The sequence below is a fragment of the Pinus tabuliformis genome, chromosome 7 (assembly GCF_031772625.1).
Source record: "Pinus tabuliformis cultivar Carrire ecotype Pingquan chromosome 7, CPIR1, whole genome shotgun sequence".
Classification (NCBI taxonomy): Eukaryota; Viridiplantae; Streptophyta; class Pinopsida; order Pinales; family Pinaceae; genus Pinus; species Pinus tabuliformis.
The window spans coordinates 1,795,905,098-1,795,977,186 of NC_142293.1; positions in this window are offsets into that span (position 1 = coordinate 1,795,905,098).

Genomic DNA, 72,089 nt, shown 5'->3' on the forward strand with positions numbered 1-72,089 from the left:
GTATTAGCTCCCAAACGTGTCTAGTGTCTCTTTCCTCACTAATCACTCCTTCATTTGCCAGAAGATTAGCTAACATATTATCTTTTCTTCTCACATGGACAAAGTTTACATATTTTAAAGTTTGCAGGTGGGTGTAAATATGGAGAAAGACCTGCGATAGCCTCCAATATTTTGACACTTTATCCGATGTTGTACCATTGCATATTTTCTTGGCCATTCTAATAATCAATTCAGAATCTGCTTCAATGATGACATTGTGTGAATTCAAGTCCGCCAAGATTTCCAGGCATTTCTCTAAGGCCATGAGTTCCGCAATGTTATTAGTGGCCTTCTCCAAGTGGCCATGAAAGATCTCCTTTATTCATCCCTGTTCATCTCTTATAACACCCCCAAAACCAGCTAACCTAGAGGTTGCCCTTAGACGCTCCGTCTATACTGACTTTTAAGAAACCATGTGTAGGAGGCTTCCAAATATTTATATCTGTATTTATTTGGCTCACACCCTTAATTATGCCCTATGGGCTTATAGACTGAAGACCCAAATGCAGTAGTATACATGCATCTTGGGGTAGAGGAGGGTCCTTGGGAAGTTTCCACAACAAGCTTCTGACTGTGTCTTTGAGCTGCCTTAAAATTTGATCAATTATGTGCTGGGGCTTGCTTTCTTTGTTCTTGAAGATCCTACTATTACGTTTTTTCCAAACATCCTAGATAACAAAGCCTGGAACTAGAGTCCAGGGTTTATTGATGATTTCATTCCCTGAAAAGTTTTTCCTCCAATTCTTCAATGTGTTGGAGATGTTGAGCCTATCCCTATCAGTGCGCCTAAAGATTGAAGCCACCCTCTGATTCATGTACATTATTAGGAGCAGAAAATTTCCTCTTGCATGCACCGATCTTCTCATTCTTCCAGTAGAGAGTTAGCTAGATTTTTATGCTCCTCAGTAAAGCCATTTGTGATGTTGATCTGATTGATCTCCTGGAGTTTCTACTCAGCTTCTCTTTTGGCTTTCAAGATATTGCCAAATTCCTTTTTGTTCCGATCTTTAAGCTTGGATTTGATATGTTTAAGTTTATGTTGGACCAAGAATATTCTAGTGCCTTGAATGTTCAGATCCTCTCTCCACCATTTGTCAATATTGCTGGTGAATTCAGGGTGAGAGATCCAGGCATTTTCAAATCTGAAGGGTCTATTCCTTGGTGTGCCCATAAAAGTGGCTTCCATTTGTATAGGCCAATGGTCTAAACCTCCAAAGGGAAGAATAGAAGTTGACATGGTAGGGCCTTAAAGAAAGAGGTCCTCTAAAATAATAAATCTATCGAGTTTAGAGGCGACTTGTGAAGCCCCTCCCCTCTTGTTTTTCCAGGTGAAGGTCCCATTGATTGTTTCAGTGCCCACTAACCCCATGTTCCTTATGAAGTTCTAGAAGTCCATGGAGTCTCTGCCTAGTTGTCTGATACAACATTTTTTCTCTGTAAGAGATATTATCATATTGAAATCTCCTGCAACGATCCAGGGCATATTAGGGTGTCTTGCTCTTAGATCCTCAAGGGAGGTGAGAAGCTTAAGTTTATCTTCTTTCTTTTGAGGTCCATAGACATTTGTGATCATGTATATCTTCTTATCACCTAAAGGTTGACATACCAAAGAAAGATAGTTCCTGGACACTTCAGCATCCAAGATTCCAAATTTCTAGGGATCCTAGAGCGTAAGAATCCCCCTCACTGAGTTATTTTCTTTAACCTCTAGATACTCATACTTTGTTAGCCATTTATTATGAATTTCTCTAATCTTATCCATCGAACATTTTGTCTCTTGAATAAAACCATATCTAGTTTTTCTTCTTTTATTCTATTACTGAGATTTCTTTAATATTCCAGATTGTGAGCTTCATTAATAAAGGTTTGTAAAGGAATACCTGGTGAGATCTTTCATCTTACTTGAGTTTATCAAGAGTTTCTCACATTTTTTCAGCAACTCATTATGTCTTTTTCTTCCTCTTTTCCTACCTGGGTTCTTTGGAGATTGTGCCTGTATCTCCTCAATAATTTTGACCCCTCTATGCTCTTTGATTTCATGATTTATTTTGACTCCAGAGCCCTTCAGTTGTGTTCTCCATAGGAAGAGTTTTTGAACTCTATCATATTCCTCTTTTGGCAGGGAGTCCACGCCTTTGGTCATCCCTTGTTCTAGAAATTTCTCTAGATCTAGATTTTCCCTTTCTAGAATCTCCTGCAGTTCATGGTCCTTCGTTCCCGCCTCACTTGGAGTCATCTCATGGTCCCTACTTATCTCCATAACGCTTGGCAGATCCTCCTTTTGCTGGCTATTTTCTATGATATCTTCCCTGCTAGCATCCCTTTCCTTCTCAGTGATAATGTTCTCTGTTTCCTGGTTTGTTTCTTTATTTCCATCTTCTTCTAGGATCTTAAAACTATTGTGGCTCAGTTGCCTTTCCCCATTGATATTTTTTTTGTGGCCACTTCTCGCCTTTCCCTTTGCCCCCAACCTTTGTGAAACGCTTGGGATTTTTATCCTCGGTGGTTTTCACATTTCTCTCCATATTGTTTCTTGGGAAGTCTCTGTATAGATGCCCATGTCCATGGCATTTGCGGCCCCTAAACGTGATGTGCTCATATTCCACCGCCTGCACCCATTCTTCATCATATACTTCTAAAATCATCATGTCCGGAAGTGCTCCAGGTAATTCCATTTCCACACATATCCAGGGGAAGGAGGTGTATTTTCCTTTCAGAGTTGCATCTGAGATCTTTAGAAAATGCCCCGGTTTGTTGCCTATTGTTTTCAGAGATTCTGGTAGCCAATAATCCAGAGGAAGGGAGTATAGTCTAATCCATACCGATACCAATGTGAATGTTTCACATTTTGGGACAAAGTTCATCATCCATGGCCGCATGTAGAGGCCTGCATCCGCGTAGAAATATGGTCCTCCTTCGAACACTCTATCTTTATCCTCTAGACTTGTGAGTTCACTACTGTGAAGAAACCCTTAGAACCCAGATGAAGGTTTATTTCCCCCTTTGCTTTCTAGTGGCTCCTTACCCATACATGCAGCACCCTCTCTGTTGGCCATATCCCCATGAATTTGCATATAACGAAATATTCTGCGATATGATCCCTATGTTCTTGTAGTGTTGGGTCGCTTAAGATGACCTCGGGAATGATGTTCGACTTGGGTTTGCATACCCCAGTTGTCCTTATAGAAGTAGTTTTTTGACTACTACCCCCTTTCTCCTTCTCCTTACTTGCTTCTTGCTGATCCCCTTCTTGTTCATGAGGTCTTTTTCTTCCCAATATTTCCATGTTACTTGCCTCTATTGTCTTCTCCAGAGGTTTCTTGAAACACTACTTTCCAGCGTCCTTGCTTCTATCCATGACTACTTGACTGTAAGAGGGAGCAGCACTCCCCCCTGCACCTCCCACCATGGTACCCAACATCAAACCCTAATGCTAACCCTAGATCAAGTTGCAGAGCCTCCATCATCTGATATCTCCCCGTCCCCTCAGGTACAAAGTTTTTTTTTATAGAGCCACCGCTTTGCTATACTGCTCATAATTCAAACAAGTGCAACTTATGGAAAGATTCAGTTCATTTGTCATGATTGTTTCTAGTTTCCATTTAGGATCTAGGGAGATTGCTCTTGTCTGCAAGAGGGATTGTCTAGTGTAACATTATATAACAATACTTAGTATAGTGCACCCATATTTAACATATAGTTTGAACAAACACCCGACGGTAATAATCCCGAACCTCTGAATGACATATGGTTATAACCATAGTCTAACTATGGAACAATGGTGGCATCACCATGGCATGTGACAATGTAACTTTACGTGTGTTATATTACCATTAGAGCTGGCATCTACATACTCCCCATGGCGGTGTGACATTGGAAGTGGTTATAACAAATATAACATATGGTTTTAATCTATGCACTAGCAGATATATACCATATATAACCCAAATTTTGAACCCAAAATCTCGGTAGTGATTTGATATGAATCTTCCCCATGCCATATATATATCATGCCATTGATAACCAATTATCTAACAAGAGTATGTAGTGTTGATACTTGTGCTATTGCGGGAGGCGCCGATAACCATGGTGCCATATGGTTTGACCGTTGGCAATGCAATTTGACTATTGTGCTAAGCTTAGAGTGCTTGTTAAAGAAATTTGGGTTTGGCAGGGCTACTGGATATGGCAGGCTCCGCTAACCCTAACCCCATATATCTAAACAACAAACTTTAAATATAACATTCGCGTCAATGTTAATGAAACAAAGCTGTGGTGCATTGCTAAGATTTTGTAATTATTTGTTGGAGGTCGTGGGCTCGAACCACGCCTTGGAGGTTTGAACTGTGTTGCTTTGAATTTGACTACCATGTGTCTTGCTAAGAGGTTGCCACTTGGCCTTCTAAGGCCCCTTGTTATTTCCTATTATTGAATAAATTCATAACGTGTTTTCTCCCTCATAGGAAGGCCATTTTTCAAACTGAATATACCATCAGAATCAACACTACGAGCTCTTTAACTTGGTGCTAGTTTCATTAGAATATGTGACTGTAAAATTTGGAGAATTTTTAGGATCTGCTACTATCCATGACCATCCTGGTCTCTCGAACATTACATAGACAATATGACTAGACTCAATCAAGATCCATCTGGATCAATCTGAATGCCTTTTGAATCATTGATTAGAGACATTAGTTTATGATATGTGGATATTGTAGTTCTCTTGCTTGTTTTGGTCATTTTTGCAAGTTCCATTTATAGTGCTTGGAGATAGAGCCGGAGCTTACAAATAAGGAGAAGAGGAGCACTTACTATAGATTCTAGGTAGGTCTTTCTTCTATATTTTAATTTCTATAAGGAAAATAGACATCTTTTGTGCATGTAATTTCTAGATCAGGCCACTAGATCAGGTAGTTCCCTTTTATCTATAGAAGATAATTTTCCATATATAAACTACTGTGTCTATCCTAAGGATGCGAACAAATATAAGTTCTATACCTTCCCGTTGTTGTATTATCTTTCAAAAGAGGTTTTCCAAAAAGAAGCCATAAACAGACCTAGATTTCAACAAATTATTCAACCTGGAGGCACCTATTATGCTCTCACTAGTTGAACCCAATGAGAAACACCAACACTTGTTGATTTGACATAACACAAGAATTAGACCTCACCTTATTCTACTTCTGATCCACAAGACCATTGTTGTTGAAAAATAAGGAATGCTCTTGTTTTATTTCAACCCTTGTCACTACTTCTACCCCTACTATAGTTATGCCATCTACAAGTACTTATAGTCACGTTGCCATCCCTCCACAAGTTATAACCTTTTGAACTCGTACTCAACCAATGGCTTATTTAGAAACACCATATGAGGTGCTACTTACAAATATTTCTCCTACTTTATTTTCTCTAGTAAAGGTTCTTGGGTTGTATTTCTCTAAACTTATACAACTAGATGATAATGAGCCTCTCGAGCCTATTGTACCAACTCTAATAGTGGAAGTGACACAACCTCTTACTCCTCCTCCTATGATTCAATCCAACTTTCCACCTTTCCCTACCCCTGTTGCAAGTCCACCACACACAATTTTTTTATGTTACCATATTTGCAGGAAACTGATATTTTTGGTCCTGAATTCGATGCACCTTCAACTCATTCTCCTCTTGAGTAGGACCTTGAGCTTCTATTGAGGAAATGGTGTCCCCTTTGATGCCACATTGTCTGAGTATATTTAATATCTAGACAAGCGTATGGAAGTTTTGGAAATGTGCACCAAATCCCTTGACATGATGGTGCCACTACTTCCATCCCAAGTATATGATCATGTCCACCAAATTGTTGGACAAGAGCCACTAGAGGGCCAAAAAATCTTAGCACATGGTTAGTTAGATAAGTCTGTTGGTAGTGGAAAACCTTTGTAGTCCATATTTCCATTTAGTGACATTATTTCAATTGTAGGCCTTCAATAGTGGTCATATAGCCAGCTATTTCAATTTATAAAAGCTTCTTCAGATAAGCTCCAAGAGTAAATGGCTTCTGCAAAGAAATCACAACTAGACCTCACAAAGGCTTATCATCAATTGTAGCAACAACTTACTTAGGTTACAACCAAATGGGATCAGTACTCTCTGCAAAAGTATAAGGTTGAGAAAGAGATAGTTGATGTCGATGCAAATATTATTCAGATGTGACATGATCTAATAGAGACAAGCACTATGCTACTTAAGGATATTTGAACCTATGAGCTAATCTAGGGCTTAACATTGCTTGAGGGTCCCTAGGAAATTTTAGCCTCTGAAAGTAAATCCTTCAAGCTACTACCTCAATATTGCGGTAGAGAGTCCTAGATAATGTTGGGTTGTGTTATATTCTTTCCACGACTAGCTCACGTAGTTAACTGGGGGGTTTGAGGGGTGCAGGTAACCCCACTTTGAAAATTTTGGTTTTGGAACCTATTTTAGGTTGGGCGCACCTACCTATGGTTTTGTGCATGATTTTTGCACATGTTTTTTGGACGTGATGGTTTTCGGTCCATGGTATTGGATGCTTCGGCATCTATAAATATGTATTATAACATTGAAAGGAATATAATGAAAAATCAAGCTGGTAGTCCCAGTTTTGGGATCCAGGGGAAAATCTCTGTGTATATGTGTTTTACATGTTATGCTCTCACATTGTCTATTCTCTGTGTTTTAGAATTCGTATGCAGGTAATTTCTGTATGGGGTTAAAACCTACAGATAAGACATAGGAGTTAGTGCAACAAATGAATCTTGTTGTTGAGTGAGGCACTACCATTCGATCTACACTTGAGAAAAAAACATAGGATTATAGAGATATTATATTCCAAGTCTAGGATTGGTCTAATATTCTTGCCAAGTGCAACCAACCATTATATGAGTTGTGGAAATAGGTTAAGAGACCAATGGAAGATGTTTCTTCTCACATTGATTTTTCCTAGCAGAAAACCATTCAGGTTCTTAAACCCACTGTGTAAGAAAAATATTTTTCAGCTCAATCCACTAAACTCTGTTGTAAATACTAAATGGAACAATTTACTTGTGTCTCTTCCAAAATTTCTGGATGAAGCTAATACCCAAACATTTTTTCATCAAGCCAATGTTTTAGTGTAGAAGTGGCAAGACTGTTTGGATATGTATACTTCCTTCCATCAATCTTCTCTTCAGACCATTCATGATTTGGGTCCTTCATTGGAACAAACATCATTAATATAGGTGGATGTTGGTGGCCACCCACCTATCCCACTTGGGCCCCCACAACTGTCTCTTTCAGTTTTTTAGTTTCCCTAATTATAGCACAATTTACTATTTTTAGCAGTTTTTCGGGTCCTAAACTTCTGGAGCCGTTTTGAGGCCCTAAACGACTTGTTTTTGGTAACCTACCACTAGTGACTTTTTTGAAGTCATCTTTCTTGTCGTAGTCCTCAGAGAGATCTTTCCAAAGGGGTATTATGTGCGTCGAACGAAGATAATATGACCAAGTCACGACCTCGAGAAGTTGGCTGCCCAACTAACCCCAACGAGGCCCATAAACTCTTGGTGTTACATCTCCTCGGGTTACGGTTTTACTTTTTTAGGGTTTTCTCTTATTATTCAATAATAAAAAGGCCCTTGAGCCTCATTGTAATGCAGTTCAGAGGCATGTAACCGCCACATCTCTTCTCAAAGATAAGCTACCATCGCTCGAGCTAGTTTATTTCCATTTCTATTTGTAAGCATGTTTCAGTATTTGATATTAATGAAATGAAGTATTATTTCTGGTGCATCTCTATATTTATGATTATCTCAGCAATTTTTTGCGTTCTTGTTTAAATCTGGATCAGTGGTATCAAAGTGGGTCTGCTCTTTCTCTGTTTTTCTTTGCATGTCCCCAAGAAGGTTGGGATATAAGGAGTTAGGTCTTGAACTAGTCAAAACTTTGCAAGGCCAGCCTCGCAAATCCCATCGGGCTCCCATGGTAGATGAAAAGAAGGATGAGGGGGTAGGAGATCCTATAAAAATCTTGCTCAAAGAATCCCTTGAGTGACAGAGGAACAGATGATGGATAACTTTGCCCAGATCCTTTAGCGACTACCCAGAGGTGACACATCTACTTCCAACAGCTACTATGGAAATGACACGCCCTTTAAGGTACAAGTTAACTTTGAAATTCCCATATTCAGGGGCCAAATAGATGTAGACACCATAGATAAATGGTTGACTATGTTAGAAGGATATTTTTGTGTTCATGATTTTTCCAGCAGCAAAAATATTATGTTTGCTCTTCTCAAAGCTACCCCCCATGTCAAGGATTTGTGGGAAACATATTGTGAGTAGAAGGATGAAAGTATGAACTCACTATTTTTAGATGCTCCCACTTGGAATTCATTCCAGGACACCATCAAGGAGCAGTACTACCCTCTCAAGATTTATGAGGAAAAATACATAAAGTGGACCATGCTTTGGCAGGGAAGGGACCATGATGTGTCAAATTTTACCAATGTTTTTCATACCCCAGCTAACCCCAAATGGGCTCCTAAACTCTCGGTGTTACATCTCCTCGAGTTAGGGTTTTGGTTGTTTAGGGTTTTCTCTTATTGTTAAATAATAAAAAGGCCCCTGAGGCTCATTCTAACACAGTTTAGAGGCATGTAGCTGCCACATCTCTTCTTAGAGATAAGCTACCATCACCTAAACTAGTTTATTTCCATTTATGTTTGTAAGCATGTTTCACTATTTGATATTAATTAAATGAAGTATTATTTCTGTGCATCTCTATATTTATGGTTATCTCTATAATGTTTTGCATTCCTGTTTAAATTCGGATCAATCACTTTCATATGTAAAGGAAGGATCATCTATAAATGTGAAAGATTGAGACAAGGATGAGTCAATAGACTATGGTAGGGGCTTGTTGGGTCCGTTAAGTTTTGTACAATTTTGAATAGAAAGAGATCGTGGAAAAAATGAAGTGAGAGCTAGAAAAAGAGTGGTTAAAGTGATCAGAAACTAGAAATAGAAGGAAGAAAGTGGAAAAGTGGTAAATGGACCAAGCATTTAGCTTGGAAATCATTAATCTAGCATAAAAGAAGAATCAACAACATCTGAGGAGTGCAAAATAGAATTGATCGAGTCAAAGAACAATTAAAGTTGATTGTGTCAAGTTGTGACAATTAAGTTGGACCACATCAAGGCAACATATTGCTTAATAACGTCAAAAGAATAAATTTATATAAGGAGCTACAAGGCATGTCATGAAGAGAGAGAATTAGAGAAAAGGGCCAACACATTGTCAAGTTTTTTACTCATGCCCTAATATTGTATTTTGTATCTGTCACTGAGATTTTGGTAGATGATCTATGAAATATCTAACTATGATGCCGCAGATATATAATTGTAGTTTTGATTTTTCCAAATACTAATAAAATGGAGACTATTTAGAGGAATATTTATAGTGCAAAATGTGTGTATTTGTGTGGTTATGCACATGTTTAAATTTTTTTAAATATCTATTTAGAGGATTACGTGTAATGTCCCTTTGCTTCATTCGCATATGTATTGATTCACTCTATAATCATCGAATGGTTGTTTTTCTTATATAAAAATGGTTAAATATGTCCACTCACCTTCTAAAACCCCATAACATATTTAAGTCCTAGCTACACTTCGTGTGAGACTTTATTCCCTTGCAAAAGATAAAAAATTCTAGCACAAATCTAGACTATAGTGGAACCCTTTTAATGGAACCTATTTGGTCAATTTAATGTTCTTAAATTGCAAGAATAAATTATCGACCGGAGTTGGTAAAGTTATGAAGTGCAGGTGCACTATATATGCTAGAAGCTTATTCTTTCATTTAGTAAGATTATGGTTATATTTGTATGAGATTTTCATTGTTATCTAGATTTTTATTAGAGTTAGATTTCTACAAATTAATACATGGAAGTTAAGCTACTGTTAGAATAAATGGAAGTTAAGCTACTTTTAGAATACATGGAAGTTAAGCTATTGTTAGATTAATCTACCAGATCATATCTAATTGAGTATCATTCTAAAATGTCTTAAGTTATTCATCCTAGGATTATGAATATATATAAAGACCTTGCTGCTTATGAAACAGAGTATTGGAAATCAAAAAAAAGCTTGTCTACGAAATGTTATACAAATTATGATCTTAAAGAACATGAAAGAAATATCTAATTACAAAGTACAAAGTGATATAATTTCTGATTTTATAAAGCATGCAAAGACTATCTGTAATGAAGCAAAAAATGTTGAAGAAATAAAGTATTAAATGACTGCAAGCATAACAAAATATGAAATGGTAAATGAGATGATTCTGAGTTATATGAAATAATGAAAATGACGAAGTAATTAAACAAGAATACAATGATAACATAAAGCAATTGAATGAAAACAATCATAAAATAATGAAATGAAAATAAACTAAAAACCTTGACTCTCTACAGGGGCCCTCTGTATCCAGTAGGTATGATTCACAATCACATATGCATCGAATCAGAAAGGTAACTTCAAATTAATACAATAACGATGCTCTGGTTCACAATTTCTTCAACAATTAACTAATACTTCCTACCCTCATATCGTTTACAGAGCATACATATTTATATAAAATGTGTGTTCAATTAGTTGAGACTTCTATGACTAGAGGTTTGTTTTTCAATCCTAATTCAAATATCAAACTAGACAGGAAAAGCGTTATTTCGTCGATTCACACTTTGGAAAGAAAATCGAGAAAACATGTTGCACTCAGACTTTCGCTGCTACGTGTTGACCTGTGCCTTTGACTGCACCATTATGTGATTCCTTCGGTGAATTGGCTTGAGTTAATAGAAGGATATCCATGAGGGGATCGATCCTCAACTACCCATATGCTTAGTTGCTTCATTAGTGCACTAGAACCCCACAAACCATGGAAGTAGCTACATATTTATAAAATGGATGCAAAATAATGTTAATTATGTAGCTAATGCAATCTTTAATATAACAATAATGAACATTAACGTATATGAAAAAGAAGACATGTAAGAGTTATTACCTTATCAAAATCTATGATTTACTGCCTTTATTGAGTTGACAATGATGACGAAAAAGAGGAAAATGGTGGGAAAAGTGTGTCAAAACAAAATAGTTATGGAACTCTACATTCCCCCACATTGAAGATTTTGTATGTCCTCATGCAAAATACAAAATTGATATCTTGAAATACTGCATTTTCTTGGATAATTCTGCTAGTACATCCAACTTCATCTTTTTCACTTTCTTTTGAGTAATTGCCATCCTTGGTTTCCTCACGGGGATCTTGTATTTCAAGTTTATAACCTATTTCTGTAATGCCTTATTTTCTTCTTCAGTTTCTTGTTCTTATTAAACCATAGACTCTAGATGTAAGAGGAGGTTGTCACTCTTAGCTATTTGAATTTTGTTTTGTGCTTTCAAGGCTTGATTTTCATTTTTAATATACCTATTTAATGTCTCTAGTTCAAATATTTCATGTTTTAATATATTGACTACTGGGGGTTTCTGTGGCTAATTAAACTGACTTTCTTCTTCCTCTTGAATTGGAATTGATGTTCTTGTTGCGTCCATTTTCTCTAAGGACTCAATATAATCATAGATCTCTTGCTGCACCAAATCAATCTTTGGCATTCTTCATCTTGGACTCTAAGGAGGCGATGTGACAGTTGGTGATGGAACCCTCGGTGACAAAACCCTTGGAGATGAAACCCTTGGAGGAGTTCCTAAAACTTCTTCTTCGACTTCTAAGTTTTCTTCTATTTCTATACTGACATGTTCTGTGTTCTTTGAGGGTAGTCATGTTACTGAGTTGATTCTGGTACTCCTTCTTAAACCTATGACATGGGTCTTTTGAGTTTTCTTCCTTTCTATTTTAGGCTTCTCTACTTGTGATGAATATTTGTTTCTTTTATGGCTTTATTTCTTCTAACATTTCTTTTGCTTATTTTCTCTAAAACTTCTTCAAGAAGAATGTCATCTTTTGATAGTTTATGTGGCTACTGTGGTTCTTGTTCCTATGTCTTACCAATTTTTCTTTTCCTTCCCCTCTTAGGTCTACTGCTATTTGGCTTCCCGTGAGTTTCTTCCTGAAAGTGATTTCTTACTAAAAAGATCTCCCAATTATCACCTATGTTTTGGATATGAAATTCAACAAGTATTTTGACTAGACCATGGTGATACATTGTATTATCTATAAACTGAATTCTGCTCTGAACATTTCCTGATATCTTTGTAAGACTATTCAGCAATAAATATGGAAGGTTTCTCATTTTCTTCAAGAAAAATCATTATCATACAAATATGATAGAAAAACATACATCCAAACCTTCCTTCCTCGGTAACAAATTTTTGGATTATTAGAAGTAGGTTCCTCCACTTACTTTTCAATGTTGTGCTTGGGAAGCACTTCTTGAAAATGGTGGTGTCCATGCTTGGTTTCTTTAGGAAAACCTTCCAATCCTCCGTTTCAATACCTCTATTCTTGAACCATTTATCTCCAATCCACTGAAATCCAGCAGATTTGGCTATAAAGGACCCTGTCATTATGAATTTGATTTTCCCTATCTCCACTTCGACCCCATCAATGGCCCCGGCGAAGGATTTGGTCACTTCTCTATGGAAGCCATCAAATTTCTCTACAAATTCAAGCCACTGTGCTTTCTATAGTAATTATTTTGTTTGTGGATACCCCTCCAAATATTTCTTGCCTATCAGATTTGTTCTGACTATCACACCCATGGCTGAGAAGCTTTGTTTCACAACTATTTTATTTGACAGGATAGGATGTCTTGGTAGGGTTTTTAGAGCATAGAGGTCGAGAGTGTGAGTGATAGAACAATGAGAACATAGGTAGTGAGAGTATAAGGGAATGAGGTAGAATCTTATTCATATATATGTTTTGGGTGGTTGATTCAATTGATCAGGATATGAGTTATGATGACTTGAAGTGAATGGCATATTTATGCAAGATTTGATATGACATGACCAACTCTTTGCGATAATGATTTTGATTTTTCAGTAGTATTATGTCTTACAATTCATATATGTAATGTTTTGATCCCTATTATTAAATTAAAGAAATGTGTACCTTTATTTTATTTGCTTTCTAATGTTTGGTTGCCTTTTATGTTGTTTTTAGGTACTTTGCAGTGGAGGGAGTCAATCATTCCTTCAATTTGATGATCAGAGGTGTCTGTCGCATTGGCTGTAGAGAGTCATCAGAGCTACAGAAAATCAATAATTTTGTAGCTATTTATTATTTTTGAAAAGAAAGGGATAAAATAAGGTGGGTTTCTAGAAAATGGGATACAAAGAAGATTTAAGATGCCAAGAATTCTTGCTTTTCATCTTGAATTTTATACATAATCATGCCAACAATTGTTGGTTTTCATGGTTATACATGTTACACAGTAATTTTTCACTATCCTCATCTCAGTCCCTCTGCTGTGTCATGTATCAAATACACATATCCATATCTTCTCACTTATGTAAAAAGATTAAATAGTGCTCTCTGATGCTGAAGACTGACCCTTTTTCCCTAAGTTTTTGCATCGTCGCTAGTAAGCCATTAAAATATGCGATGATACCTTGTCGTGAATAATTTCGTCGCGACACCGTTGCAGGTGTACACGTGTTTCCCACGACGGTCGGATTTTAGGGCTCAACACAAGGCTCACAGCTATTTATTGCGATGATTGGTCTGAATGCATTTCTTCCTTGTGATGTCGTCGCTGAGCCTTAGTTCATGACCTGCGACGGTCCAGATTTGGTGAATTTGTTCAAATAGTCGGCCTTCTGGGTGTTTCTAGAGCTGGTTGTTGGGTCAGTTTGGGTCGCTTTTCCTCCTCTGGGATGGTGGTTCCACCTCTTGTGCAACCTCCCTTGAGGATAAGCTCCCTCTCCCTCATTTCATGGAGACTCCTTCTCCTATAAAATCACTCACCATTGCTATGATCTACTAGTTTTTTAGTTCGGGAATTAGTGCTTGCTGGTTCTTTTGAGTTTGGTTTGAAGCTAAGTAGATAGCTTTGGTGTGAGTGTGACAAGTTTGGGATTGATTATAGTTTGATAAGAGGTTGTGGAGTGTCTTAGCTTTGCATGAGGGCTTGATAGTGAGAGAGAGTTATTGTTCTATTTGGGAGACCCATTCTTAAGAGTGAATGCTTGAAGGAACATACCAACTGGACCCTCTGAGAAGACTTACGACATCAAGGCATGCTTGTAAGTTTGCTCTTATTTCATTTTTAATACAAGCAGTGACGATTTCCTATATCTTGTGTATAATCTACTTGATAACTTGTGACTCCTTGACTTTACAAGTAAATAGATCATTATTGTTCTCGTCATGTGCTTTGTTTTTTTCTTGTGGTGTTTTAGGTTGATCGGTCATTGAGGAGAAAGAAACAGATGCTAGAGTAGCGCAACGAGAAATTCATAAACCACCGGTTTGAGGTAGGCCTCCAATGATGACTATTTAAGGGAATCGATTGTTGTTTTGTTTTTGCTATGACTAGACCCACTCTAGGGCTAGAGGGGTTAACTCTGTCTGAAGAGGGAACACTTTCCTACTTCACAAGTTGGCGACTCTGCTGGGGACTGTCCTTTGTATGATTTCTTCCTGTTTACTTTTGATTTGTCTTTTGTTTTAGTGTCTCTTGGATCTTGGGGTTTTGCACCTTCAATTTTTGATTGCTTGGGTTTATCTCGGAAGTCTCCTTACTGTCTGGAAGAGTAGCCTGGTGTCTGTTTGGGAGTTTTCACCTTTTTTTCCCTATTTTTAAACTTTTCGCTGAAGATAGCTTAACAGCTATGATGACGTCACCTTGTCCTCTTTAGTAAATCTGTGCGTCATTGATTACCTGTCATACAGTCACGTCTATTCTTAAAATCTGACCGTCGCAGAAGATAGGTGTACCCCTACGATGACGTCACTTAGTTGTTGTCTCTATGCTTTCGACGATTGGCTTATCATCACAAGTTGCTTGTTGTAAGCTCGCGATGATTCCTGTGAAAATTGTTTTTCTACAGCTTTGCCTCCTGAAACCATCAGTCTTTCTTACCTCCTGCTGTTTTTTGTTTCTCATTAGCTTGTTTTAGTTGCTTTGGCTGAGGCTTATTGCTTGTTGGCTTCATTCGAGTGAATCTTGTCTCTTTAGCCCTGTGACCTAGCTCTTTTTAGTTTTTCGAACCATTTGTCTGGGTTGCTTGTCTATCCAAGGTTCATCCGCAACCATCTTATTGATTTGCTTGAAGTTTTTTGCCACTTGTTTTGCTGGTCAATTTTTGGTGTTGATTCTTGAAACAATTTCTTATGATTGATTCGGTTTCTTCACTACCAAGCATAGATTACAATTGTTTGGATTGATCAGTTTACACTTGCTTGTTTGTCTCTTTAAATTCAAACACAAAAAAAAAATCTAAAGATTGCATTCATTTAGTATACGAAAGTGAAAGTACATGCGCATTTCAAATTTTCATGTTTGAGAAATTGGAAACCGAGCTTTAATCTTTCATTAGTAGTATCGATGCATCATGAGATTAGTGTATTGATGCATTATGTTTCTTAGTGCTTGCATTTTCTTGTCTTGGTTTTCATCCACTTGGAAATGAACTCCTTACCATCCTTTAGGTAGTTTTTCATCGAAATGATTGATGCTTTACTCATTATAGTTGCATCCTAGGAATTGATGATATACATACGGTATGGCCTAAAAACCGAAACCTAATTCAAGATCAACTTTAAAATCAACTGAATGAACTTAACAATGCATTAGAACTTAACACACATTATTTAGAGGTCTAGGATAGACATGCTCTGGCGTCGTTAAACCTAGTCACTATTGTTTTCACTTAAGGTTGGGTGATTCCTCCTTCTATGACTCAATAGCTGCTAGTACAGACTCGTGCTCCCTGTACCGTCGAGTATATATCAGGAGACCCCACTAGGTTATCATCCTACATCCATAGGAACCCGTGTCTGCCGCCTTATGAACTGTAACAAACCAAACATATCATTCGGGAAGATTGACTACCGTATGGAAAGTCCTTGGTCATTTTTCTTTCATTTGATCACCAAGGTGTATATGCAGTTTTGCGGTTTGTCTGGTAAAACCTCTTGTCTAGTTCTCCAGAGTAGTCACTTTCATTCCTTTTCAACTCCCTAAAAGAAAAGGATCATCTGAGCACTTGTCCTTTTAGGCTCATTAAACCTCGAAAGAGATAGAGTCACTTTTTCGTCCTTTTCTCAACTCTTGAAATGTGAAAAGGTCAAGTTTTGTTCTTGTGTCATAAAATTTACTACCCACGAAATATTCTTGGTAACGGTTCGAGTTCTTAGTTACAGTACGAGTGTTTTTTTAGGCTCGTTCCCAATGGCAACATTCCCCGAGTCTACCGGCCTAGGTCTTCCCCCAGATGGGAACCCTGTTCCGTTTCCTTCTTTTGGAAATGCCGGTGCTCCATACATGGAAACATTGTCTTTGCCTGGGTTAACCATTGGTCTGCCCGTTTGGTTGTTTTCAACCTTGGTGGTCCCGAGTGTCATGACTCTTGTTCCACCATCTCCTTCATCTACATCACGACACGATGATTCCAAGGTTGAGCCTGCGCCTTCTTCCCCTATTTCTTCACCTTCATCTCCTCCTTCGCCTGGTGAAAGTTCCACATCTAGTAACCAGGAGACTAAGAAGAAGAAGAAGAAGGAGTCCGATAAACACGAGGCCACCTGTGCAACTATTTTTCTGAGTACATCTCAGGTCGGATCACCTTCTACTCCTCCACGGAAGGTTAAGTTTCCTTGTAAATTGTGCAAGGGTGACCATCTTCTTCGTGATTGTCTTGGCATTCCTAGGGTCTTGGAAGTATGGTCTCACGATCTGGCTCGTCCCTCATCATCCTTTTAAGCTCATCATAATGCTACCCTATCAACTGGTAGCGGTAAGAAGAAAGGGAAGATTTGATTCCCCTGTAGGCTATGTGAAGGAAACCATCCCCTTCACCTTTGTCCACTCATGGATAAAGCTTCCATTGTTTTGGAAAGTCGTATAGCTTCTTCACCCTGACTTCCTGTTGGTTATCAGAGGCTCTCTTCAGACCCTCTCCCCGTTGACAGAGAGATTGACTTAAATTCTTCTCTTGTCCATCCTCCTCTTTCCAAGCCTGGCTGTGCTAAGCCTGTTCCAGACCAACCACTGGTCGAAGAGAGTGTCGACTTGGGTTCACCACCCGTTGATCACTCTGTTTCGGAAGAGCATCATGCTCATGTTCTTCTCGTCTCATCAGATTCTCCTGAGTCCAAGAACGACCCTCCTATCCCATCTGATCAAGAGAGTCCTTCTTCGGTTCCTGTAGAGCAAGGGGGAAATCATATGATACCCCCACCAAGTAGTTCAGTCGTTTCCTTCGATTGGAGTCATTTGACTGCTTTCTACCTTCCATCCTATGTGCCTTTCCAAATTACAGTACATGCCTATAATAAGGCAGTACCTGGCACTGTCTTAGATGAAGGTGCATCGGTTAGCCCCATGCCTTTCACTACTTGGCAAGCTTTGGGCTCCCCACAGCTTGTGCCGGTCACTCAAATTTTTTTGGCATTTGATGGAGGAACTAGTCAACCTTTACGGATCCTTCTGAAGTTCCCTGTTACTTTGGGAGGAAAAATTGTCTATATAGACGTGATGGTTGTCCAAGGGGCTTGATATTTCAATATTCTCCTTGGCCGTGATTATATTTATGCCATGGGGGCTCTTGTTTCTTCACTTTTCCATGTGGTTTGTTTTTCACACGATGGAAGAATGGTGACTGTAGATCAATTGTCGTTCTTTAATCCCCCTATGCCTCCTGTACCACCATCATCCCCCATTGGTTCTTGTTTGCAAGCAGTAGCTTCCTTGCCACAGGTCAATTATGTGGCTACCTGTTCTGTCTCCACCTCTGCTAATGATCATGCAGATGGTCTCGTACATCATGTATTGGGGGCATTGGAACCTGATCTGTCATTGGTGTCTAATGACATGTGTTCCTCCTGGAGCATGCTTCTTCCATCCGGTGAAGATCTCTTAGGAGCCATGTTTTCGTACGGCCTATGAACAGGAGTTTTGAGCACAGTTCCTGATCTTGTGTCAAGATCGTTAAACAATGAATCAAGGTATTTTGAGGATAGTTCCTTCATTGTGTCAACCTCGCTTTAAAAAATGAAATATTTTTCCCTCTTGTTAATCGAGTCTTTCTTGGGTCTCGTCTTTTAAACCTTCATTACATCCACTTCGTTGAATGCAATGAAGCTTGGGGGGCATGTACCTCGATTGGGATATTATGTCGAGGGCATGTTTTCAAGCATGGTTCTCTATGGTTCAAGCTTGTGTAAAAATGAACCCATGTGCCATTATACCTCTTATGGTTTGGTGCATTAGATTTTTTCTTGTTTATTGTGTTTTTTGTCTTTGACGCAAGTGTTATAAATATTCGCTGATACATTAGTTAATTATGTAATAAGTGGACATTTACACAAATATAAATCATGGACAAACATTCATACATAACAAACAAGATCCATATACCATATATCGATATATATCATGTGGTGCACTGAGGAGCTCAAAAATAATGTGTATGTCAAAAAATAGAGTATGTGTTCATGATACATCCGAGACACGTCCCTCAAAAATAGCAGAAAACGAAACGTAGGTGTCTATTGTGGTGGGTTCTGCTCCCTATAGCAGACCACCGCCTGTACTACTCAACGCAGGAGTCTATGCATCCTAGGTGTCACACCAACAGTATGTCTCTGGTATGCCCACGGGATGTCCTCGACTCCCCTGTAATCCGAGATCCCATTAGTCAAGCCCTCGAGGTTCTGGGCGATCTCCTCCTCCACATCACCACCTGGGCGAGCCAGAGCTAGCTCTCTGTTATCCTCCCTTTGTGCTATAGGAGTGAGCCCCATAGGTCTCTCAGGTCCCACATCCACAAATAACATGAACATAATGATTAAGACATATGCATGTGAAAATCAAAAAAACATTATAAAAAACAAAACACATAAACAGTGTGGTGTTTGACCAACTCTGTTACCTCCCTCATCCCACTACTCGCCAGGTGGGAGCAGCATGTTAGGATCTCCTCAGAAGTTTGTGCTTGCGTAGGGACAATCCTCGATGATAACCTTCTGTCGATCCATCCCCTCCTAGAATAGTACTCCCCATGACATTGGCCAACCACCACATCCTTGTGGCATCAGGTGCGCCCATCTGGTAATGCGAGTCTCTCACGGTCCTGGCACATACAAGTCCACATCCTACAGCTGAAGTAATGGTACCTACTCCAGCATGAGTGGTATCAGGATGGATCCATATCCAAACTATTTGGTGTTGCACTAAAAATTGTCACCTTGACATTCTGCAATTTGTGTGAGTCTATCACCACTCATACTTTCCTCCTTTGCAAGTCTTAAGCCTCAATTCTTCATATCAAGCCTTGAAAGTAAGAGAAATCCCTCAAAAGTCTCTAAAACTCTCGTTCCGTACTTTCTCTTAGCATTGCCTGTGGTCCCGCACCTAAAGGTCACGTCCCCTGCGAACCTGACCGCTCTTTCTCTATGTAATGGGTGCAGACCCCTGTAAAAGTAAAAAAGGTGCAAGTATATTCTTAAAAACTCACTCTGAGTCATTTCTAGAAGCTTCTGGAAGGAATCTTGAGGTGGCAAGTTCGCTCCTTTAAGGTTCATGCATCCCATACCTTAAGGAGCTAACCCCTTGATGTGAGGAGCTTATCCCTTTGAAGGAGGACTCTATCACTTCATAGGTGGACCTGTAACCTCCTTCCTTTGCACTATAAAATGAAGCATTGGGTTGGTTACTAAGGAGGTTGAAAGCTGAATATTTTTGAGGTGAGATGCTGCTAGAACTTAGTCTTCCTAATGGAGCTTTTATGAGGAGAGATTAAATACCTCTTTGATCTCATTTGGAAGAGTGTGAGGCTTGTCAAAGTAGAGGAGATTCTTGTTTCAGACCCTAGGAAGAGCTTGTACAACATCAAGGCACCAAAGGTTGTAAAGTTCTTCTATTTTCAAAGTTAATACAATCAAGTTTATTTTTCTCAATATGCTGTGTTTTATGGTTTATTTTATGGATTCCTTGATCACCATGATGAACATGATTTATTATATTAGCTATGTAGGTGTTATTTGATGTGTGCTTGTTTGTGATTGCAGGTTCTCAAAAGGAAACTCTTTCGGACGATTGAAGGATGGCTACTACAAACTAGCATTGGACTTAAGGTAGGGTCTAAACACATCTATAGTTTTATTAATGAATCACAATATGTTTAGAGAAAAGTAGATTTTCTTGTCCTGCTTGTTGCTAGATATCTTTTGATACTAGGGAGATTGGCCTTGTCTGCAAGATCAATTTATTCGGCCTTTAGTTTCTGGTCCAATCCAACAAACTTTCCAACCTATGGTTCAAACCTCTGCACCTGGTTTAGTTCAGCAGCCTGGGCCTAGTTCACCTCAGACTCCACCTCGAACTGCTGCTGCAACTGCTACATTTTCTATTCAATATACCACACCTGTTTCTGGAGTATCTATAGCTTCGGTTTCTACTATCCCTACATCAGTGTCAACTCCTCAAGTCTCTATGCCCCAGTTAGGACCTACAGTTCAGACTTCGGTTCAAGTGCCTGCAGGACAAGTTGGTCCAAGTACAATTGCCACGAGTCAACCGTATCAGGGATAGTATCAATCCGGTCCTACTGTACAAAATCTAGTTTATTAGTATCAACCGTACCCTGGCTATACTTCTCAACAGCCTCAACAACCCCAGTTTGGTTAGGTTAATCCTGGTTTTCTAGGAGGTTATAACATTCCTAATGAAAATCTGATTCCAGGTTATCCTGGATATCCTGCTCCTGGAGCTGGTCTCATTACACAAGGTTTTTGCGAACCTAACCGTCAGTTACCATTTATTGCAACTTTAGATTTATTTGATTTGTCGCGCCTTACGAACGATCCAATTTACTATCTTCCGTATTGGCCGCCAATGCCTAATAAGTTGCCCAGTGATATCCCGAAATTCGAGGGTAAGTCAGGTGAGGATCCCTCAAATCATGTGATGACTTATCACCTTTGGTGTGCATCTAATTCCATTTTTGATGATTCAATTCGATTGCGTCTTTTTCAAAGAAATCTTATTAGTCTTGCCGCCAAATGGTACATTGAGTTACCACGAGGCTCTTTTTATAATTTCAGTTAGTTAGCTACTTCTTTTTTTAACTCATTTTCAGTTGCCTCTCAGATACGACAATGGCATGGAATTGTTAACTTCACTAAAACAATCCACGTCCACATATATTTCTGATCATATTCATGAATGGCGATGTAGAAGGCGTTTAGTGAAAGTTTTCATTCCGGATCAAATTTTAGTAGAATGGTTCGTTAAATCATTGTTACCTAAAATTACGGAACATGTAGCTAAGGCAGGAGTTGTCACTGAAGAGCAAGTCATTGCTTAGACTCAGTACCTTAACCTCGTCTATACGCAGTCAGGTACTTTACACGAAAAAATCCCTAATCTTCTGAAAACAACAGCTCCTTCAGGGTCTCATGCTGCTGATGGTATGATTGGTTCAGTTAGTATTAAAAGCAAGAAGAAATCTTCAAAGAATTCTTCTCCTACAATAACTTTACCTGATTCCCCGAAAGTAGATTCTTCCGCTGAAGTTTCTGCCGACGTCCATGTCATAAATACATCTACGACCAAATCCAGTAGTAAAGAGAAGGGGAAGAATAAAAAAAATCAAAATTCAAAAGATAAAACAAATAAAAATGAATCTATTGATGAAAAACGAAAACCTCGCTATCCTTGTTTCATCTGTGACGAGGATCATTTTACTAAAGAATGCCCATATCGAGCAGAGTTTTCGAAATTTGTTAAAGGTTCTCAAACGCCTGCTGTCTTGAAGGATCTTTCTCCTACTTGAGATAGTAAAGTGGTTGCTTCTTCCGCGAATACTTTGGAAGAACCCATTATGATGATGTCTCATGTCAGGATTGCGACACAATCGCAAGATTATAGTAGTAACAATTCTATTGATGGTAAAGAAGCAGAATCTTCTAATTCAAACCCATCAACAACACCTCCTCCTGGGTCTGCTCCACTACAGATTGAGAAACCCAACCCAGAGTTCATAACAAAACTTCCTGCTAAAGTTATATTTCAGAAATCAGCTTTCAATCCATATGCGAGAGCTGCTCAGAATTATAACATTGTTGAAGACTTAGCCATTGCCCCTTCAGCAATGTCAGATTTGGAAGTGCTACAATCATGCCCAGCACAGTGTAAATTATTATTGTCTGCTATAGGAGCTGTTTATCTTCAGGATTCGAACCTTATAATCTTCGATTTAGAAAATAGTACACCCCACCTTCCTCATCAAATGGCTTTCCAGACTCCTGTGTTAGTCAAAAACAGATCTTGCTTTAGGACTGTGATTGATGAGAGAGCTTCTACGTGTATTATGTTGATCCAATGTTGGAAGTCATTTGGTTCTCCTACACTCAATCAGTCTCTGACAATTCTAAAGTCTTTTGATGGCCGCAGGTTCCATCCTATATTTTGGAAGATTTACCTATAGGGGTCGAAGGCAAAACTATAAATCTAGATGTGGAAGTGGTTGATGCCCCTCTAGATTACAACCTTCTTTTGGGTTGCGGTTGGTTTTATGCTATGACTGTTATTGTTTCATCAGTCTTTCAGCTTGTTAAGTTTCCTCATAATGGAAAGATTGTTATGATAGAACAACTAAGCTATTTCTCATCCGACCCGGCCTCTACTGATAGCGTTCAGTACATCGGTAATATGACTATCCCTTACAAGGATGTTGGGGTAGGATTGATTAAAGATTCTGGTTTACTAGGAACTTTTTCCTTCCCTCCTCCTAACGTATCGCCTTCTATTACAACTATTCATATGATTTCATCGAATACTGTTACTTTTGATGATCCTTGGATCGTACCTTCTGATTTTGAGGTGGATTCATTTGATGGTGCGATGCCTCTGAATCCCTTTGAAATTGCATATTAGGTGGTACAGTTGTTTTATGATACCTGACCTATCACAAGGATAGTTTGTTCCCATGTCAACCTCATTAAAAAATGAAACCAGATGTCTCGAGCATAGTTCCTTGTCTTGTGTCAAGCTCATTAAAAAAATGAAACAAGGAGTCATCCAGGACAGTTTTTTCCTATGTCAACCTCGTTAAAAAATGAAACTGGATGTCTCGAGCATAGTTCCTGGTCTTGTGTCAAGCTCATTTAAAAAATGAAACAAGGATCTTGAGCATAGTTCCTTATCTCATTAAAAAATGAATCAAGGGTCTAAAGCATAGTTCCTTGTCTTGTGTCAAGCTCGTTAAAAAATGAAACAAGGAGTCATGAGCATAGTTCCTTGTCTTGTGTCAAGCTCGTTAAAAAATGAAACAAGGGTTTTGAGGATAGTTCTTTTCCTGTTTCAACCTCATTAAAATATGAAACAACTCCCTTTCCGAGTCAAGTCTTTCCAAGATCTTGAAAGTGAACCTTCATTCCATCCACCTGGTTGAATGCAATGAAGCTTGGGGGGCATGTACCTCATTTTGCGTCATTATGCTGGGGGCATGCGAACTTATAATACGCATAGTTTTTCGTTTCATGCTTGCGTAAACACGAAACCGAATCCAAGCAGAGTTCTCTATGGTTTAATCTTGTATAAAAGTGAACCTATACCTTTACATCTCATGATTGCCGTCTTTATCCACTAAATTCTATTAGATGAGCCTTGGTTGTTTTCATTCCATCACCACCATCTCTTTGGCTTATCATATGCTTTCACTTGGTTGTTTACCCTTCCTGAGGGACTGCATTTATGAGTGGTTTTATTAGCCAGCCTCTTAACCATTACATGTTTTGAGCAGTTCCTCCATTGCCAGAACCAGTTGCTACCCTTTATACCACTCGTTCCTCTAGGACGAGTCCTCTTTAAGCTCTTTTCTGACTCGTAAAATATGAAAAGATTGCTGAGTTTTTTCCTTTTTAACTCATTAAACAAAATTAAAAAGGTGGTCCACTTACATCTCTTTTCTGACCATATAAACATGAAAAGATTGCCAGATTTTTGTTGTTTCATGTTCTATATTGGTTATAAAACGACGTGTCTTCGATCACTTTTTTACTTTTTCATATCAGAGCCACTAATTATGAAAAGTACTCCTTGATCGTAATGGTCAAGCGGTTCTCTCAAGTATTATTTTATACCTTTTGAGGCTTGAGGGACACAAATTTACAAAAAAGGACACCCATGGAGTTTCCTTAAGTTTTTCTTCTGACTCCCTAAAATTGAAAAACACCGACTTTTTCCTATACTGGACTCGTTAAAATTTAACAGTAAAGGACCTGTTCAATTTTAAACAGGAATGAAACACTCCTTCTTAGGGTTCGAATTTTAAGCTAAGTTGGACTCATGTGAAGGATGAGCTTATAAACAAGCAAATGTTTTCCTCCTGAAGCTTGTCAAAAATAAAGAGGTACTTGCCAGAAATGGTGGGGGAAAAGAGAGAAAAATGAAACTGTTTGTTACACTTTTTGCTTTAGAAAATCAGTTAACCACTCTTGAACACGACACTTTTTGTTCACCTGGGTTGGGAAATCCTTTGCCTAATAGTTAATCAAACCATATTGAAAGTCTTCAGCCAGTTTATGGGTATTAGCTTTGGGTCAATTGTCACCAAACTATCCGCAGTGTCGTTATGTGTTCAAGAGGTCGGTTCAAATAAGCCATTCATCTGCAAAATATCTGTCATCCATTTTGACCATCCCTGAGTTAGTCCTTGCCAAATATATTTCTTCAAAACTTGATCTATGATTTTGTGTTGTAGGCTTGCCTACGACAGATCACTTTCTATCGACTTTAGTCATTATCTAGAAAGATGATCTAGAAATCGTTAGTACCTTGGAATCTGCATGCCCTAATGGCAGGTTTCTTGCCTTTGACGATAGGTTGCATCATTGACCTTCGATCAAAGGATTCTATGACATGTTTGACATCAACTCATCTATTCACATTTCATGGATTGTACTGAGTACTTTGAGAGCCATTGACATTACTGGTGGCTTCTCTTACACTTGTTAAAAATTCACATCATTGACTGGTAATCAAGTGGTTTCTACCATGTTCAACTTCGACACATTCATTCACATGGATAGGATCGTACTAGTTCGGGAAGTAGAAATCAAGACCTTGGATCTACTTTCCACCATCCAGGCTGCGAGGAATTTTGTTATTCATTATACAGTGGACTATTCATAAACAGATGGCTGCACCCATACTGTGTCTACATATTTCTATAATCGTGAGGTATTAGAAAATCATTCATGTATCAGAGCAGTTTAGTTAGTTTTCTAGTCAGTTTTGATCTGAGCATGGGAATGCCTACCTCAGCGATGATCTATTCACATGTATATATTTTGCATTGAATTTTTTTACAGGTTCCGACTGGGGTGTCCACAGGATGACCCTTGAAATGATAAAGTAATTCACTTTTCATACATGAAAGACTTCATCTTCATCTATTACAAACTTTGCACTTTAGCAGGAAATCTATTGCACTAAAAATTGTCACCTTGACATTTTGCAATCTGTGTGAGTCTATCACCACTCATACTTTCCTCCTTTGCAAGTCTTAAGCCTCAGTTCTTCATATCAAGCCTTGAAAAGAAGAGAAAGCCCTCAAAAGTCTCTAAAACTCTGGTTTCACACTTTCCCTTAGCATTGCCTGCGGTCCCACACCTAAAGGTCATGTCCCCTGCGCACCTGACCGCTTTGTCTCTATGTAATGGGTGCGGAGCCCTGTAAAAGTAAAAAAAGCGTAAGTATATTCTTAAAAACTCACTTTGAGTCATTTCTAGAAGCTTCTGGAAGGAATCTTGAGGTGGAAAGTTCGCTCCGTTAAGGTTCATGCATCCCATACCTTAAGGGGCTAACCCTTGATGTGAGGAGCTTATCCCTTTGAAGGAGGACCCTATCCCTTCATAGGTGGATCTGTAACCTCCTTCCTTTGCACTATAAAATGAAGCATTTGGTTGGTTACTGAGGAGGTTGAAAGCTGAATATTTTTGAGGTGAAATGCTGCTGGAACTTAGTCTTCCTAATTGAGCTTTTCTGAGGAAAGATTACATACCTCTTTGATCTCATTTGGAAGAGTGTGAGGCTTGTCAAAGTAGAGGAGATTCCTGTTTCGGACCATGGGAAGAGCTTGTACAACATCAAGGCACCAAAGGTTCTAAAGTTCTTCTATTTTCAAAGTTAATACAATCAAGTTTATTTTTATCAATACATTATGTTTTATCGTTTATTTTATGGATTCCTTGATCACCATGATGAACATGATTTATTATATTAGCTATGTAGGTGTTATTTGATGTGTGCTTGTTTGTGATTTCAGGTTCTCAAAAGGAAACTCTTTCAGACAATTGAAGGATGGCTGCTACAAACTAGCGTTGGAATTGAGGTAGGGTCTAAACACCTCTATAGTTTTTATTAATGAATCGCAATATGTTTAGAGAAAAGTAGATTTGCTTGTCCTACTTGTTGCTAGATATATTTTGATACTAGGGAGATCAGCCATGTCTGCAAGATCGATTTATCTAGCCTTTGGTTTCTGGTCCAATCCAGCAACCTGTCCAACCTACGGTTCAAATGTCTGCACCTGGTTTAGTTCAGCAGCCTGGGCCTAGTTCACCTCAGACTCCACCTCGAACTACTGTTGCAACTGCTGCATTTTCTATTCAATCTACCACACCTATTTCTGGAGTATCTGTAGCTCTGATTTCTACTATCCCCACATCAGTGTCAACTCCTCAAGTCTCTATGCCCCAGTCAGGACTTACGGTTCAGACTTCGGTTCAGATGCCTGTAGGACAAGCTAGTCCAAGTACAATTGCCACGAGTCAACCGTATAAGGGACAATATCAATCCGGTCCTATTGTACAAAATCAATTTTATCAGTATCAACCGTACCCTGGCTATACTTATCAATAGCCTCAACAACCCCAGTTTGGTCCGGTTAATCCTAGTTTTCCAAGAGGTTATAACATTCCTAATGCAAATCCGATTCCAGGTTATCCTGGATATCCTCCTCCTGGAGCTGGTCTCATTACACAAGGTCTTCGCGAACCTAACCATCAGTTACCATTTATTGCAACTTTGGATTTACCTAATTTGTTGCGCCTTATGAACAATCTGATTTACTATCTTCCGTATTGGCCACCAATGCCTAATAAGTTGCCCAGTGATATCCCAAAATTCGAGGGTAAGTCAGGTGAGGATCCCTCAAATCATTGTTGTTGGGAAAAGTATCCAATTCAGAATGCCCCTATCCCACTCTAAGGTGTGATAGTGCCTTAGCAACAAACAAGGTAAACTAATTGAGTATTCTTCTTTATGGAATGTAAATGAGGAAGAAGGATGTAACTAACCTGTGTCTTCCGCTAGTTTGTCGATCCAATCACTCCTCTCTCCAGTGGCTCTCAGCTCCTTGCTCCTTCACCAGCCCAGCTTCACCGAATTCCTGCAAGATCACAAGAGAGAGAAACTACACGAAGATACAGATATACATTCATAAAAAGCTCAAGATCAGATTAAGCTAAACATGTAAGCATAACAAAACATCATTGGTACACAGCATGTAGGAGAAACTCAAATAGTTTATTGATAGAATAAGAAAGTCCAAGAGGAGATACAACCAAGTGAGTTCCGATCCAGCATCTACCTCCCAGCAAAGGAATCCCTTCCTCTCCTCCAACAAAGCATAAATCACCCAATGTACTAATCTCAATCCCAAACCAACAGCAATTCTCTGCAAAGTACAAAATTCCAGCCTCCTGAACCTCTGGGTGAGAGATCCATATATAGATGTAAGCAGAGAGGATGAGTCAGCTTATGTTTTGACTTGTGGCTTCTCTCTGTCAGTTCTTTCTTCCACTTGGAGGTTGAGAACCTCTTACTCATCACTAGTCGAATTCATTGAGGCAAGTGTCATTGGAGAAGATTCTAGAAGCTTCCATGGTCTTTCCACCTCGTTGAATGAGCTTGGCATTTGTCATTTCCCGCTCAGCGCACCCTAGTAGTGCTTCCACCTGCGTTGCAGTGCACCTAGCCAGTGTAGTCTCTGCATTTCAACGCAGGCAGCTAGAAGAGCTTCTGAATTGATCCTAAATTGACTGTTTTTGAGTTGTTTTTGGTGGAGAACTTCTGGGAGAAGCTGTCCTTGGTTGACCTTGTTCCTTTAGGAGCTGTGACAACATCTTTAGGGACTTTGGATCCCTTGAATTATGGACATTTCATGCTTATAGCTGTAAGGCACAAAAATGTCTATAACAGTTGCCCCCTAAAGTATGAGGCCATTTATCGGGTGAAATGCTTTATTAGGAGGATCCGAAGTTCATTCAATGCTGGGAGGAGACCTGTAATAAGATACAATACAATACATTATTTTTCATACTGTTTTCATGATCTAGCTGAGGGGGGCATTCCCATGCTCAGCTTTATAAATTCATTTTTATGTACATAGGACAGACAATTGTCTGATGATAGACTGATGATCCTGCTGAAATCATCATCCTTTGGTAGGATGATTGTCTGTGCTGCAATGCTGTACATGTCAATGTCTTTATTTTTTCTGAATATATATCGCAGCTCGGATGGATGAAACTATATCCGGGGTCTTCAAACTCGTTCGATCTTCACTCTAAGTACAAGTCGATCCATGTGAGAAATGTTCTGAAGTCGAACATGGAAAGACATCGCTTGATTACCAGTCAATGAGGTAAACCGTTAACAAGCGCGAGAGGAATCACCGATAATGATAATGACCCTCAAGGTACTGCAGTACAATTCACGTGGTTTGAATAAAGGACTTGGCGTCGAACACCATGCAAAATCTTTCGGTCGAAGGTCATTGATGTATACCTGTCGCCGGAAGTGAGAAACTTGCCATTGAGGCATGCAAGCTTCAAAGTACTGAAGGGGTTGTTCCTAGATCAACTTCTTGGATAATGAGCTGATGTCGACAAGAAGCAATCCGTCAAAGGAGGGCCTTGATGTATCCCACACCAGTGACACGGAATGGAGCAAATGATTTTGATGGAGGTGAAAACGATCTGATGATATACGGTTCAGGGTGGCGGTCATGAAAGAATGAAGGATAATGTATGGTAGTGGATGGGACATGGTTGACTTCTCTGGATGACTTCTCTTGAACATATCGGCGACACTTGTGTGATGGATTGGTAGCATTTACCCCAAAGGTGGATGGTATGGTGAGACCATGGCGATGTGACCGGTGAATGAAACAACCCAACCTGACTCAGGCATAGAGTGGAAGTGTCATGTTCAAGAGTGACTTGCTACCAATAAAGTTCTTTGAGTTTCTTCCCAATTTTTCCCCAGTCATTGCTGACCAGTACCTCTTTATTTTTGTCAAGCTTGAGGAGGATAACATATGCTTGTTCTATAATTTTCCCTTCGGGCAAACCCATCGCTATGTTTTAACGAGCCTAGCGATAGTGAAACTCGTTCTCGTCTAAAGACAAGTTTGTCGCTATTTAATGTTTTTAACGAGTCTAACGACAAAGATAACTCGGTCCTTTTCATTTTTAGAGAGTCTGAAAAGGTACGTAAAGTCAACTCCGAAAGTCCTTTTTCGTCATCTAATCCCTTAAGTCCGAAAAAGTATAAAACAATACAGAAGGGATGAATTTTCGATAGTTTTAACAAGCCGAACAAAACAAGCGCTCGATCTTTTTGTGCAATAATCCCTCAGGTCCAAAAAGATTAAAATCTAGACGAGGGATAGCACTTTCGGTCGCTTTAACGAGCTGGAAGGCCAAAACTCGGCAATCTTTTCATATTTTATGAGTCAGATGAAAAGAGCTTAAAGAAGACTCGTCTTTTGAGGAACGAGTGATAAAACGGGTTAGCAGCTGATTCCAGGTAAGGGTTGGAATTTTCCAATCACGGCAGTGTCACAAGGATGGCTAGTGAAATCACTCTTCGCAGCTGTTCCTCAAAATGGGTAAACAATCAATATGGAGGTGAATGATCGGCCAATGGAAAAGTGGAGGTGATGGTGCAAACATGACCAAGGCTTTAATGGCTGATAATGTTACATTCACAGTGGTTATTTACCGGAGGGTAGTTCATTTTTTAACGAGCTTAAACGCGGAAAAACACTGCTCGGTCTTATGTTTATTTTTTAACGAGCATGAACTATGTGCTAAAACTGCTCAATGCAGGTTTATTTTTTAACGAGCTTGAACCCTGCAGTAACACTGCTCGTGATAAGTTTGCATGCCCCCAGCATAATAATGCAAATCGAGGTGCATGCCCCCCAAGCTTCATTGCATTCAACTTGGTGGTTGGAATGAAGGTTTACCTTTGAGATTTGGAAAGGGGATTGTTTCATTTTTTAATGAGGTTGACACAGTAAAAGAACTGTCCTCATGACTCCTTGTTTCATTTTTTAACGAGGTTGACACGAGATAAGAACCGTCCTCGGAGTCCGAATCCATTAGATATAGAAGGTTTCATATTCCACTGTGGCCACTTCCACCAGATTACTCGGAGGCGGTAGGGCAAAAGTACCCATTAAGGCAGGGTCTTTTAGGAGACCGACTCCGATATTTTGGAGCGAATGATTACTTCCATGGATCATTGGAATGCTTCTAGTAACTTGAGAACCATTGGGGAGGAAGTTTTGCTGATCAACGATTATAATCCCTCCTTGAAAGGGAAATGCAATCTTTCTGAAATAGGTCGACACAACAGCTGCCATGGCATATATCCATGGTCTTCCTAGTAGGATGTTGTAATCAAGATTCTCATCTATGACTTCAACATCTATTTCTATTGTTTTCCCTCCTAGTTCAACTTTCAAGTTATTTAGGATACCATATGGGGTATATGTCCTTCCGTCGAATGCTTTTAACGTCGTCGCAGACCACGACAAGGTTGGAGATCCTAAAGTTTTCCAGTAACTCATCGACATAATACATGTAGATGCCCCCTCATCAATAATTGTTCGATGAACAGTTTTGTTGAGGGCTTTCACTTGAATAAGGAAAGCTAGTTGAGCTGGTAACTGAGGGTCATATCCTTTATGATCAAAGGCCACAAGATTGGAATCCATTGGGTCGATCTCACCTATTGCTGATAATAAAGCTTGCTCTTGGGAGAGGCAATTTTGCAGTACCTCACGTGTCGACATAGCGGACGGCGATTGGGCCAGGTCCTTTATTATATTATAATTCTGTGCTATTTTTGCACGAGGATTAAATGTCGATTTGTGCACTACTCCCTTTGGCGACTTTATCATTCGTTCAGGAATGATGGGTGGCACAACTTTGGTCAAAGTTGTTGTCGAACTACTAGGTTGTTCATTAGCCTTGTTATTCGACACATGTGGATTCCCGTAATCTTTATTCCTTGCCAAAGCATCGTTTTGCTGCTTTGAGATAGACAACATAAGCACTTGGGATCGGGAAGCATTTTGATTAGCAACCAGTTGGGTTCTCGGGCTTGGAAACGGATCAGTCAATACTGCTGAGGTTTTTGAACTCTTAAAGAGTTTCTTTACTGCAGCTATATGTGGACAATCTCTCGTCCAATGATCCTCATCACATATATGACACCCCGCAAGGGGTTTCCTTTTTCTCCCTTTCTTTTTCTTCTTGCCCCCTGGTTGCTTCAGTTGTTTACCCTTGTCGGTCAACACGGCATTTACTTCCGAGGCAAGAAGTTCCTCATTTGCATTTTGACTGGAAATCTTACGGGCCTTTTTAGATGTAGCCTTTGTTGATTTCGTGTCTGTCGCGCCAACCACGCCATCGATGGCATGAGAGTCATTGTTTGATTTAGGAGGAGGAGGAACTGAGAATTCGGGTCTAGGGGCGTCAGGTATTTTGTCGTAGAGCGTGCCAGACTGAGTATAGACCAAGTCTAGATATTGCGCACGAGCGATAACTTGCTCTTCCGTTACGACTCCCCCCTTTGCCACATCTTCCGTTATGGCAGGAAGTAATGACTTGATAAACCATTTAGATAATAGCTGATCGGGAACGTACGTTTTTACCATCCTACGACGTCGTCGCCACTCATGTATATGGTCAGATATGTGAGTGGCTGTTGTCTGTTTGAAGTTGGTTAGGAGTTCTGTTCCCGTTTCATACCTTATTGGTAATTGAAAATGGGTTAAGAAAGTCGTGGCTAAGGTACTGAAGTTGTCGAACGAAGCTCTAGGCAATTCAATATACCATTTTGCCACTGGACCCGTTAACGTCCTCTGAAAAAGGCGAAGCCTTATTGAATCATCGTTTAGGGTGTTTGATGAACACCATAGATGAAATGTCATCACGTGATTTGATGGATCTTCACCTGGATTCCCATTAAATTTAGGAATATCTGATGGAAGTTTATGAGGAATCGCTAGCCACCAAGCGGCATAAGAAATTGGATCATTCGTCAGCCGGTTTAGATCTGGTAATTCTAGAGTTGCTACAAAGGGCAACTGTTGATTCAGGTTAGGCGAAGCATACCCAGGATAAGATGGAATTGCCTGAGCAGTGGGTCTTTGCATACCAGCATAATGTATTTGATGCTGGCAACTTTGACAAGGTTGATGGGCATAACCATTATAATATGGTTGTTGATAACCGCTTTGGAAATGCAGTTGCCCATCACTTACAAAGACTTGTTGCTCAGGTCCTTGATATGATTGTTGGAATGGCGGTTGTTGAGATTGAACCAGCCCTGGTTGTTGGACCATTTGCTGTTGTCCAATACTGGATGATTGACCAAGATGAGGAGTCATAGTACTTGTTTGAGCCTGATTCGCTCCAGATAAGGAGGCACTAACCTGAGGTTGTGATTGAGTTGTCGAGACAAGAGGTTGTTGCATTGCAACCTGAGAAACTTGGGGTTGACATACAACAGGTAGCGCTTGTACTTGCGACGCAATCACCATACCAGGTATAGTGGGAATATTCGACACAAGGTGGACTGGTTGCATTGAATATGCAACCCTTGGTTGCTGATGTAGTATTGGTACCCAACCGCTGGATCTAATTCCAGTTTGACCTGAACTTTGTTGTAAACTCCCATATGGTTGTTCTCCGTGAGGGAACAATGAAAAAGCATAGTGCCCTCCATATGGTGGTAATCCAGGACTTAAAGGGTACATTGGCCTTTGAAGACACATTGGATCAATTTGTTGAGTTTCAACATAAGAAATACCAGATGATAATCCGGATGAAGAAATAGGAACTAACCATGTCATCGAGACAGTCTCTGATTGGACTCCAGCTTGTTGTTGACAATTTTCCGGGACAGATGGTATACCAGCGAACATCGTTGGAGTAGCAGCAGGAGGCTCTACCGCTGCTGCGTCGGATGACACAGTCCTGGATGTCGACGGTTGTTCAGACATATTTAGTCTATCCAAAAGATTTCCTAGCGATTCTACAAGAACTTGTGATGAAGGGAGACTAACTTCGAAGATCAACGAGGGAAAGGTGATGATTATTCCGCTTAAAATAAATTTTAGACGCTTTGACACAACTTGCTTTTTCAATTTTAAAGAGTCGAGAAAAAGCAAAAGATGACTCTAGTCGCCTTCGATGTTTTAACGAGCCCGAAGTGACAAATGCTCGGATGGACTTTTTCCATTATAGAGTCTAAAAAAGGCCAAAAGCAACTGCTCTGGAGATCTAGGTAGAGGGTGTGCCAAACTTTTCGCAAAACTGCAGAATACTTTTTAAGGTACGGGCGGTCAATCTTCCCGAATGCTGTGTTCAGTGCATTGCGATCAGTAGGGCGGCCGACACGGCTTCCTATGGATAAAGGTTTTATTCCTATAGGGGTCTCCCAATATATACTCGATGGTACGTGGGAGCACAATCCGTACTGGCGCTATCGTCTCTCAGGAGGAATCACCCAACCATCAGCGAGATCGACAGTCACCAGGTTTTACGACGCCGGAACACGTCTCTAGCCTAGACCTCTATGTTGTGCGTTAAGTTACAAAGCGTTGTTAAGTTCATTCAATTTATTTTAGGTTGATCTTTCTTAGAAGTTTGCCTTTTTGGATCACCACAAGATGTATGATACAATTCCTAAATGCAGTCTAAAGATGATAAGCAAGCTTTTATATCTTTTCAACAATGAAAATCCTAGCTACAAGGGGAAAAGAAAGACACAATCTTTTCTCAAAGAGCATAGAGCACACTGTAAATGCACTTTTCCTAAATCAAAGCATGCAAACTATCAAAATGCAAATGCACATATGCATGTATTTGTTTTCGCTTTCTTAATATTGATGCCTAAAAAGAAAGCTGTTGTACAAATTTGAATTCGATTTCAAGTGAAAACATAAACAAGTTTCTTTTTGAAAACAAAAAGACGATTACGACACTTTATGATTTTGAAGTAAACACTTGTTTCGACACTAGAAATGCATAAATTCAAACCAAAAGACAAAAGTGAAAGCGTAATCAACTGTGAACAGCAAACAAACTCACTCCTAAGATCAAAACGACACTTACGACAGGTCTAGATCTGAGGGCGACAGTATGACTAGTTTACTTTTGTAATGGGAAACTGCAAATGATGTAACAAATACACAAAGAACAAATACAGTTTCTTTATACAACTGAGGCAGAATTGAGGCAAAGAAAAGGGGTTTCAGATAGGTACACTGACTGATAACAGGCTGCAAAAAACAGAGATAAAACTGAGCAAAAGGAAGCAGGGAACCACAGCTGCACAAGGCAAGGGCTGATCAGCACACCCTCAGCACAGAGAAACTGAACTTCAGCGCAGGTATCCTTCACGGGACCTGCGTTGAAATGCAGAACCTCTTCACAGAGTCTGCGCTGAAGCAGAAACGAGAATTGTCTCTGGGTTCTAGGTCACGGTTTGCAGTTTAATATACAGTTTTTGGCCAGATAAAAGCTATCAATTAGGTACAATTAGGAGGATGATTTAAAGGAGGACTAAGATCTATCACAAAGGGCTGTTAGAGCACTTGTGGATCAGTTTGTTCAGATCATAAAAACAGGCCCAGTGAATGGACTAGAGTAACAGATCTCTACTTTGCATTTGAAAATGGCAAATGCATTTCGATTCGGCACTCCTGAGTTTATGAGAAGAACAACAATAGAAACACAAATAAACTAACAAGATACGATCCCCAGTGGAGTCGCCAATTTGTTGTTGGGAAAAGTATCCAATTCGGAATGCCCCTATCCCACTCTAAGGTGTGATAGTGCCTTAGCAACAAACAAGGTAAACTAATTGAGTATTCTTCTTTATGGAATGTAAATGAGGAAGAAGGATGTAACTAACCTGTGTCTTCTGCTAGTTTGTCGATCCAATCACTCCTCTCTCCAGTGGCTCTCAGCTCCTTGCTCCTTCACCGGCCCAGCTTCACCAAATTCCTGCAAGATCACAAGAGAGAGAAACTACACGAAGATACAGATATACATTCATAAAAAGCTCAAGATCAGATTAAGCTAAACATGTAAGCATAACAAAACATCATTGGTACACAGCATGTAGGAGAAACTCAAATAGTTTATTGATAGAATAAGAAAGTCCAAGAGGAGATACAACCAAGTGAGTTCCGATCCAGTATTTACCTCCCAGCAAAGGAATCCCTTCCTCTCCTCCAACAAAGCATAAATCACCCAATGTACTAATCTCAATCTCAAACCAACAACAATTCTCTGCAAAGTACAAAATTCCAGCCTCCTGAACCTCTGGGTGAGAGATCCATATATAGATGTAAGAAGAGAGGATGAATCAGCTTATGTTTTGAATTGTGGCTTCTCTCTGTCAGTTCTTGCTTCCACTTGGAGGTTGAGAACCTCTTACTCATCACTAGTCGAATTCATTGAGGCAAGTGTCATTGGAGAAGATTCTGGAAGCTTCCATGGTCTTTCCACCTCGTTGAATGAGCTTGGCATTTGTCATTTCCCGCTCAGCGCACCCTGGTAGTGCTTCCACCTGCGTTGCAGTGCACCTAGCCAGTGTAGTCTCTGCATTTCAACGCAGGCAGCTAGAAGAGCTTCTGAATTGATCCTGAATTGACTGTTTTTGAGTTGTTTTTGGTGGAGAACTTCTGGGAGAAGCTGTCCTTGGTTGACCTTGTTCCTTTAGGAGCTGTAACAACATCTTTAGGGACTTTGGATCCCTTGAATTATGGACATTTCATGCTTATAGCTGTAAGGCACAAAAATGTCTATAACAATCATGTGATGACTTATCACCTCTGGTGTGCATCTAATTCCATTGTTGATGATTCAATTCGATTGCGTCTTTTTCAAAGAACTCTTATTAGTCTTGCCGCCAAATGGTACATTGAGTTACCACGAGGCTCTTTTTATAATTTCAGTTAGTTAGCTACTTCTTTTTTTAACTCATTTTTAGTTGTCTGTCAGATACGACAATGGCATGGAATTGTTAACTTCACTAAAACAATCCAAGTCCACATATATTTCTGATCATATTCATGAATGGCAACGTAGAAGGCGTTTAGTGAAAGTTTTAATTTCGGATCAAATTTTAGTAGAATGGTTCATTAAATGATTGTTACCTAAAATCGCTGAAGATGTAGCTAAGGCAAGAGTTGTCAGTGAAGAGCAAGTCATTGCTCAGGTTCAGTACCTTGACCTTGTCTATACGCAGTCAGGTACTTTACACGAAAAAATCCCTAATCTTCCGAAAACTACAGCTCCTTCAGGGTCTCATGCTGCTGATGGTATGATTGGTTCAGTTAGTATTAAAAGCAAGAAGAAATCTTCAAAGAATTCTTCTCCTACAATAACCTTACTTGATTCCCCAAAAGGAGATTCTTTCATTGCAGTTTCTGCCGATGTCCATGTTGTAGATTCATCTACGACCAAATCTGGTAGTAAGGAGAAGGGGAAGAATAAAAAAAATCAAAATTCAAAAGATAAAACAAATAAAAATTAATCTATTGACGAAAAACGAAAACCTCACTATCCTTGTTTCATCTGCCACGAGGATCATTTTACTAAAGAATGCCCATATCGAGCAGAGTTTTCGAAATTCGTTAAAGGTTCTCAAATTCCTGCTGTATTGAAGGATCCTTCTCCTACTCGAGATAGTAAAGCGGTTGCTTCTTCCTCGAATACTTTGGAAGAACCCATTATGATGATGTCTCATGTCAGGATTGCAACACAATCGCAAGATTATAGTAGTAACAATCCTATTGATGGTAAAGAAGCAGAATCTTCTAATTCAAACCCATCAACAACACCTCCTCCTGGGTCTGCTCCACTACAAATCGAGAAACCCAACCCAGACTTAGTAACCAAACCGCCTGCTAAAGGTATATTTCTGAAATTATCTTTCAATCCATATGCAAGAGCTGCTCAGAATTATAACATTGTTGAAGACTTAGCTATTGCCCCTTTAGCAATGTCCGCTATGGAAGTGCTGCAATCATGCCCAGCATAGCGCAAATTAATATTATCTGCTATAGGAGCTATTGATCTTCAAGATTTGAACCTTATAATCTTCGATTTAGAAAATAGTTCACCCCGCCTTCCTCATCAAATGGCTTTCCAGACTCCAATGTTAGTAAAAAATAGACCTTGCTTTAGGACTCTGATTGATGAGGGAGCTTCTATATGTATTATGTTGATCCAGTGTTGGAAATCGCTTGGTTCTCCTACACTCAATCAGTCTCTGACAATTCTAAGGGCTTTTGATGGCTGAGGGTTCCATCCTGTTGTATTCTGGAAGATTTACCTATAGGGGTCGAAGGCAAAACTGTAAATCTAGATGTGGAAGTGGTTAATGCCCCTCTAGATTACAACCTTCTTTTGGGTCGCAGTTGGTTTTATGCTATGACTGCTATTGTTTCATTTGTCTTTCTACTTGTTAAGTTTCCTCATAATGGAAAGATCATTACGATAGACCAGCTGAGTTATTTCTCATATGACCAGGTCTCTACTGATAGCATTTAGCACGTCGGTTAAACGACTATCCCTTACAAGGATGTTGGGGTAGGATTGATTAAAGATTTTGGTTTACTAGGAACTTTTTCCTTCCCTCCTCCTAACGTATCGCCTTCTATTGCAACTATTCATATGATTTCATTGAATACTGTTACTTTTGATGATCCTTGGATCGTATCTTCCGATTCCGAGGTGGATTCATTTGATGGCGCAATGCCTTTGAATCCCTTTGAAATTGCATATCAAGTGGTACAGTTGTTTTCTGATACCTAACCTATCGCGAGGATAGTTTGTTCTCATGTCAACCTCATTAAAAAATGAAACCGATGTCTCAAGCATAGTTCCTTGTCTTGTGTCAAGCTCGTTAAAAAAATGAAACAAGGAGTCATCGAGGACAATTTTTTCCTGTGTCAACCTCGTTAAAAAGTGAAACTGGATGTCTCGAGCATAGTTCCTGGTCTTGTGTCAAGCTTGTTTAAAAAATGAAACAAGGGTCTTGAGCATAGTTCCTTATGTCATTAAAAAATGAATCAAGGGTTTGGAGCATAGTTCCTTGTCTTGTGTCAAGCTCATTAAAAAATGAAACAAGGAGTCATGAGCATAGTTCCTTGTCTTGTGTCAAGCTCGTTAAAAAATGAAACAAGGGTTTTGAGGATAGTTCTTTTCCTGTGTCAACCTCATTAAGAAATGAAACAACTCCCTTTCCAAGTTGACTCTTTCCAAGATCTCGAAAGTGAACCTTCATTCCATCCACTTGGTTGAATGCAATGAAGCTTGGGGAGCATGTACCTCGTTTTGCGTCATTATGCTGGGGGCATGTGAACTTATAATAATCATAGTTTTTCATTTCAAGCTTGTGTAAACATGAAAACGAATCCAAGCAGAGTTCTCTATGGTTCAAGATTGTATAAAAATGAACCTATACCTTTACATCTCGTGATTGTCGTCTTTATCTGCTAAATTTTGTTAGATGAGTCTTGGTTTTTTTCATTACATCGCCACCATCTCTTTGGATAATCATATGCTTTCACTTGGTTGTTTACCCTTCTTGAGGGACCACATTTATGAGTGGTTTTATTAGCCAGCCTCTTAACCATTACATGTTTTTAGCAGTTCCTCCATTGCTGGAACCAGTTGCTACCCTTTATACCACTCGTTCCTCTAGGACGAGTCCTCTTTAAGCTCTTTTCTGACTTGTAAAATATGAAAAGATTGCCGAGTTTTTTCCTTTTTAACTCGTTAACTAGAACTAAAAAGGCAGTCCACTTACAGCTCTTTTCTGACCGTATAAACATGAAAAGATCACTGGATTTTTGTCATTTCAAGTTCGATATTGGTTATAAAATGACGTGTCTTCGATTGCTTTTTTACTTTTTCATATCGGAGCCACTAATTACGAAAAGTACTCCTTGATCGTAATGGTCAAGCGGTTCTCTCAAGTATTATTTTATACTTTTTTGGGCTTAAGGGACACAAATTTGTGAAAAAGGACACCCATGGAGTTTCCTTAAGTTTTTCTTCTGACTCCCTAAAATTGAACAACACCGAGTTTTTCCTATACTGGACTCGTTAAAACTTAACAGTAAAGGACTTGTTCAATTTTAAATAGGAATGAGCCACTCCTTCTTAGGGTTCGAGTTTTAAACTAAGTTGGACTCATCTAAAGGATGAGCTTATAAACAAGCAAATGTTATCCTCCTCAAGCTTGTCAAAAATAAAGAGGTACTTGCCAGAAATGGTGGGGGAAAAGAGAGAAAAATGAAACTGTTTGTTACACTTTGTGTTTTAGAAAAGAAGTTAACCACTCTTGAACACGACACTTTTTGTTCACCTGGGTTGGGAAATCCTTTGCCTAACAGTTAATCAAACCATATTGAATGTCTTCAGCCGGTTTTTGGGTATTAGCTTTGGTCAATTTTCACCAAACCATCCGTAGTGTCGTTATGTGTTCAAGAGGTTAGTTCAAATAAACCATTCATCTGCAAAATATTTGTCATCCATTTTGACCATCCCTGAGTTAGTCCTTGCCAAATATATTTCTTCAAAACTTGATCTATGATTTCTTGTTGTGGGCTTGCCTACAACAGATCGCTTTCTATCGACTTCAGCTCATTATCTAGAAATATGATCTAGAAATCGTTAGTACCTTGGAATCTACATGCCCTAATGGTAGGTTTCTCGCCTTCGACGACAGGTTGCATCATTGACCTTCAATCAAAGGATTCTATGACATGTTTGACATCAACTCATCTATTCACATTTCATGGATTGTACTGAGTACTTTGAGAGCCATTGACATTACTGGTGGTTTTTCTCACACTTGTTAACAATTCACATCATTGACTAGTAATCAAGTGGTTTCTTCCATGTTCGACTTCGACACATTCATTCACATGGATAGAATTGTACTAGTTCAGGAAGTAGAAATCAAGACCCTAGATCTAGTTTCCACCATCCAGGCTGTGAGGAATTTTGTTATTCATTATACAGTGGACTATTCATAAACAGATGGCTACACCCATACTGTGTCTACACATGTCTATACTCGTGATGTATTACAAAATCATTCCTGTATCAGAGCAGTTTAGTTAGTTTTCTAGTCAGTTTTGATCTGAGCATGGGAATGCCTACCTCAGCGATGATCTGTTCACATGTATATATTTTGCATTGAATGTTTTTATAGCGTCCGACTGGGGTGTCCACAGGATGATCCTTGAAATGATAAATTAATTCACTCTTCATACATGAAAGACTTCGTCTTCATCTATTACAAACTTCGCACTTTAGGGGGCAATTTGTTACACTAAAAATTGTCACCTTGACATTCTGCAATCTGTGTGAGTCTATCACCACTCATACTTTCCTCCTTTGCAAGTCTTAAGCCTCAGTTCTTCATATCAAGCCTTGAAAATAAGAGAAAGCCCTCAAAAGTCTCTAAAACTCTCGTTCCACACTTTCTCTTAGCATTGCCTGCGATCCTGCACCTAAGGGTCATGTCCCTACGTACCTAACCACTCTGTCTCTATGTAATGGGTGTGGACCCGTATAAAAGTAAAAAAGGTGCAAGTATATTCTTAAAAACTCACTTTGAGTCATTTCTAGAAGCTTCTGGAAGGAATCTTGAGGTGGCAAGTTCGCTCCTTTAAGGTTCATGCATCCCATACCTTAAGGAGCTAACCCCTTGATGTGAGGAGCTTATCCCTTTGAAGGAGGACTCTATCCCTTCATAGGTGGACCTGTAACCTCCTTCCTTTGCACTATAAAATGAAGCATTGGGCTGGTTACTAAGGAGGTTGAAACCTGAATATTTTTGAGGTGAAATGCTGCTGGAACTTAGTCTTCCTAATTGAGCTTTTGTGAGGAAAGATTACATACCTCTTTGATCTCATTTGGAAGAGTGTGAGGCTTGTCAAAGTAGAGGAGATTCCTATTTCGGACCCTGGGAAGAGCTTGTACAACATCAAGGCACCAAATGTTGTAAAGTTCTTCTATTTTCAAAGTTAATACAATCAAGTTTATTTTTCTCAATAAGCGGTGTTTTATGGTTTATTTTATGGATTCCTTGATCACCTTGATGAACATGATTTATTATATTAGCTATGTAGGTGTTATTTGATGTGTGCTTGTTTGTGATTGCAGGTTCTCAAAAGGAAACTCTTTCGGACGATTGAAGGATGGATGCTACAAACTAGCGGTGGACTTAAGGTAGGGTCTAAACACCTCTATAGTTGTTATTAATGAATCGCAATATGTTTAGATAAAAGTAGATTTGCTTTTCCTGCTTGTTGCTAGATATCTTTTGATACTAGGGAGATCAACCTTGTCTACAAGATCGATTTATCCGGCCAACATTTGGTCTCTCCCCATCGGCATTTAGTCAGTTGTCTCTTCATGTTCAGAGACATTGCGTCGGCCCTGTTGTACATGGTCGCAGTAAGACAGTCTAGAGCCAATCACAGTTGGGTCTTTGTTCCCTCATGCTGTGCTTGAGAGCCTGCTGCTCTCATAATCATAAACAGTACTATGTGAAGGGTCATGTCCTCCACGGTTGAGATCTGCATTTTCCTGCTAGTGGCTGATTTGTGTGCCCCTAGGTACACCCGTGCTATCAACATGTCGAGAGTCTTGCCAGAAGCCCGTACACCCCCCATGAGTGGTCTCTCACCGTGATGAGATAAACATATCAGGAAATATATGTCGGTCACGTCAAACTCAATATCCTGACCCTGAATGACGAACTTTCCCTCCGTCGAGTTCCATGAGCGGATCAGGAACTCAAGCAAGTCTGGTTGTGCCTGAAGGTGCAGTGTAAGGAAGAATTTCAGTAACCTACACTTTCACAGGGCTTGTCTGCACTGAGGATCATTGAGTGCTCATTTGTCATCAACATCGTGGGTTCTCTCTTGCCATACAATTGCCATTGTTGCTCTCTTCATTAAGAAAAAATATGATTAGAATTGTTTTCATGGGCTGAGATAGTGCGATACATAAAATTTTATATTTTACGGCGCTGTCACAACTGTTTTTCTAACAGAAGTGACGAATCAATCTTCATAGTTCATTTTTTCCTCGATCATTGCGACAATACACCTGTCTCTAGTGATGACCCTAATAGTGGTGTGTGTAAAAATCCTCGACCATCGCTAACCCGTGAGGGATTTCCGCGACGACCGAGGAGCGAATTCAAAACAAAAAAATTACCATAACCTACCTACAAAACATGAAATTGAACTTAAAAACAATCAAAATGCAGTGAAGGGAGTCATATACTTACTTGGCGAAGGTTTTGGGTGGAATGGTCAACCACAGGTACCAGGATCAAGCTCCAAAAATCGCACAGGTATACACTTAAAAATTACCAAGGGTAAAAAACTCAAAATGCAATGTAAAAATGAATTACCATGAGCCTTTATATAGCTATTTTTTACAAATTTTAGGGTTTTAAACTATAGGGCTTGGGGTTTTGCCTACGGTTTTAGGGTTTTTTAACCTAATTTTCAAATATATAGTGCATTTTTGTCAAATGGATCTTATACTATGGTTTTTCTGTGCAGAAACTAGGACGACAGATACGTTTAATGATTGATATATGCTTGGTCCATATTGTGAAATTTTCTACAATTGTTCTTTAAGCCCTTTTCCAACTTACAAAATATGAAAAGATTGCCGAGTTTTCCCTTTTAACTCGTTGAACATAATAAAAGGTGGTCCACTTTCAGCTCTATTTTGACCATATAAACATGAAACGATCACCGGAATTTTGTCATTTCAAGTTCGATATTTGTTATGAAATGACATGTCTTCAATCACTTTTTTACTTTTCGGATCAGGACCACTAATTATGAAAAGTACTCCTTGGTCGTAATGTTCAAGCGGTTCTCTCGAGTGTTTTCTACTTTTTCGGGCTCGACGGACACAAATTTATGAAAAGGGACCCCCCTGGAGTTTTCTTTTCCGTGTCTTTTCAAACTCTCTAAACATGAAAAATACTCCAAGTTTTACCTATGTCGGACTCGTTAAACCCTGACGACATTGGACTCGTCATCATCACGAGACTCGAGCTTCTCCTCCCTAGGGCTCGTTAAACTATCACTAGGTTGGATTTGTTTGAAGGTCAAACTTACATCACAAGCATATGCTATCCCCTTAAAGCTTGTTTTTCAAAAATAATTGGGGTACTCACCAGCAACGGTGGGGGAAAAATTTGGAAGTCATCATTGTTTACCTACGGTAGCTAGTCACTCTTGAACATCGACACTTTTGCTTCTCGTCGGGTTGGTGTATCCACTTCATCATGTGGCCTTCTGGGCTTTTTGAGTTGCCATTGTGCCTCGTTCCATCTAATCCATGTTGTCATCGTCAGACCTTTGATCCTTTGGTACCAAAACGCTGCCACATTCCAGAGTCGTGTCACCGATAAGTTAAAGAGTATAATCCTTCTATAGTTGACACCCTTGCCTCCTCCTCTAATTCTCTATTTTACCATCTACTACTTGTTCCTTGCCTCGTGTCGTTGATGGGGGAAACATTATGGCCCTCCTACGACGGATCACCTCCTATCGACACCAACTCATTATCCAGGAGTTCGATCGAGAGATCCCTTTTGGTACCTTGGAGCTTGCATGCCTCAATGGCAAGTTCTTCGTGCCTAACAATAGACTTTCATCATTGGTCTTTGATTGGGTGATTCCACGAGTGTTTGACTTTAGCTCATTTTTCACGCTTAGTGATTTGAAAATCGCTCGTGAGTGATCTCAGTTAATTAATTAATGAATGTAGGTATTATAGACTCATGTGATGGTGTGTGTCTATGTTATCTTAGGCAACGGATTGATAAGATTGCAAAATACACAGGCACTGGAAAACAGTAAGAGAAACACAGTAAGCAAATGTAAAAACACAACAATTTAATAAGGAGTTCACCCAATCCTCCTGGGCTACGTCTCTGGTCCAGCTTTCAGTGGTGGCCTTCTTTATTGTGTCTTAAGTAGAGTTTTTACAATGAGGAGCTCAATTTTAGTGTCCTAGAACAGATGATGCTTGGTAGGGTGGTTCTTGGATTCTCCAAGCCACTAGAGTACATAGACTCCCCCTTGCCAAGTCTTGACCTCAACTGGTCTTAATGGGATGAGTCCAATTTGGTACTCAGTTCCCAAAAGATATCCTCACAGGGATTACGTGAATCTCTCAAGCCTTCTGTCTGCTCGATGTTGCCTTAGCTCTACAGGTCAGCTCGACTTCTATTCTCTGCTTCTATTTCCTTTGTCCCACTGTCTCCTCCTTTTCTCGTCTTTCTGTTCTCTGTCTATTCATGGCTTAAAGCCAACCCATCCCTTGATTGTTCGCTTCCTCTTCCGCCCCTTCAGATTTCTTGTCGCCATCCGCTTGGAATTCCCTGCCTCTGTGTCATCGCCACTGTGTAACTTCTCACAGGGAGGTGGTCACTTGTCCTCTGATGAACTAAGCACCAGCTCTTCCTCGACGGTTCGTTATTTCGGTTACTTTGTGAAATGATTTATCCGCCAGCTCATTGGTCAAATCGGACTCCAAACCTTTATGCACCTTAGCTTATTCTTTCGCCAAATCTGGTTTCCCATCGGGTGCATTCTCTGCCGTTAGATCTGGGGCCTCCAGATCCTATGGTTATTGCCCTTCTTGCGCAGTTGACTTGCTCGAACGTTAGCCCGCGATGAGAGTGGTTTTCTCTCTCATCCTCCAGACACACATCATTCAACATATGGAATCGCTCGTTCCCCTGTCAAATCTGCTTATTGCCCGAAATGCCTTCGATATTCTGCCGGTTTTGGAGCGCGGGACCCGCTTTTTATTTTAGTGCTTTTCCCATGGTTTTCATGGTTCCCCTTGTGACTGAGCACTCGGGGCTTTTCCTTCTCGAGGGGTTTTGCCCAGTGAATCGTGCATCAGAAACAACCTCCGTTTTTTGATATGGAATTCCCAATTATTAGTTTGTGCCACTGCACGGTCTCCATGGGCCTCAGTCAGTGTGCTTTGACCAAGGTCCTCATCGTTCCTTGCTGGCTAGAAATTGCCACTGTTCAAAAGTTTTTCTTGATATCTCGTTGTTCACAAGTTCTTGAAGTCTATCATGATTTGATACAGTCATAGAACTTTGATAATTTTCATGGATCCAATTCGGATCACTTAGTAGATTGTACTTGGTAGTACCTTGAGAACCATTGACATTACTGGTGGTTTCTCTCACACTTGTTAACAGTTTCATTGACTGGTAATCAAGCGACTTTCTATCATGCTCAACTTCAACACATTTGTTCGCATGCTAGAATTTGTACTATGATCAGTTAGGGTTTCAAGACCCTGGACTACACTTACATATGTTCAGGATGCATGGATTGGTTCGTGATTACATACATGACTCTTTGATTGGATGGCTACGATCATACCTGAGTCTTCATGGATAGTTGCGACCATACCTTTATCATTATATATGGTCTTATCAACTCGGTGGCTGCATCCATACCACAGGCCAAGTTTCATCTATCTTTTGGATGGTTGCACCCATGCCTAGACTCCATGTATTTCACTCTCAGAGATATCAATTGTACTTGTGCCCGGAGGTTCTTCAAGGTGGTGTTCCAGTTCGGTCATGGTTTCATAAAGCATTTCACCCCTCCCACTCTCTCGGGCTTCATGCTTTAGGGGCATCTGTTACATAGTAATTTGTCACTGTCCTCATCTTAGTCCCTCTGCTGTGTCATGTATAAAATACACATATCCATATCTTCTCACTTATGAAAAAAGATTAAACAGTGCTATCTGATGCCGAAGATTAAAATATGCGACGATCCCTTGTTGTGAACAGTTTCGTCACGACACCGTCATAGGTGTACACGTGCTTCCTTCGATGGTCAGATTTTATGGCTCGGCACGAGGCTCCCAGTTATTTATTGCGATGATTGGTCTAAATGCATTACTTCCTTGCGATGTTGTCGCTAAGCCTTAGTTCATGACCTGAGATGGCCCAGATTTAGCGAATTTGTTCAAACAATCGGCCATCTGGGTGTTTCTAGAGCTAGTTGTTGGGTCAGTTTGGGTCACTTTTCCTCCTCTGGGATGGTGGTTCCACCTCTTCTGCAACCTCCCTTGAGGATAAAATCCCTCTCTCTCATTTCATGGAGACTCCTTCTCCTATAAAATCACTCACCATTGCTATGATCTGCTAGTTTTTTAGTTCAGTAATTAGTGCTTGCTGGTTCTTTTGAGTTTGGTTTAAAGCTAAGTAGATAGCTTTGGTGTGAGTATGACAAGTGTGGGATTGATTATAGTTGGATAAGAGGTTGTGGAGTATCTTAGCTTTGCATGAGGGCTTGATAGTGAGAGAGAGCTATTGTCTTATTGGGGAGACCCATTCTTAAGAGTGAATGCTTGAAGGAACACACTGACTGGACCCTCCGAGAAGACTTGCGACATCAAGGCATGGTTGTAAGTTTGCTATTGTTTCATTTTTAATACAAGTAGTGACGACTTCCTATATCTTGTGTATAATCTAGTTGATAGCTCATGACTCCTTGAATTTACAAGTAAATAGATCATTATTGTTCTCGGTCATGTGCTCTATTTTTTTCTTGTGGTGTTTCAAGTTGATCGCTCATTAAAGAGAAAGAAACATAATTTGGAGCAGCGCAACCGAAACTTCATCAACCACTGGTTTGAGGTAGGCCTCCAACAATGACTATTTAATGGAATCGATTGTTGTTTTGTTTTTTCTGTGACTAGACCCACTCTAGGGCTAGAGGGGTTGCCTCTGTCCGCAGAGGGAACACTTTCCTACTTCACAATACATATATTTTTATTTTATTTTATTTTATTTTATTTTATTTTATCTCTTTATCTATATATATATATATATATATGAAAAACAAAATTTTAAGGTGGAGAAGAAGAATAATTCTTCTTAACGAACTTCAAATCAGAGTTGTCCTGGAAAATCCTTACAAATTTTTCTTTTGTCATTGGCTTGTGATAGATCCCAAGTCAATGTCCATTCACTAGGAGAGGAACTTTTTCTTCATCAATAGTCCTAATTTTGACTGCTTCATTATCAAAAACATTTTCAATCTCATAAGGCCCAAGCCAGTGAGTTTGAAATTTTCCTTTGAATTTTTTGAACTTTATATCAAAAAATAATGCCCAATCTCCTGGTTGAAATTTTCCTTCTTTGATGTATTTATCATGCCATCTGATATCTCTGTTGCTATACTAAACTAGTCTTGTGGATAGCATCTTGCCTTGTTTCATCAAGCTCATTGATTTGTCCCATTCTTTTCATTTGTGCTTCTGATAAGCCGAGTCCCAACTTGAATGCTATCTTGTAAATCTGAATCTGGAACTCAATTGGAAATAGGACCTGCTTCCCATAAACAAGTTCATAGGGAGTATGTCCTGTAGTGTTTCTCCATGTGGTATGGTAGGCCCATAAAGCTTCTGGAAGCTTTTCTGCCTAGTCCCTTCTATGAAAGTGAACTGTCTTTGGAAGGATTCCTTCAATCACTTTGTTGGTAGAGTCTACTTGTCCATTTTCTTGTGGATGGTATGGAGTAGACTTTCGATGCTTGATTTTATATTCTTATACTATCTTTTGTACTACTCTGAATGTAAATTGTTTTCCTTAATCTATTACAATTTCTCTCAGGACACCAAAACAAGTAAAATATTCTAAAAAAGAAATGAAACTACAACATTTTCAGTAGCAAAAGAAAATGCTTTAGCTTCTACCCATTTAGTAACATAATCAATGCATACGAGAATATTTTTTGTTTTTGTTTTGAAGATGGATTAATTGGTCCAACAAAATCCAAAGTCCATTTTTCGAAGGGTTCAATGAGTACCTGAGGCTGTAGTGGAATTTCGTCTGAAGGAACAGGTTTCCCCATTATTTGAAAACTATCACACCTCTTAACATATTCTTTGGCATCCTTAAAAAGGGAAGGCCAATAATATCCTAAGAGAATGACTTTATAAGTAGTTCTTTTGTCAGCAAAATGACATCCACATGGTTCATCATGGCATGCTTTAAATATTTCATGTATTTCATCTTCTCTTAGAGACCATTGGATGACGATATCTGGTCCTATTTTGTATAATTCTTCATTTGTCCATGAATAAGATGCACTTGTTTGGATTATTCTTCTCTTTTATCTAGGAAACAAATAGGAGGGTAACTTTCGTGAAACTAAATAACTGGAAATATCTACAAACATAGGTGATTTAATAGACACTGCAAAAAGACATTCATAAGGAAACTTAACCTCTACAGGTATATCATTGTTATTATTTTGAATTCTAGATAAAAAGTCAACAATTGTGTTTTGTTTTCCAGGTCGGTCCAGAATGGTGATATTGAATTCTTGTAACAATAATAGCCATATTGTTACTCTACCATTAGTAACTGGTTTATTCATTAAATATCTAATGGCAGAATGGTTTGTATGAATGAAAGTTTCATAGACAGTAATGTAATGTCTAAATTTATTAATGGCATGAATGATAACTAAAAACCCCTTCTCTGTTATAGTATAATTTAGCTCTGCAGGGGTTAAATTTTTAGTGGTATAATAAATTGCATAAGGAGTGAGGTCTTTTTGTCCTAACACAGCTCCTAGAGTTGTATCTGAAGCATCAGTTGATATATGAAAAGTCAATTTCCAATTAGGTCCTTTTAAGATGGGTGCTTCAGAGATCTTCTTTTTAAAAGTTTCAAAATCCTTTTGACAATCAAAGTTCCAACTAAATTCATAGTCTTTGGTGAGTAATTTGAAGAGTGGAGATGCAATCTTTGTGAAGTTTTCAATGAATCTGCTATAATATCCAGTAAAACCAAGAAAAATCGTAACATCTCGTTGACAACTTGGGATTGATAATTTGGAAATAACTTCTACCTTAGATGAGTCTACCTTAATTCAATTTCCTTAAATATGGTGACCTAAAAAAATTCCTTAATTAAACATCATAAAAGAAATTTCATGACTTAATGAAAGATTTTCTTCTTCTTTGCATCTTATGAGAACTTTTTTTAAATTTTCAAGTTCTGCTTCAAAATAATTTCCATAAACCGTAAAATCACCCATTTACACTTCCATGCAATCATTAATAAGACCAAAGAAAATTCCTAATGTATCTAAAACTTGATCTATGAAAGGAAGTGGAAAGTGATCTTTCAAAGTTGCTTTATTCAATTCCTTGTAATCAATGCATACTCTTCATTTTCCATTTTTCTTAGGAACCATTACGAGGGGTGAAACCCATTGACTGTTTGATTATGGATAGATGAAATTTACATTAATAGTTTTTTCAATTCTTCTTTAACAATCTATTTTAAGTTTGGATTCGTTCTTCTTTGTGGTTATTGTACTGGTCTAAACTTTTCTTCAATATAGATATGATGCAGGTAGGATTTACCATCAATTCCTTTCATATCAGTGTATTCCCATGCATATGAAGAAGAGTGTTTTTGCAATAATTCTATCAGTTTCTTTTTCTATAGTTCTTCCAGGTTTTCGTTGATGTTCAAAGTTTTTCCTCAAAAAAATTCTATTGAAGAATTTCCAAAATTTTCCATAGAATGTAAAGACATTTGTCTAGATATAGATATTTAATATTACATTGTTCTTGAAAATTTTGACTATCGTCACAATATAAAGAGGGTTCATGATTTTCTATTGAATTTAAAATTTGATCCTCCTCATTTATTTGTGCAATAGTGAAAGCTAGTTGTATATCATTATCTTCATTTATCCATTCTTCATTTTCTACCTCTATTGTTGTTTTTGTAGGTGGGTACAATGTAAATTTCTTTATCGAGCTTCCATCTGAGATAAAAATGTCTCCTGATCTACAATTGGTAAAAGCATCGGCTGTAGCTAACCATGGCCTTCCTAAATCAATCAGATTGTTTGGTATTTTAGTTCCATTGATGTGGGTTTTTACAATGGAGCTTCTTGGATCTAAATATTTTTGAATTGTTGTCTTCCATCATAATATCTCCAATTTTCCTCACTAATTGAATTATTTTTATTTATTTTCTTTTTCTTCCTGATCCTTTAGTACTTAATTCCTTAATTGTTTTTTAAAAAATCGGTATTTTTTTTATTTCTTATAATAAAGGAATTTTTATACAGAAAATTTTCAATTCAATTAACATATCATAATTAAGCAATATGATTTTTTTTCTACTCCTTTATTGATTTTCAACCTTTCAGGAAAAGGTGGTATTGATATAGATACTAAAGGTTGTTCTATAATAGGAGTATTATTAGAATGTGTGGGACCTTTTTCTATTTCAATATTTTGTTTATGCGGAAGGGAAATTTCTTCTTCAGAGTTATTATTATCTTTTTGAGAATTCTTTTGTGTTTCCTGAATAACAACAGGTGGTTTCTTCCTTTCTAATGCTCTACCAAACCTTAATTGAAAATTATTAAGATCTAATGGAGTATGTTATCACTCCAAAATTTCTTCAAAGTGTCAAAAAAAGAAATGATAGAGGTAACCACAAATCAACTTTGAAGATCAAGATCTAGCCTTCCTAATCTCAAAGAGGGCTCTCTCTTTTTATTTAACTTTGTTTAGTTATTTGATCTTAGGCTAGTTATGATTGTGCTTTGGTTTTTGATTTGAATTTGGGTGGTGGGGTCACTTACATGAAAAGAGGGTTGCTTTTACCATTGGGCTATGGGGTCAAAATGCCAAACAAACAGGATTGGATCAAGTTCTAAAAATAGTGTCTACAGGGCAAGATAGAGGAGTTACTACAGATCTCAAAGGCTTGATGGTGAAATGGTTTCCAATCAGATCCAGGGAGAAATTAAGGATTCCTTGGGCCGGATTATGAAGGAAAATGAAAGAGGTCAACCGGGATGGGAGAGAAATTAAGGGTTCTCAAATCCAGATATCAGAGAAAAACATATAAATGATTAATTGTGCAAAACAAAGTGTACTTAAACAAATTCTGAGTTAAATTTATAGTTAATTCATTCAAATTTAAATAACATTTAGGTTTATGGAACACATAAGAAAGTAACAAAATCAAACAAAGAAGATACTTCACTACAATAACGCATCTCATGAATCCTGTAATACAATCTTTTTATTACTTGCTCCAGTTAGTTGACTTGAAAATTGGTACAATAACCATTAGGTTTAAGATCAAAATAACTCTATAAATGTATAGCAATCCACCCTCAATACTTCGAATTATGAAGTATTTATACAAAAATATTATACAAAATATCCCAAACTGTCTTGGGAACTATTATAGGAGAAAGAAATATCTTCATGCAAGAAGATAGAGACAACTATTGAACTGCTTCTTACTGTCCTTGTTATTTAGGTTTTGTTGGCTTTGATCTTTTGATATTTGCAGTTTAATATACTTTTTTGTTTGGTCTTCACACTGGATGTTCTATTTACTTTAACCTTTCATTCGATACACTTTGACCTGGCTGACCTGTCAATATCCTTTTACTGTGCCCTTTTACTTTTACTATACATTTCTATAGTGAATCATTTAGTTTTTCCCATGTCTCAACATCTGGTAATTGGATATTGAGCATCTTCCTATAGATCACATCTGCTCTATACACTTGGAAAAAGTAGGCTTATTGACAAAAATGTGTTTTACCTCATGTTGGAGGTAAAACAAATTCTCAAAATTTTGATACAATGGTTTGCCAGGAGGTATACCCTTCATGGATGAAGTATTTACCTGATCTCTAGCCACTTCTCTGATCCTTTTACTATAGTCTTCGTGTGTCATTAACTTTTCGTTGATAACCAAGGCATTTGGTAAACCCTTTTTCCTCAAAATTTCAAATTTCATTATGAATTTGTCAATGGCCAATTGCATAGTTTGGCACTTATCCTCCAGGTTCAACATCAAATTCCTCTTGGTGAGGACACTTTTAACTTCCAAAATTATACCTATTCTATTAGGTATTTGTAATTACTGCAGCTCATGCTTGTTCTTGGAGTTGAGGAAGTGAATGATCCTTGCATCTTCCTCTCGCATATCTCCAAGTTCTACTTTGACTCTTTGAATGGCTTCTATAGCCTGCTTTACTAAATCAATTTGTTAAAAAATAACCTAGGTGGATGGCCAAATATCATTGACTGAGTCAATGATATTGTCCCACATTTTCTCCTTAGCCTGACCTAGAGGTTCATTCAGTGTCGGTTCCTTCTCCAAGCTTTTGATTCTTTCAGTCATCCTTGCAGATTTCTATTGTTCTTCTTTGTGCTTGATTTGGGAAAGCTTGTAATCTGTTTCCAGGTTGGTCACTTTTTCCTTAAGCCTGTTCATCTTAGTGGTCTGAATGGACATTTCTTCCATTGCTTTGACCAACCTGTTTTCCTCATCACCTATAGACCCTATTGCTAATGTAGTTGGTGTAGATGCTGGTAGTGTTGTGGCCATTGGAGCTGTGGGAGCTAAGGATGCTGCCAAAGTAGAAGGTACATCAGTGGTAACTGTTGGGATGACAGTTGCAGGAGCATCATCAAGACTAGCCTTTTTGAATTGAATCAAGCTATCCAATTCTTTCTCCATCTCCTTTAGTTGATCATTCAGCTACAACACTAGGTCCATCATTTCTTCATGATTGGTTCAGCTCTCGAGGACCTCCTTCGTCTGTGGGTGTTCTAAATGTGGCAGCTTGAGTTGTTTCTTGAGGGCTGCTATGTCCTCATTCTTCTTTTTGATCAGCTTTTCAACAGCTTTAATGTCATTTGGATCATGGTCCAACTCAGTAACCAAGTCCTCTAATGACTTTATCCTATTGTCTTTGGCCTATGAGGAATCCTTCTCCAATTTGTACTGGGCTATCACATTATCTAGTGAATCCTGCAACCTGTGTGTAGCCATGGATTTTCTTATTAGGATGGAGTAAATCATTTCTCCAGCTTGCTTGTTGAACTCTATTTTGTCAATGGGATGGACATGCTTGGCCAACACCTCAAAATTAGTTTTCTTATAGTCAGCCGAGGTCTTTGGTTGCTGAACAGTGGGCTGCAAAAATGATACCTGCATCTTTCCTTCTTTAATGTCAAAGGCTAACATTAACCTGCTCTGGTTGGCTAGTGTATGTTTGAAGTATTGGGCATATGTCTCTACCTTCAACTTCTCATTCCTCATCTTTATTTCTTTGTACTTGTCTTTGATGTCTTTTTCTCTGTCAGCTGGCCTGACAAAGGAAGAAACCTCAACACTTTGTTGTCTTTCAATCAATTGAGTGTTGGAGGTTGATGGTTGTTGTGTTTCACCTGATGCAGTTGTGTCTTTGATTCTCTGCCCCATTGTTTCAGTGTCAGTTATTTCCACTAATTCAATGTTCTCCTCCTATTCAGACATAGGATGTAACTTGGGCCTTTTTTTGAGCTCAAGCAGCTCATCTGTAGTCTCCATGGCAGAATTGGATGCCTCTTCCCTATTCCTCTTTGGATTCTTCTCTTCATTGGCTGGGGTCTATAACACAGGATGAACATATATTGGTTCTCATAGTTCTGGAACCTACAGGAAAGAGCTCTGGTCAAATTACTTTTCAAGATAAATGAGTGTGTTCTCCACATCCACAACTACGTTATCCATATTAATTAATGTATTTTGCAACCACTCAGATTGGTTGGAAAACTGTTCAATGTCAGTTCTTGGGTGGTGGATGTAAGGTTCCAATTTGACACTGACTCTTAGCTTGTTTATGACCCCATCAGGGCCATACTACCACATGAAGTTTTTGTTGAACTTCATCCGTTGTAGTATCTTATCAGCCTCTGGCCTAGCCTCTCTCTTATTGCAATTGAATGGGCCCAATTGGTTTTTCATCTTAAACTAGGTCTTCTTCATAGCAGAGAGGAAGTAGACCTCATCAAAGTTGATGATTTGTCTGAAGTAATCAAGTAAAAATATCCTCATAGGGAGGTATTTGGGAAACTTGTAAGGGGCTAATTAGCAACCATAAACCTTGATTTCAGTGTGGTTCTGGTACAAGTACTAGTCTCCCACCTTGTTGTTCTTAGCCAACTGTAGCACCCTCTTGATTTCTTGGCTGATTCGAGGTTGAGTGTTACTAGCCAGCATGTTCATGACTGGATAGCCGAATGAATCTATGAAGTCTTTGTATGTAAATGTTGTGGAGAATTTTTGGATCAAGGGTGTCCAGAAGACAAGTGATCTCTCTTTTCCCTTGGTATCCAACTTCTGGATGCTTATAGGGAAATTATCTACTTGCTAATATAAAAACATATGAAACAACACTAAAGAGTACCTGCAAACTCTTTTAGTGGGTAGTCTTGGAAATTGTTCATGTATCTTGTCTGCAATGAACTGAGCATAATTGTACATGATAGTAGGAGGCTTTCCTGGGGTTAAAATGGATAGGAAGGCCAGGATGACCTCATCCACATGCTCATCTATGGTGTATCCTAGGATGCATGAGAGCATGGTGATTATATGTCTACCTGTTTCTGAAAAAATAGTCGCAACATAGGGTGGGGTATCTATAGGAGTATGACGGTCTTCAATGATGAAAGTCTGGAAGATTTGCTTTATCTTAACTAGGTCTAGGGTGATATACATGTCCAATAGGTCTACAATGGATAGAGGGTTCTAATTTTGGCTAGGTTGGACATGAAGAATTTGGTTGATCGACTCTGGTGTAATGGTGAATAAGAGAAGCTGGTTTGGAGCAATAATAGCCCTTTGGCTAGGGATATAGCAGGAATGACAAAAATTTATGATATTAGGGAATGGGTGGACTTTTCGGAATAGGTATCTGGGTAAATTTGATTCCCAAAGGTGGATGTCATCTGCATGCTTCAAAAATCTATCCTTACTCCAACAGTGGAGCCTCAGAAAGTTGTCTGGGGTAGCAGTGTATTTTATTTGGAAATCCCAGTCTGCTAGTGCCAAATGCTCGATGTTGAGATGAGGGGTTGACACAGGTCTCATTTCCAGAGAAGTGTGGGAAGCCATTTTTAGGGGGAAAGGTGTGAATTAGGCTTGTATAGGCTGTATCAGTGAGGCTTTGAAAACTTTGGTGCAATGAGAGGGTAATTTGCAGTTTGCAAAAGAGGTGTTTGGGTATTCAAGTGGAAATACTCTTCAATTTAGGGGAAAATCAATTAAATTAAATTAATTAATATTTGAATTAACTATAAGCTTTCCAATTGAGAGGGTCGTTCCTGTTTTTTCTCAAAATACCTGGAAATTGGTGGTTCAGGCTGGAAACTACTTTTAGTGGTGACTATAGATGGTACGATGGCTTCAGCTATGCACTGGACGCTTGAATTGGGTGTCTGGATGTTGGTCGGCAAGTAAACATCAGTTAATTTCGGTTGCAAAGGCTCAAGGTGGTGCAGGAAAGCTTAGGTAGTATTCATAGTGAAAATGAGCGAAAAGAATCGAAATGGGCTTCTTTGGCCTTTTAACCGGTAATGGTTAGAATTTGGTGCATAATTCATAAATTAACAGTGAATGGTTTTGGCTTTTGGCGGGGAAGCGGTTTCAGGGGCTATCGCACTGCTTTTGGCAGGCAAGTGGTAATTCCTTGAGAGCATGCGATTTCACCTAGAGTTTCCACGTAGCAGAATAGGGCTAGGGAAAAATCGAGAATTTCACGTGCTCTCAGGTTGGTAAAGCTCGGAGAGGGAGTGAGTGCGATATGGATGCGTGCCGTCAGATCTAGGGGTGGAAGATTAGACAGTTGTTGCGCGATCAAGATGCATGGAGGCAATAAGAGTGAAGATTTACAGGGCTAGGGAGATTAATTACAACTAATTGTAATTAATTAATGAATAAGGCAGGGATTATATATAAGCGAGGGTTAATGGAGTGGGACCAAGGTTTATTATGGTGGGGTTTTCTTAACCGCACCAAAGGGGGTGGGTTAAAAGGTTTTTTGGGAAAATATGAATTCAGGGAATTAATTAAATAATGTGGGGGGGGGGGGGAGTAAAACTTAGGATAAGGGGGTTTCATGGGTTTTTTAGGTAGAATAGGGAAATTAATAAGGGGGAAGGTGATTTTTTCCAATGGGGAATGGGTTTCACACTAGGGAAAAGGGGGTTTGGGTAGGGGGATGACCTTTGGAGGGTAATTTACTAGGGAAATGTGTGAAACCAAGGGGTAAGGGTCAAAATTAAGGTAAAAGGATATTTTTATAACAAATAGGGGATAATCGGGAAATTAGTAAATAAGTATGTGGGGTGGGGGGGGGATGACATGAGCGGAAGTTGATCAAGTAATCTAGTGAACATCCTTTCACTCTCATAAATGCTACTGCACACTGAAATATAGGATTAAGTATGATAAATGTGCTTATGATTTAACAACCTTGTACATTTGCAACCTTGCTTCTGCCTACCCTTAACTTACCCTAACATTTTTTCTTTATTTTATTGGGTGCATTTAAGCTAGTAGACCCTTTCTTTCCTTTTCTTTTGACAAGAAAACTATCTAATTCTAACCTTATAACTTGTAATGGCTTAGATTAAGCTTATGAGCACTTTTTTATTTCCCTACCTAACTATTCATCTGCTAAGGTTAAACAACTTGGCTAGAAATTTATTCTTTATCTGTAAACATGAAATTTAAAGCATGAATTAGTCAAGATTAAGCTATTTGACTATCATGGGTTGTGGCATTTATGACAAACTACACAACACCATTATTTTTCACATAAAAGTAAAAGGAGTGGCACTTGAATTTTCGAAATTTCATGATCTATTTTTGTTTGGGGTTCATATTTTTCACTTGTTTGATCTTTTCTTTTTCTTTTTGTCCTTTGATTATTCTTTTAGGACATACCCTCTTTACATTTTTTAAATTTTTAATATGGAAAACATTTTTAAGAAAGAAAAAATATGTACAATATTACAAGACTAACCATAGCCAATTCAAAATTATGAATCCTATTATTATAGGACCCTAATAGTGGCTCCACATGGCGATGGCATTTCCTGGTGAAACGTTAAGAACTTTAAGATCAACAGCCTCCGAAAATGTGACTGAAGTTACCTTGTAAATTTTTATTCTGTGATTCTTCTAAATTCATACTTATGATGTTGAACCTTTCAAAGCTCAAGGCCTTCTCCGGGCTTCAACTTGAAAAGATTACCATCCAATCCAATCTAAAGTTTGTATTGTTATATACAATGAGTAAAGTAAAGTGAACTATTTTTAATTTGTGGAAAAATAATGCTTCAACATTGTACCATTCAGAGGTCCTCCTGGTAGTTCTGATCCATCTATCTCTCTCAAGAAAAAAGCATCGTTACCTCTGTAACCATAAATGACATAAGGGCCTTGCCACAAAAAATCAAATTTGCCATGTTTTCTCTTGTCTTCTCTTCTTGAATCCCACTTAAGAAATTTATCACCTATGTAAAAATCATCATCTTTGGTCTTTCTATCAAATATCTTTTTTTCTTTTCCTTGATTACTTGTGATTTTACACATACCTCTTCTGTGGTCCGCTACAAGTGTATCGTCTGATTTATCCTTATCTAGATATCATTTGGTTCTACCTGCAACTCCTAGATTATCTTCATCACTAGAACTCCCAAAGAGGATGGAAAAATAACATCCATCCCATATACTAACTGATAGGGAGATGTACCAATGGACATTTTTGTAGTCAGCCTGTCTGGACATAAGGCATTAACCAACTTTTTGTTGTCTTCCAGTAATTTCTTAATGATATTGACAAGGATTTTGTTAGAGGATTCTGCAAGTCCATTACCTTCAGGGTAATGGGCAGTGGAGTGGCTGAGGGTGATGTGTTATTTGTTACAGAAGTCTACCATCTTCTTGGACTTAAAAGCAAATGCATTATCAGTAATGAGATTTTGGGGGAATCCAAATCTTGACAGGACATTGTTTTCTAGGAAGGAGATAATGACAGAGTCTGTAGCTTGTCTAGAAGGGATGGATTCTATCCATTTGGTAAAATAATCAGTGGTTGTCAAAATCCACTTATGCTGGGCTGAGGAGGCTGGGTGTATTTCTCCAATGAAGTCTAACCCCCATTGTTGAAATGGAATTTCTGTGGAGATGGGTTTGAGAGGTAAAGGTAAAAGCTTTCTTTTTCCCTCAAATATCTGGCACTTATGACAGGAGGTCACATTTTTCTTAACATCTACAAACAGAGTGGGCCAGTAAAAACTAGCCCTTAGAATTTTGTCAGCAGTAGTCTTCCAATACAAGTGTCCTCCACAATCTCCTGCATGAAATTCTTGCATAATTTTATCAGCTTCATCTTTCAGTAAACAATTCAAAAGAATACCACCATTGTCTTTCCAAAACAAAGCATTATCTATGATACAATATTTTAATGACTTCATTTTCAAAAATCTAGCTTTAGTTCTTGTTAAACCAGGAGGAGCTTGTAAGTTCAGTAATACAAATATGATATTTGCATACCAAGGTGAATCAGTAAAAGGTTCACTGATCTATGGAGTCACCATCTCTTCCTGATCATTAAGGGCACCAATGAAATTTATATCTAGGGCTTGACAATTCGATTCAGCCATGAGTTTGGCTAGAACTTGGCCTTTGATAAGTTTAGTGGGCTTTATTTCTATGTCATATTCCAAAATAGTGGCAATCCATTTGCCTCTCTTTCCTTCAGGCCCATTTTGTGTCAAAATGTCCTTTACTACTGAGTTTGGAACATAAGCAATGATGTGAGAATACAAAATATACACTCTGAAATCTTTGATAGCCTTTACTAAATCTAGTGCTTATTTTTCCATTATGTTGTATTTGAGTGTGGCATCTCTTAAGGATTTACTGAAAAATGCAATTGGTTGTTCATATCCCTGGTCATTCTTTTGCAACAAGACTACTGCAATAGTGTGTTCTAAAGCAAAAGAAAAAAATTATAAAATCTTTCTGAAAATCAGGACTTATAAGGACTGGAGTTTTGGTTAGGGCTTCCTTGATGGCTTCAAAAGATTATTTTGCCTCCACTATCCATTTAAGTGCTAAAACCTTTCTTAACATGTTATTTAGTTCTCTAATCAATTCTGCCAAATTTGAAATGAATCTCCAAAGAAAATTAATTTTGCCTAAAAATGACTGCAATCCTTTGATGTTTCTAGGATGGATGATGGTCAAGATTGCCTCTATTCTAGTAGGATCTATTCTAATTCCATATTTGGATATTATATGTCCCAACAGTTTTCCTTCTTCTAGACCAAAGAGTGTCCTTTTGGGATTTAAGGAAATACCAAATTTTCTACATTTAACGAAAACTCTTCTTAGGTGATCTCGGTGTTCATTATCAGATTTAGAAAAGACTATGATGTCATGGTAAACCACTAAGAAATCATGGATCTCGTTGGAAAAATCTATATCCATAGATCTTTTAAATGTTTCTCCTGCATTCATTAATGCAAAAGGCATCTTCAAATACATGAAGGTACCCCAAGGGGTAGTAAATGCAGTTTTGGCTTGGTCCTCTCGTTGAACTAAGATCTGGTTATATCTAGAAAATACATTAAGAAGTGAAATTCTAAATGATCCTACTACCCTCTGAAGGATATGGTGCATTTTTGGTAGAGGATAGGTGTCTTTTAATGAGACCTTGTTTAAATTTATGAAATCAACACACAGTCTGATTTCTCTAGTTTTCTTCCTAGTAGTGACTAAGCTTGAAACCCAATCTGAGTATCTAATGGGAGGTATAATTTGGGCATCATACATTCTCTTTACCTCCTTCTCAATAGATGGCATAAGAATTGGATTAATCCTCCTAAGTTTATGTTTAAAAGGTTTATGATCCTCTTTGATAGGTATCTTGTGCTGAATTATGCTGGTGTCATAAGATTTTAGGTCTTCACAACTCCATGCAAATACATCTTGAAACTCTTCAAACAAATTTATGTATTTAACCTTTTCATCTGGAGGTAAGGCTTTTGATAATTTAATGAGTTTAGGTTTTTCTTCAGTTCCTATGTTACATTCTTCTATATTTGATCTCAAAGGCTCCATTTTCAATTTCATAGCTACATCGTTCGAATCAAACAAATCTTCTAAAGGGAATAATCCCTTCGACAAAAAAATATTTTTAAGATTAAGAATTTTAGGATCATCATTCATTATTTCTTCTATTTCTACATTTTCTAAGTTATCAACTTCTAATCTAGTGAAATTAGTAGGTTTACCTATAACTAGAATATTTACATTTATCCCACTATCTATGTCATTGTCTATTGTATAGTTTATATCTATATTACAATTATGAAACTCACCTTCAACATTCATGAAGTCATAAATTTGGGAATCCTGTGAGAAAATCTACTAATACTTCAAATTGTCTGGTATGACAGGCCTATGTCTCACTTCTACAGTGTACTGATGGTTGGGTTGAAAGGTCAATTTGCAGGTACTAGAAAAAGTGGCCAGACTGTGAGCCTGCATATTCTGCTTTCTAGGAATGGCAGCAAAGTTTGTTTCCAAAAGGTCTTTGATAACATCTAGGACAGTCTCTCTATATTGACTCAGTCTGGGATTATTTACAGAGTATTCACCATTAATTTGCTTAATAATCAATTCTGAGTCTCCAAGTATGGAAACTATCTTAGCTCCGAGTTTTCTAACCATTTGTAAACCTAAGATCAGATCTTCATATTCTGCCATGTTATTTGTGCACTTAAAATTTAACCTAAATGCATGACCTTCAGCATGATTATCCTCCATACTATGGATCCACACTCCTACTCCTGCCCCTAGCCTATTCACAGATCCATCAAAATCCAAATGCCATAGGGACTCATGAAAAATGTTTTCACTGTCAACTGTTTTGTATTTCTGTTCTTCAGCTGTGATTTCCTTTTTGTCATGGTCTGAATTGTACAAGATGAAAGAGTCCATATCAGAATGCATGGAGTATATAGGGAAATTTTGTGGTTTTTCTGCACTACTCATCATATATTTCATCAAGATCTCTCTCTATAGTTTTCTTTATTGACCAAAAATAGATATGGTGGCATATGACATATCTAATTTCAAGGATCCTTGCAATTTTTCTCCCCATGAACGAGATAACAACATTCCATATTTGGGTGGGATGTTTGCAACTACTATGTCCATCACAATACTCTTTGTTGGGAATTGGACTAGAGTTACACATAAATCTTTAATCAAGCCAAGGCATATAACTTGACTAGATTCAAAGGAAAATAAATCATTATATGGTTTGGTGATATCTGAGTTTAGTCTCTCCATGATTTCTTTTGGCATCGAGTTATGGGATGCCCCTAAGTCTATTATAGCATTATGTAATATTTTGTCATGAATGTTCATGAGTACCATTCACCTCAGGGGCAAACAATAACTCTGGTTGATCATCGTTCAAATTGATTGCATCTTCCCCTTCACCTATATTTAAAGTTTCTGTGATCTTTGACATATAGGATTCATTTTTCACTAGCTCAATCAAAGGGACTGATATTTTCAATTTTCTATTTCAGTCTCAAGGTTGAAAGGCAGTTGAGCTTTGTTTATTTGGATGTGATCTTTCTTAACAAATGTAGTTTGTGTGTTTTTATCTTATTTTTCATTGTAGTTTTTAACCCCGTACAAAAATTACTTGCATACGAATTCTAAAACACATAAAATAAACAATGTGAGAGCATAACACATAAAACACATATACACAGAGATTTTCCCCTAGATCCCAAAACCGGGACTACCAGCTTGATTTTTCATTATGTTCCTTTCAATGTTACAATACATATTTATACATTCTAAAGCATCCAATACCATGGACCGAAAACCATTGCGTACAATACCATGTGCGAAAATCATGCACAAAACCATAGGTGGGTCCGCCCAACCTAACATAGGTACCAAAACCAAAATTTTCTGGAGCGTTGCCCCAGACCCCATAAAGTGGGGTTACGAGTACCCCTCAAACCCCTTGTGGCCCCCCCGCTACATAATCTGTGCAACAAACGGGGGGCATCTGCCCCCCCTCTAACCCCGCAGTTAACTATGTGGGCTAGTCGTGGAAAGAATATAACACAACCCAACATTCTCCCACTTGTTGTTTTCTTTCCATACGGGGCCACAAGAGAGCTTAGTCATTTATCCAACCCTGCAATGCCCATTGCTTCTCTAAACCAAGAGAACTTCTCAGAGCTCACATATTTTGTCAATGCATTTGTGGTATTCTTCAAAGTGTCCACCTTTACCAGCAACACCTTTTTGTCTTCTATCATATCCCTCACAAAGTGATATTGAACATCAATGTGCTTTGTCTTTGAATGATATGCAGGGTTCTTCGCTAAGAAAATTGCACTTTGGCTATCACATTCTATCCTTATAGCTCACTCTACTAACCCCATACTTGAACACAATCTCTGCAACCAAACTGCTTCCTTGCTTGTATGAGTGGCTTCCATGTATTCTGCCTCTGTAGTTGATAGTGCTACTACAGATTATTTCTTACTCATCTAACTGACTGCACCTCAAAATAGGTTAAACACATACCCACTTGTAGATCTTCTCTGATCCAGATCTCCAGCCCAGTTTACATCAACAATGCCACAAATATCCAACACTCTATCCAATCCTCGTCTTCCTTGGTAGCACAAACCATAATCACTAGTGCCAAGCAAATACCTGAAAACCCGCTTCACTGTTGTCCAATGCTCCTTTCCTGGTTTTGACATAAACCTGCTCAATACTCCCATTACATGTGCAATGTCTAGTATAGTATAGACCATTGCATACATTAGGTTGCCGACTGCACTTGCATATGGAGCACGGGACATGTCCTCTTCCTCTTCTTGTGTCTTGGGACACTGTTCAGCAGATAACTTTACACCTACAGGAATAGGAACCTTAATCGGTTTACTATCCTGCATATTAAATCTCTACAATATTGTCTTGAGATACTTCCTATGGTTTAACCAAAGCTTCCTCTTTTCCCAATCTCTTTTAATTTCCATGCCCAAAATATAGTTTGCAGCACCAAGTTCTTTCATGTCAAATTTGGAGGACAATTGGGTCTTCAAATCCTAGATAATTTCTTTGTCATTTCCAACCAGCAACATATCATCCACGGTCGCCAATTAATTTAAAATACACACAATGATCTTCTTTGCTTCTGGTGAAGCCAAGTCCCCTTATAAATGTATCAAATTTATGATACCACATCCTTGGTGACTGTTTTAACCGATACAGAGACTTCTTTAACTTGCATACCAATTCTTTCTTACCCTTCACCACAAAGCCTTCAGGTTGCTTCATGTAGATTTTCTCTTCCAGATCCCCGTGAAGAAATTCTGTCTTCACATCCATCTATTCTACCTCAAAATCAAAAGCAGCAGCAATAGATAAAAGTAATGTAATAGAAGTTACCTTGGCAACAGGAGAAAAAATGTCACCAAAATCAAGTCCCGACACCTAGGAATAACCTTTTGCTACCAATCGAGCTTTGTATTTCTCCACCTTTCCTTCTGCATTTGTCTTCTTCTTGAACACCCATTTGCTGCCAATGGGTTTCCTTCCAGCTGGCAACTCCACCAGATCCCAAGCCTCATTTTTGTGCCAAGATGCCATTTCATCAACCATGGCCTCTTTCCAGAGTTTTCCCTCCTCTGAATCTACTGCTTCCTTCACAGTTCTGGGATCATCATCAGTAATAGATAAAGAAAAATTTGAATAGAAAGCTGATGGACTATACCTTTTTGGATGCCTTCTTTCTCAAACTGATCTTCTCACACCTGGAGTTTGTGGCTCTTCATCTTCTAATTCCTCCTCTGTTGTAAAGTCTGATTCTTCCTCCTTTAGCTCAAACTCTATTTTTTCAGGTTCCTTTGGTTGGACTTCATGTTTAATAACATCTTTCACCTCTCTAAACACCACATCTCAACTGTGCAAAACCTTCCTTGTTACTGGGTTTCAAAGCTTATAACCCTTTAAACCATCCTTATACCCAATAAAGATGCACTTTTTAGATTTACTATCCAACTTGGTTTGTTTCTCCTTTAGAACATGTAAATATGCATCACATCTAAATACCCTCAGATGTGAAAGAGAGGGTTTCTTACCATTCCATACCTCTTGTGGAGTTTTATCCTCCAACACTGATGAAGGTGATCTATTGACCAGGTAACATGCTGTCTCCACCGCCTCTGCCCAGAATTCTTATCGTAACCTGGCACCACTGAGAATGCTTCTTGCCCTTCCATTAACGTCTTGTTCATTCTTTCCGCAACTCCATTTTGCTGAGGTGTATATGGAGTAGTCTTCTACCATGCTATACCACACTTCTTACAGAATTCTTCAAATTCCTTACTGCAAAACTCTCCACCGTTATCTATCCTCAACATCTTTATCTTCTTCTCTGTTTGGTTTTCCACTAGAGCCTTGAATTATATAAACCTGTCAAAGACTTTAGATTTATTCTTAAGTAAATATATCCATGTATTCCTTGAGAAGTCATCTATAAATGATACATAGTACACAGACTTACCCAGTGATGGAACCTTCACAAGTCCAAACACATCACTATGCACAAGCTCTAATATATGTTTCACCCTCTTACCACCAGAGGGGAAACTCACCTGATTCTTCTTCCCATATACACAATTTTCACCGAAATCAAAATCCAGAGAGCTATTACTCATACCTTCTACCATACCTTTACCATGAAGTATTCGAAGGCCTTTCTCTCCAATATGTCCAAGCCTTTGATGCCATAGCATGGTCATCTCTCCAGAGACCACTAGATTTTCTGCTCCACTTTTAGGAACCACAGAACTATTGCACCCATCAACAACCATGCTACCTTGTAGATTATACAGAGTTCCAATCCGAACTCCCCGCATCAATACCAGTTCTCCCTGAACCATCCTTTAGGTATCCTTCTTGAAAACTATTTTTACACCTGCATCATCCAACTTGTTTAGAGAAATCAGATTTTTGGCCAATTCAAGAATATGCAGAACACCTGGAAGTGTTCTAACCCTTCCACCTTGCAACTTCAACTTTACTTTTCCATGACCAATGGTTCTAGCCTTCCTATCATCCCCTAAGAAGACATCACCACCATCGCATTTCTCATACTCGCAGAATCACTCTCTATGGGGAGTGAAGTGAAAGGATGCACTTGAGTCAATCAACCATGCCTCGTGATCTACATGTGTACTTGAAGAAGCCAAGTACACATCCCCACCTTCATATGAGGTGGTTTTCGCTTCTGCAGAAGGAGCATCATTAGATCCCTTTCCTTTATTAGGAGCTTTAGATTTACAGTCCCTTTTGTAGTGCCCTTCCTTTCTGCATTTCCAGCACACCACCTTTATAGTTTTTCCTGGAGATTTAGATCTCCCACTCGATGACTTATTTTTGTTTCTGTTCTGGGACCCTCCTTGTATAGACAAGGCATAACCATTCTGGCTCTTCATATTTTTCCGTCTCATCTCCTCTGTCAGCAAGGATGAGACTATTTCATCAAACTGCAAGGTAGTTGCATTGCTACCTATTGCAATAACCAAACTATCCCACGAATCTGGTAGAGAACACAACAAACTGATGCACTTATCTTCATCTGAAATTTTAATATCAACAGATGCTAACTGACTTACCATAGTATTAAATTCGTTCAGATGTTTTGTCACCGAGTCTCCATCTTTCATCCTCAGGTTATACAGCTTTTTCCATAGGAACAGTTTATTCACCAGAGACTTAGATTGGTGCAAAGTCCCTAACTTGTCCCACAAAGCCTTCGCTATAGCTTCCCCTGATACATTCAACAATACTGAATCTGAGACACACAATCGTGTTGTGCTATTTTCCTTCCGATCCAACTTCTTCCATTCTTCATCGGACACTCCCGTTGGTTTAGTACCTGGATCTACTGCGATCCACTGATCTGTATCCACCAACAGATCCTCCATCTTGAGTTTACACAACTCAAAACTCTGACCATTAAATTTCTCTATCTCTATCTTTCCACTGCCCACCATCTTCTTTCACCACTAGAATTGATCTCGCAAATCTCCCACTGAACAGGGTCTACCACAGGCCCGAGCGAAACCCCTCAGCAAAAAAAGGTGTCCCCTTGAAGCCAAAACTACTCTGATACCAAATGTAGGTTTTAACCCCATACAAAAATTACCTGCATATGAATTCTAAAACACATAAAATAAACAATGCGAGAGCATAACACATAAAACACATATACATAGATATTTTCCCCTGGATCCCAAAACCAGGACTACCAACTTGATTTTTCATTATGTTCCTTTCAATGTTACAATACATATTTATACATGCTGAAGCATCCAAGACCATGGACCGAAAACCATTGTGTCCAATACCATGTGCTAAAATCATGCACAAAACCATAGGTGGGTCCGCCCAACCTATCATAGGTACCAAAACCAAAATTTTTCGGAGCGCTACCAAGTACCCCATAAAGTGGGGTTACGGGTACCCCTCAAACCCCCTATGACCCCCTCGCTACACAATCAGCGCAACGAAGGGGGGGGAACCACCCCCCTTCTAACCCCCTAGTTAACTACGTGGGCTAGTCGTGGAAAGAATATAACACAACCCAACATTCAGTACTTGGCATTTCAGTCCGTGTTTCAACAGTTTTGTTTTGATTACTCCTATTTGGAGTGTTTTGAGTAACTATCTCGGTTTGAGTTTCGGATGAAGTTATATCTACAATTTTTGGGCTAGAAGTCTCTTGTGTTCCCCTAGGAAGGATTTGCAAAATTTTAGTGACAAGAGCTTCTGTTGTCTTTTTAGTTTGGGTCTAGATTGATATTTTTGTGGGAGCTTCATTTTTATTTTTGCTTCTTAAGCTATACTGTTTGTGAACTTCATATATAGCTGACTCATAACCCTATTTAAATTCGAAGGATTCCCCATATTCTAATTGCAATTGTTGCAGCATATACAGTTTCTGCTCTTCTTGAGTAAGAAAAACAACATCTTCCTTTTTTATTCCTAATAAGTTTATCTGGGTGTCATCCTCTCCTTCATGGCTCTGTGAACCCTCAACATAGTTTTCCTAGAAGTGTGGCCTAATTTGCTGATCTGGTATAACATTATTTCCAGTGATAGGGTTCTTCCTGAAGTTGGTGTTTCTTATTATGGGTGGCTTTTGGTTCTCCCACTAAGTTTTTATTTCCATGTTTTCTAATCTATCCATTATTATCTCTACACTCTTTGCTAAACTATCTATTTTACCATAATAAGTGGAAGTTTCCTCTTCAATGACAACTCTCTTTTCATTTCTCATTCTAGCTTTCTTGGCTAATAGGTTGGCCTCTACATTAACACATTACTTTGCATTTGTTCCAATGTGTTAGGGTTTCTTTCCCTTAACTGGTATGACATGTCAGTGTCAAAACCATCACGGAATTTGATTAACGTTAGGTCAGGTGGAGGCTTAAGATTAGAAGGGATTGCATTGTAGATGCTATTGAACCTAGTACAATAATCCTGAACTAACTCATTAGGATCTCTTCTAATGTTATCACATTTAGAAAGTACTTGCAGATGGTTTTTCTTTCTCTCCCATCTATCAATGAATAATCTATGAAAAGAAGCTAAATCTGCAATATGATTACCTGGCAAAGATTTGAACCATTTCTTAACATCCCCAGTTAATGTTTGGACAAACAACCTCATTTGGAAATCAAATTCATCTATCTCATGCAATTCGAAATAGTCAGTATTTTGTTCACATGTTGTTGGGCAGTATACTATCTAGTAGTATCAAACAAAAAGATTTTTCTTTGATAATATTGGGGCATGGCATGGAGTTGTGTAGGTAAAACCAGAGGTGTATATCGATCTGCCATGGCTTGGATTCTGGCTTGACTAGGGGGTAAATTGTTGGTACTTGAGGAAGGGCTTGAAGTAGATGGAGATGAACTAGATGAGGATGAGGAGTTTGGTTGGATAGGAAGCTGATGAATGACTAGTTTAGGAGAATGGACTGTGGTGGATACAATGGGTGAGGTGGTGGTAAGTTAAGGTGTATTTACAGTGATTAAAGATTGTGCAGAACTTTTAGAGGCAACAGTAGTGAGGGCATCTAGTTCAACAGATTTTTGAAGGTAAGAATCATCTATATAGCTTATCAATGTATAGGTAAAAGATTCTAACTTGTCAAAAGTGTCCAACACAAGTTTATCTAAATCTAGATGGATAGGCACCTCTTTTTATTCAATGAGTTGAATAAAATTAAGGTCTAACACAGTTTTGTGAATTGCATTCTCTGATTTAGTTCTAAATAATGAGAGGTCAAATGACAAATCAAATGGAATTTCCTCTAACATTGACAACTCCTCAGGGAGTGAATTTGCTTTAACTAACTGGCTACTACTTGCTTAAGTTTCTACCTTTTTTGGTTTTCTTAAAATTCTATCTGGATCATCAACTATATTAGTAGGGTTCGGATCTGGATTTGCCCTGGTATAGTGAGTTTTCTTGGGAGCCAAAATTTTAATTTTTTAATTATTTTTTATGAAACTTTTCAAGTACAACTTCTAAAAATGACCTTAAGGGGCTCAAGATGAAATTTAAGATTTCCTTAAAGTTTTGTTAGACTGAGGATCGAATTTCCCCAGTATGGTCGCCAATTATGTTATCACTCCAAAATTTCTTCAAAGTTGTTAGATAAAGAAATGATAGAGGTAACCACAAACCAACTTTGGAGATCAGAATCTAGCATTCCTAATCTTAGAGAGGGCTCTCTCTTTTTTATTTATCTTCATTTATTTATTTGATCTTAGGCTATTTATGATTGTGCTTGGTTTTTTTATTTGAATTTGGGTGGTGGGATCACTTACTTAGATGAAAAGAGGGTTGCTTTTACCATTGGGCTATGGGGTCAAAATGCTTGGTAAATAGGATTGCATCAAGTTCTAAAAATAGTGTCTACAGGGAAAGATAGAGGAGTTACTACAGATCTCAAAGGCTTGATGGTGAAATGGTTTCCAATCAGATCCAAGGAGCAGTTAAGGGTTCCTTAGGTGGGATTATGAAGGAAAATTAAAGAGGTCAACCGAGATGAGAGAGCAATTAAGGGTTCTAAAATCCAGATATCAGAGGAAAACATATAAACGATTAACTGTGCAAAGCAGAGTGTACTTAAACAAATTCTGAGTTAAATTTCCAGCTAATTCATTCAAATTTAGATAACATTTAAGTTCATGGAACACATAAGAAAGTAACAAAATAAAACAAAGAATATACTTCACTACAATAGCGCATCTCATGAAATCCTGTAATGCAATCTTTTTATTACTTACTCTAATCTGTTGACTTGAAAATTGGTACAATAACCCTTAGGTTTAAGATCAAAATAAATCTATAAATTTATAGATATACACCCTCAATGCTTCGAATATTATGAAGTGTTTATACAAAAATCTTATACAAAATATCCCAAACTGCCTTGGGAACTATTCTAGGAAAAAGAAATATCTTCATGCAAGAAGATAGAGACAACTATTGAACTGCTGGTTGCTGTCCTTGTTATTTAGGTTCTGTTGGCTTTGATCTTTTGATATTTCCACTTTAATCTGCTTTGTTGTTTGGTCTTCACGTTGGATGTTCTATTTACTTTTACCTTTCATCTAATACACTTTCATTCGGTACACTTTGACCTGGCTGACCTATCAATATCCTTTTACTGTTCCCTTTTACTATTACTGTACATTTCTACAGTAAATCCTTTAGTTTTTACCATGTCTCAGCATCTGATAATTGGATATTGAGCATCTTCCTGTAGATCTCATCTGGCTCTGTATAATTGGCAAAAGTACGCTTATTGACAAAAAGGTGTTTTACCTCATGTTGGAGGTAAAACAAATTCTAAAAAGTTTAATACAATACTTTGCCAATAGGTATACCCTTCATGGATGAAGTATTTACGTGATCTCTAGCTACTTCTCTGATCCTTTTATTATAGTCTTCATGTGTCATTAACTTGCTGTTGATAACCAAGGGATTTGGTAAACCCTTTTGCCACAGAATTTCAAACTTCACCATGAATCTGTTAATGGCCAATTGCATAGTTTGGCACTTATCCTCCAAGTTCAACGTTAAATTCCTCTTGGTGAGGACTCTTTTAACTTCGAAAATTGTACCTGTTCTGTCAAGTATCTCTAATTCCTACAACTCATACTTGTTCTTGGAGTTGAGGAAGTGAATGATCCTTGCTGCATCCTCTGGCATATCTCCAAGTTCTGCTTTAACTCTTTGAATGGCTTCTGTAGCCTGCTTGATTAAATCACTTTGTTCAAAAATAACCTAGGAGGATAGCCAAATATCATTGATTGAGTCAATGATATTGGCCCATAGTTTCTCCTTAGCCTGAACTAGAGGTTCATTCAGTGTCAGTTCCTTCTCCAGTCTTTTGATTCTTTCGGTGATCCTTGTAGATTTATGTTGTTCTTCTTTGTGCATGATTTGGGCGAGCTTGTAATCTGTTTCTAGGCTGGTCACTTTTTCCTTAAGCCTGTTCATCTCAGTGGTCTAAATGGACATTTCTTCCATACATTTCTTCCATTGCTTTGAACAACCTGTTTGCCTAATCACCTATAGACCCTGTTGCTGTAGACCCTGTTGCTGATGTAGTTGGTGTAGATGCTGGCAGTGTTGTGGCCATTGGAGTTGTGGGAGCTAAGGATGCTGCCAAAGTAGAAGTTACAACAGTGGTAAATGTTGGGATGGCAGTAGCAAGAGCATCATCAAGACTAGCTTGTTTGAGTTGAATCAAGCTATGCAATTCTTTCTCCATCTCCTTTAACTGATCATTCAGCTACAACACTAGGTCCATCATTTCTTCATGATAGGTTTGGCTCTCCAGGACCTCCTTTGTCTCTGGGTGTTGTAAATATGGTAGCTTGAGTTGTTTCTTGAGGGATGTTATATCCTCATTATTCTTTTTGATTAGTTTTTTAATAACCTTAATGTCACTTGGATCATGGCCCAGCTCAATGACCAAGTCCTCTAATGACTTTATCCTGTTGTCTTTGGCCTGTGAGGAGGCCTTCTCCAATTTGTACCAGGTTGTCACATTATCTAGTGAATCCTACAACTTGTGTGCAACCATGGCTTTTCCTATTAGGGTGGAGTAAATAATTTCTCTAGACTTCTTGTGAAACTCTATTTGGTCAATGGGATGAACATCCCTGGCCAACACCTTAAAATTAGTTTTCTTATAGTCAACCAAGGTCTTTGGTAGCTGAACAGGGGGTTGCAAAAATGATACTTGCATCTTTCCTGCTTTAATGTCAAAAGATGACATTAACCTACTTTGGTTGGCTGGTGTATGTCTGAAGTATTGGGCATATGTCTCTGCCTTCAACTTCTCATTCCTCATCTTTATTTCTTTGTACCTGTATTTGATGTCTTTTTCTCTGTTAGCTGGCCTGAC